The following is a 72089-nucleotide window of genomic DNA, read 5'->3' as shown; positions in this document are numbered from 1 at the left end:
TGCTTCATGCTGACAAAGGGTCACAGACCCTGCCTGTACAAGGAAGAAATCACTTGCTACCTTAATTTTTAGTGGGCCCCAGGCAATGAATTGGTTGGGTTCCTGAAGTTATCTCCACAGCAGATTTTCCACAGATTACCTCCTTCCTTGTGGATTTCTTCACTGTATGGTCCCTTTGTGGTCACCATCTGATGCCGGTGGGCCCCACAGGTGACTCATGTGAAGCGGGGAGGAGAAAGACAGTCACTTTCTCCCTATCTGCCTCTGCCTCCCGGGACCCAGGGTTACTGGGTTACTGTCTTGCCTCACAGAAAGGAATTTCTGTAGTAGACAAGCAGTGAATAAAAAGAGTTTATTTGGAGAGTTTTTAAGGTGTGGATGAGGAGAGAGTGAGAAAGAGAGAGGGCGCACTCAAGAGAGAATACGGGCTTCTCCAAGGGCGGAAAGAACCCCTACACACATCCTAGCATTAGACGCGAAAGCATGAAGGTCCACATCTCAAGAGGGAGATTGCGGGCGACACATGTGCTTGGGCACGACATGTGGTCAGCCACGTGGGCACAAGCAGCACAAGGGCTAGGGCAGCATATGTGTGCTCAATGAAAATTCTTAAACTTAGCAAACATTCACAGGAAAATGAGTTAAAACTAAACATGTATTTAGCATTAAATACTTATTATGTTCTTTCCCAGCAATAATATTGCTTCTATTAATTTTATTTGCATTTTTTATAAAAACATACATTTATTTTATTTTGCATATTCTTGTGTACCATGTATATCCATATGAATGTATGGGCATATATAGTAATTATAATTCCTTCTCCAATCCAAGAATAGTTCTATGAAATAAATCAGTCTTGGGTAAGAGTAAATTGCTTTACTACAAAATGTTTGAGAGCTGCGTTTACGTATGAGATTTAAAATGACATTGTCTGAAAATAAATGTGATTTAATTAATAGATTTTGGTTTATCAAATTGCTGAGAATTATGAGTGATACAGTTTGAGAATACTACTTAAAATTAAATAAAATTCAATACAGTGACTTAAAAGGCAATTCCAAAATAGAATCACCTTTAAGTTAGTTTGCTTTATTTTCAGCTTATAGGACAAATACATTTAAAAAAACTGGAGCAGAAAATCAGGTATGTTAAATTTATAAGCATCTGAAAAATTAAGGTAAGTTAAAATGTACCCTTAACTTTCACATCTGGATAAATTCCACAGTAAAAAGATCTAGGAACATTTTCCAGTACAATCTCACTCAAAATGATGTTTAAAGATAACTTAAATACCATTAATAATTCAGAAATTTGACATGATTATTTACTATGAAAAATGTAAATAAACAACCTTAAAGACATATCATCTTTCCTATTACAATTGTTTATATTTACATGACATGATTTATAGAAATTATAATGCTTTTGCAATATATGTCCAAAGAATATTGGATAATTTATTTTAATTTATTCATTTTATTTTGCCCTTAAAATTTGTAAATACAAACAAATAATTCAAAGTCCACATTGTTATATTTATTCATGACATTCATTTTGTCTTGTATGAAAGACCAATGTGAAATTTCAGATAATAACTTTAATAATGAAAATTACAATAGATATTAGCTATAAAATACCACAACTTAAAGTATAAGAGCAATATTCTTTTAAAAACAGACGAGACAGTTGAAACACAGATATATAAACTCCAAAGAATCTAGACCTGCCTTGCTAAATAAAAATTATATTAAATAACCTTTACCTAGCTAAAAATTGATAACAAAGAAGAAAACCAACTGGTTTACAACTGATAATTAAATAAACCATTATATTTGCAGAGATAGCCATTACAACTATTTTGTATTAATCTTTTGTAAAGTTAATTTATTATCCCTATAGTGTAATTGCATGTTTCACATTAAAAGTATTCCAAAACAATGGGTAAACCATGCTCACAAATTTTGCAATTCAGTACTTAAGCATTAAAATACACAAAGCTTTGGGTAGGGATTGAAAGACTTAAAATAATTTAATGTTGAATGTGAGCCACAAATGTTGTGTAATATTGCACTCTGCTTCTTAGAAAACTACCATTCTCTAATTTCAAGAGGAAAAGAGGACTAGAGTAGTTGCCAATTTTCTCTATTAATTATTAGCATTTATTTTGGTTATCTTTTTCAATGAACCCAGTGTCAGTTGCTTCATTATAAAAGCTGATAATTAAACAACTGTAAGTTTGCTAAAGTTCTGCGAAATATTCTGCAAGACTTCACAGTTCTGAAAAACTGTGAAGATGTATTATTACACATTTCATTTCTTGGTGTATAAAATGATCTAAGATCCAACCCTGCTGGTGTACCTCCTGAGTACAGAGTATAGAATACATTTCATAAGACCCCTAGAGACAGAACATGAAAATATTGAGAATATGTGATGCTGAGTTTGGAATCTTATACTTCTAAGTCACACTAGCAATAAAAGGCATAAGGATTAGTTTTCCACCTACAAAATCTAGAAATGTCTGGCTTATAAAAGTTGCTCTCCTTAAAGATGTCTTGGTAGCGAGAAAACTGCATAGAGAAGACATTTACTCCATTGAATGAGAAATGGTATGCATACATTTAATCCATAATTAATGATGCAAGAGGTGAAATATTCTTGAGACTGAAATCTTGAATAACATTGGGTTGTCTTTGCTCCTCCCACAGGGGGTTTAGGTTTATTGAGTGACTTCCACAACAGTGCCCCTGAGGCACACCCAATTCCATCAAGCACTAATAATCCTATATTGCTTTCCTCTTTCCTTTATGACACTTTCATAGTTTAGCAATGTCCTTTTTGGATAAACACAGGAAGGCAGTTTATGTTATGCTTGTAACATGGGAGTTAATTGACTCCAAAATAATATTTAATCCTGGGCATCCATATTTACTTGACTAAACCCTCAGTTGTCCTTAGTTCCTAGCACTCCAAAAGCAGAGACCTGAAGAAAGTATTGAATGGACCCAGGACAAGCTGTAAGCTACCCAGAATCAAAAGGGAACAAGCTAAGCACCATAAGTATAAGTTAAGAGCAGGGTCATGGGACAAGTGCTGTGATGAACCCCCCCCCCCCAAAGTATCTGAATAAAGATCCTGTTGGGATTAAAAAGAATAATCTGGCCTGAGGACTATGGTCTGGGATATATAGTGAGTTGCCCCCAGGAAGAGCCAACTTTTTTTTTTATTAGTGAAACACCATGAGGTACAGTTGTATATTTACAAATTTTTGTGCTTGGGTTTCAATTATACAATGATCAAATACCCATCCCTCCACCAGTGCCCATTTTCCACCACCATGGATAATATCCCACCCACCCCCATCCCCTCCCATCCCACCCTGCCTCTGTGGCAGGGCAATCCCTTTTGTTCTCTCTCTCCTTTTGGGTGTTGTGGTTTTCAAAAAAGGCATTGAGTGGCAAACATGTTCAGTCCAAAGTCTACTTTCAACATGCATCTCCCCTCCTGGGAGGATCCTCCAAACACCCTTTATTTGGTGTTCCCTTCTCTATCTGAGCTACCCATTCCCCTAGAATGCCCGGCTGGCCTTTATAGGAGCTATGGAGTAATCCTCCTGGTGCTGATCTCAGCTATTCTTGGGTATTAATCTCATAGTTTGTTACTTTATATCCCCCCAGATGAATGCAATCTTTCTATGTCTATCACTCTCTTTCTGACTCATTTCAGAGCCAACTTTTAAGCTTAATATATTTCTTACTGTGTTCATACAAAATGACTTGAAATACTATAAGAAGTAAATTTACTATGTTTTTTTTTAATAGATTACTAGAGGAGGAAAGGAAAGGAGAAAGCAATACATCCTGCATGCAATCATGCCCCTAAGTAGATCTTATAGTAATCTGGAGTGCTGAACCTCAGATGAGATTTTGTCCTTGACTTAATCCCCTAGAACTTCCCCTGAAGGAGTGATTTTACCTCTGTTTGTTGTTATGACAGTGGTCAACCTTCTCTATGTGTACCCTCACCCTTCATAATTTCTATAAAACTATGCTGTAAGAGGTAAGAGGAGTAGAGGACTTTGAGGTCTATGAGTAGACTAAGATTATGGAACTATAATGACTGGGACTACTACCCAAATTATGACCACGATTGTGCCGTAAGGAAAGAGATCGGACTATGCTGGGGAGGAGAGAAAAATTAACTACCAACAGGCCTAGGGCCCTGTTTATCCATTCCCCTGGTTTTTCATCTTTCTGTCACCTTGGGCTGGTCAGGGGATTGGTTCTCGACCACTGAACACTGGAGTCCTCTGTTTGCCCACGCTTTCTTTGGAAACTCACGATGAAATACTGAAGTTTCTCAAGTTATGTTCAGTAACTTAAAGTTGAACCTGTTTAGGATGGGGAGACACGTACTTGTCAAAAGTCTAGTGAAAGCATTCGATCTTCTCTAAGAACTTGCAAACAGAAAACCAGTGTTGATGATCTTGACTAAAAATAGGATCCTATACTGTCTCGACTAACAGTGGATTCAAAAAGGGCCTGAAGTATGTGAACATAGATCATGCGGAACAAGATGAGACAAAACAAGCCAACAAAAAACCAGCAACAGTAATATAAAATTCCATATCCAGGTGAAGGCACAGGAAACAGGATGTGAGAAATAGGTTGTGAGCCTTTATGGGAAAAACAGAAGCAGTCTCAAATAGTAGGGCACCATGGTATTTCAAAAGACTTTAAAATAATTACAGTACTGAAACTGAGTCATCAACAGTTATAAACTAGGAGCATAATTTATTTTTGTTTTAGTAACAATCCAGGAGGTGTAAAAGGTAATAGAGCATTGTGACTGTTTCTGGACTTGAATATGACAAATGTATATTCCAATACTGCCTCCACCTTTCATTCTTTATGTGATCTCAGATACTCACCTTGGAGCGATAGCACAGCGGTTAGGGCGTTCGCCTTACACGCGGCCAACATGGCCGACCTGAGTTCGATTCCTCCACCCCTCTCGGAGAGCCCGGCAAGCTACCGAGAGTATTCGATATGCCAGACACAGTAACAACAAAGTCTCCAATGGGGACGTTACTGGGCCCGCTCGAGTAACTTAATTACAAAAGGAAAATGATAGCTACCTACTAAAACTTTTGGAAATATTAAGTGTATTCTTTCTGCTATAAATAATACTAGTTTCTTTTTTGTAAAATTATAATTAAAAGTAGCAATATCCCTAACTCCCAAACAAGAAAATTTCATTCAAGAATTTTAAATGTTGTACGTTTATTCTAAATCATATTCATTAAAATGCATTTACTTTAAATTTATGTAAACTTTAAGTTTCAAACCAATAATATTTTCACTAGATACATGACTATTTTTTAGGGGAAAATGCATAATTATTTTGCAAACTTTATTAATTACTGTTTTACTGTTTAATGTATAGTTATAGAAGCAGAATATAGCAAACGTGAGATAATGCATGATATTATCTGACAAATTTCATTAAAAAAATCCTGCCAAATAACCTGCATTGAGAAAAGTGAGCATTGCAGAAGAAGAAACTGAAGAATCTGGCTAAGAGGAAAAAAAAAGTAGGGAGATCTTGCTTCTAACTACCAAAATCACTGTATATTTAACTGTATTTTCCAAATGCACTTAATTCTAAGAAATATGATGAAATTCTATATTATCTTTAAATACTGATAAGATCAAAGTATGATCTTGGCTTACAAAAAAAGTAGCATGCCTTATTTTCTTAATTTAAAACAAAATTACATAATAATAAAATGTAATTCCTATGAGTGAGAAAATAATTCAAGGGATCAGATTATAGTGTGTCTTTCTTTTTGCCTATAATCTATGTCTTCACATCAAGGAGGAATACCTGTTACTTTCTTCCTACCTAATTCTGAAAAGTATAATACTCATACTAGCTTAATACCAGTGAACAGTCAGACTGTTTGTCAAGATAACTCATAAATTGTGGAGGTGGCATCTGAATTGAAGTTTACCAGACCTCAAAGCTTATGTTCTTTCTATTTATGATGATTTTGTGTTCAAAATGTAAGTGCTTCTATTTTCACAACCCTGAGGAGGAAATAAATTATCTTTTAAAAACGTTTCACATGTTTCAAGAATACATTATTAGAAAAGTTTATTCTTATGATCTTATGTTTAGTCTCCAAGAAACATACATTTGGCATATGAAATTTTTATCTTTTACATCAAATTCTGAAAGTCTCAGATATTCTTGAGCTTCCTCTTGACCTTCTTCATGAAATCATGAATGGATCATTTAAATTTGTCTTTCAACATGAGCTAATATGGAAGCTTATTTAATGACATTTATTAAACCCCTATGTCTTCCCAACCCATAAATATCACGAAATCTGTCTCTATGGTTTCCAGGAAAAAAAAGAATATACACAAAACAGCATTCTATTATATAGGGTATTGAATTGTTAGCACATTGCTCTTCCTTTACTAAACTGCAACCTCTCAAAGGGCAGGTATGTTTGTTGTTCATCTAGCTTTGATTTTAACAATTAATAACTGCTTAAAAAATGCCTGATGCTATCTGAATGATTTTCTTGCTACAAGTTCTGTTTTCATAAAATAAAAATAAACCACCTAATTTATATGTACAGGAATAGAAACAAAAAAAAATGAAGTTTCTACTACTTCTATCTCTTTTCTAGCTTCCCCACAAAAAGTAGATTTTAACCAAGCCCTGTAGCACTGTCCTCCCATTGTTCATCAATTTGCTCAAACAGGCCCAGTAATGTCTCCATTGTGAGACTTGTCACTGTGTTTGGCATATTGAATACATCATGGGTAGCTTGCCAGGCTTTGCCGTGCTGGCAAGATACTCTCGGTAGCTTGCCAGGCTCTCAGAGAGAAGCGGAAGAACCCAACCTGGGCCGACCAAGGTAAATGCCCTACCCACTGTGCTATTGCTTCACCAAATCTTTGTAAAAAATCATTTCATTTCAATTCTAAGTAATTACTTTCCTGAAATGTTTCTTGTGCTTTCTTTTACTTTTTCCTGAATATTTCTTAAAAGGAACACGAGTGCCAACTTATTAAGATCTAATTGCCTTTACTTTTTCAGACACTGACAATGCTTGAATACCATGTAGATAGTTTCATTATCTCTTTTTAGAGGCTCTCTGAATGTGGATTAGATGAGTCAGTCTATCCTTCCAAGGAACAGAATTAGTTTCCTTCACACTCTCAGGGAGGGGATGCATAGCATAGATTGCATGTCAGAAGCATTTGCCAGAGATGAGGATTTTGATTCAGCAGCCTACTGTTTCAAAAACAAAACTATGTTATTGGCATATGCTATTGGACTTAGATGATGAGGGCAGTTTCACTTTGAAAGGATAAGATGAAAATCTTTTGGGTGTTAGTCTCCTATTTTGTGTTCCCCAGATAACATGATTGCCACTCAATGCCTCTTTAGTAAGCCACAACACCCAAAAGGAGAGAGAAACAGAGGGGAATGTCCTGCCACAGAGGCAAGGTGGGATGGGGGGATGGGGGATGGGAGGGATACTGGTATCCGTGGTGGTGGGAAATGGGCACTGGTGGAGGGATGGGTATTTGATCATTGTATAATTGAAACCCAAGCACAAAATTTGTATGTCTACAACTGTATGTCATGGTGTCTCACTAATAAAAAAATAAAAATAAATAAAAAAATAAAGATGAAAATCTCTACATTAGAGGTTAAAATAAGTTTTCATTTTCTTGAAACATAAATGATCTAATTTCAACTTTCATATATTATGCATCAAATTGAATGCTTCACGACCAAACTGAATCACAGTGAGTATAAAGACAAATAAATAAATAAAGAAATAAAACTTCCCTATAACCTTCCTGTGCCAAGATGAAGTTACTGCAAATGATTGCAATGTTTGTACGTGGATGAAGCAGAAAAGACTAATTTTTTTTTATTATTATTAGTGAAACACCATGAGGTACAGTTGTAGACTTACAAGTTGTGCTTGGGTTTAAGTTATGCAATGATCGATAACCCATCCCACCACCAGTGCCCATTCTCCACCCCCACCAATCCCAGTATCCCTCCCACCTCCCCATCCCCCATCCCCCCCTGCCTCTGTGGCTGGGCACTGCCTTTTGTTCTATCTCTCCTTTTGGGTGCTGTGGTCTACAGAAGAGATATTGAGTGGCAATCATGTTCGGTCCATAAATTACTTTCAACAGGCATCTCCCATCCTGGGAAGATCTTCCCAGAACCCTTTATTTGGTGCTCCCTTCTCTATCTGAGCTGCCTTTACCCCTAGAGTGTGTGGCTGGCCTCTAAGCCATGGAGTGAACAACCTGGTGTTTATCACAGCTGTTCTCGGGTGTTAGTCTCTTATTTTGTTTAGCCAGTCATCTGTTCTCAGGCACTCAGGTTTTTTCCATATTCTAGCTATTGTAAACAGTGCTGCAATGAACAAACACTTCGACTATACTTTTTGGCCTCTCCAGGGTATATTCCCAGGAGTGGTATTGCTGGGTCAAATGGGAGCTCAATTTCTAATTTTTTGAGAGTCATCCATACTGTTTTCCAAAAGGGCTGAACCAGTCGGCATTCCCACCAGCAGTGAAGGAGGGTTCCTTTCTCGCCACATCAACGCCAACACAGTTTACTTTTGTTCCTTTGAATGTGGGCCAGTCTCTGTGGTGTAAAATGATATCTCATTATTGTTTTGATCTGCATCTCCCTGATAATTAATGATGTAGAGCATTTTCTCATGTGCCTTTTAGCCATTTGGATTTCTTCTTTGAGAAAGTCTCTGTTCATTTCGTTGCCCCACTTTTTGATGGGGTTGGATGTTTTCTTCTTGTGGAGTTCAACCAGTACTTTGTATATTCTTGAAATCAACCCCTTGACGCATGTGTATTTGGTGAATATTCTTTCCCATTCTGTAGGCTGTCTTTGTATTTTGGTCACTGTTTCTTTGGAGGTGCAGAAGCTTCTTAGTTTAAAATAGTCCCATTTGTCTATCTCTGTTTTCACATGCTTGGCCAGTGGCATGACATCATTAGCTTCAATGTCATGGAGGGTTTTGCCAACTTTGTCTTCAGTGTACCTTATGGATTCTGGACTGATGTTGAGGTCTTTGATCCATTTTGATCTTACTTTTGTACATGGTGTTAGGCAGAGATCTAAGCTCAGTTTTTTGCATGTCGTCGTCCAGGTTTGCCAGCACCATTTGTTAAAAAGACTTTCCTTACTCCACTTCGCATTTCTTGCCCTTTATCAAAGATTAGATGATCATATGTTTGAGGGGAGATGTCAATATATTCAACCCTGTTCCATACATCTGCAGTTCTGCCTTTGTTCCAGTAACATACTCTTTTAATTATTACTGCTTTGTATTAGATTTTGAGGTTCAGGAAGTTAATTTCTCCCATTTTCTTTTTCCCAAGGTCTGCTTTAGCTATTCGAGGGATTTTTATCCTCCATTTACTGCCACACAGTACACACAAGGAGATTGCTCTTAGATCTCCACCTACTATTTGCAAAATTTGTCACTTTTTGCCTCTATTTTTCTTGGACTCATCTGAGATTCAAATCCTCAACTCTAAATATCATTATGATTCCCAATTCCAAAAGCACTCCTGCCTAGCAATCGTCAGCTAGATCCCCTGGCTGCTGTCAACTCTTTCTACTTAATTTGTGTGCTACCTTGTTTCATGATGCTTAACTTCATTCTATATTTGTTATTACATTTTTGTGACATTTACTTTTAACTACAAGGTCTCCCCTTCTCCTTCAATGAAGAGACACAGTGAATTGCCTTTATGTGAGAAAAATCTTTACTGTTTGAAAGTAAAATATTGGACACTCAGAGCTGATGAGATAGCCCAAAGCGCTGAAACATACTCTTCTCATTTGGGAACCCAGGTCCAATGCCCCAGTACTGGATGGCCCCCACAGCACTGCAAAGAGCAATGCCTGAGAATCAAGTTGGGAGCTTTCTGACCACTGTTGGGCATGGCCCAACACCTAACCGAAAATTAATTAAATGAATAAGACATGACTATAATTCTTCTGTCAAAGCATTATTTATGTTTGTTAGCTTAGGGTGATTTGGTTTTTTTTAACCAGGTATCATCACAGGACTTTGAACAAGTAGGTAAAAAAAAAGGGGATCATAATATTGTAAATCTTAATCACTTATTAAGTTGATACTAATTATTTTCAAGACATTTTCATATATATTTTGAGTTTTGAAGTCATGTAAAATACAATCTCCTCCGAGTTTATCAATGTAGTAAATGGAAATATAATTAAAACATATTAAGACATTGAGATAATTCTTTTCATATTATAATGGGAGATAAATGTGTAACGTAGCATTGTAGCATCTAAAATATGCTTAAAAGAGCATTATAAACTACAAAAAAAAAGTTTATGCTCGTAATTGCACATTTGAAAAAACAAAAATGTATATTAATAAGAATAAACACTAATGTTAACATAAAGTGATTTGAATAAACAGAGAAAAAAAGCTTTTGAAGAGATGTATTATATTACATGTGACTTTTTAAATCACACGACATAAGAAATTTGTTTTAAATTTACACACAAGAATAAATTAATAATATTATTTTACTCATATAACATTTTTAGAAACAATAATTTTCAATACCTTAGAAATCGATGAACAATGGGAGGACATTGCTACAATGCTACAGTGCCACATAGATAAGTAGTTGACTTCTTTAGTTTATTTTCTCTTTTCAAAGGTTTACTTAAATTTTAAAAACAAACAATACATTATTTTTTTGTAAAATGTATAAATACATTTTCTATAAATAGTATTTATTATTAATTGTTAGATTAAAATTTTATATATTATGGAATGTCAAATATACTAGATCATCACTGGATATTATTAATTTACACACCACAGATGAGTTAGAGCCTAAATTCATAGTTTTAATTTTTATGACAGACACTATTATTCTCAAAAGCCAAAAAACTTTCCTCACTGAAATTCAAAAAGCTTCTAATGCCTATTTCTTCCTATGTGTAGCATAATCTAGTACATTATAGCACCTTCCTTTACCTTCTAGATCACTTTAAAATTTCATTTCCAGGTTCTCGGGGAATTATTTTCATAATACTTCCCAGGTGTCCAGGGAATTATTATTTGCTTTGAAAATATCAGTGTAAGAAAGAATACATTCGTTCTTTATAGTTCATTATTAGTCTTTTAAATGAAGTACTTTAAATAAAATATATTTTTTGTTTTTTACTTCTTTAACTCTCTGAGTTAAGGAAGGATGAATTGTTCTGGCTATTATTAAAATAGTAAAGTAAGAAAAGTAAAGTAAAGGCCCTCCCGTTGATCATCGATTTGCTTGAGCGGGCCCAGTAACGTCTCCACTGGAGACTTTGTTGTTACTGTGTTTGGCATATCGAATACGTCATGGGGAGCTTGCCAGGCTCTGCCGTGCGGGCGAGATACTCTCGGTAGCTTGCCGGGCTCTCTGAGAGGGGCGGAGGAATCGAACTCGGGTCGGCCATGTTGGCTGCGTGCAAGGCAGACTCCCTACAGCTGTGCTATCACTCCAGCATTATTAAAATAAAATATAATATTCGAACAGAAATATTTAATTAGTTACATCATGCTTGCCATCCAGGTGAATAAATTGACACCAGTTTCCCATTACTATCACATCACATATTACAGTTCAAGAATAACTGGTCATTCTGGTCAAATTTTATACAGAACAGTGTTTGTTGGTAAAGAAACTACAAATTGATCTCACTACTTAATTATAAAGATGGGGTGTAGAGAGTGAGCACCAAGAGAACAAGTCATAATACAATAAAATGTATAATCAAACTTTTTAATTAAAAAATATCAGTTCCATGATTAAATTCTTATGGTAATGCCCTAAAGATATTGTTTCAGATAGCCTAATGACAATATTGAGTATTATTTTCCAATCTATCTGGTGCTATAAACAACATTAGATTCATTACAAAGGCAAAATATGAATTCAGCTTGACCCAATATAGCTAAGTTATGTGAATGTTAAGGTGAAAGCTTAGAGGTGAAAAATTTAAACATTCTTTGTCTATTTTTTCTTATTAAAAAAGGGGACAATTTCTGTCCAAATCCTCAGCCCTGGCTTGGTATCTGATTCAAATTCAAAAATATTTATAGTAGAGAAACATTATTATATTCCTTATATATTCGTCCTAGGGCATATAAAGATTTGATTTTTAAATAGTAGTTAATTCAAATCAGTTAAGTAAAATACATACACACATTTAATTTTTCAAATCTTATCAATTGCTGAAATATAGTTAATAGATTTTGATCTAATAGATTTACTTTAAATAGAGTATATTATTTCATTGCATTCAAAAGTCAGAAATTATTTATATATTCTATTCAATGCACATTTGGCTACATAGTAAAAGCATTGCATACGTCTATGTTGTACAAGAGGGTGATTTACTGGGATATTTTCATTACGCAGGACAGCTACAGTGTTCTGTAAGCCCTTGTTCTTTAGTCTTAATGCACTGCAAATAGTTAATACAAACTTATTGCTAAAGTTCCATTAATTTAAGGAAGGGCAAATTTAGAAAATAAATAAAGTGTGTTCTTTCAATTTCCTGGAAAATCTCAGTAAGTAATGATGTCAGTTTAAAGCTCAGCTATATCCTCTGCTACTGATTTTGGATATCCATTAGTGATAGTAGCTAGAAGATTCTTGGTGAAGGTAATTTCATGTTACTGGCCTAATGCATACTTCTCCATTCCTGTTCCTATGGCTCTATATTCATATACCTACTGCATTAGCTCTCTTGCAATCAAAGACAAAGAATGACTGCCATTCCCAGAAAATGTCTATATCAATTGATCAATGAGTTGGAGCAGGATTTCTAAATGAGTTAACTGTAGCCACTGGTCTAGTGGCAGGCATGAGGTTGTGAGTGGGTGTGGAGTATGGAAACACTGGTGGGGGGATGTTGCTGCTGGTAATGGGATTGGTGTACAAATAGTTTATATGTCTAAACTCAGCTACCAATAACTTTGTAAATCCTATATCGTTAAGATTAAAAATAAATAAAACAAATTAAGTGAAAAAATAGTGTTTTCTGTTAAGAAATTAGTGTACTAACCACTAACCTTAGAAATGTTACTGTGTACAACACAATGTACTCTTAGCCCTGGTTTTATCTAATAGAATACACTCTCTTCTTGGGAGCCTGCGCTACTGCCACTTAAAAAAAATGGATGGGACATATCTGGCAGTGCTCAGTGTTTTCTTCTGGATCTGTACTCAGGAATCACTCCTGGTGGTGCTTAGGGGAACATGTGGGAGGCCAGGAATTGAACCTGGATAAGCCACATACCACACAAGCACCCTCTCTGCTGCACTGTCACTCAGGTCCTGGAAGTCCCTTGGTAACGATTCCATAAAAATTTCCTAACACTATGTGTGACTTCCTTTCCTCTACCATCAACTTCTGTGGCATCTCTTTCTCTTTTGTAATTAAAGAATGTGAAGCATCTATGGTGTCACTAAGAGAAGAAATCAACTGTTAAATAATGTTCGCTGAAAAATTTAAATAAAAGAGAAAATTAGTGTTTAAAAAAATAACTCTGCTACCTTATAGTTCACAAAATCAGTTGTTGAACAGAGAAGCCATGCAGGCCATGTAGTGCATTAAGAGAAAGGGTACATGTCCATGATACTGTGAGTCTTCTAATAATTGGAAGTTCACAAATAATTGTGACTCTAAACCTGACAGTGTTTATATCAAATGTCTATATTCCAATGAAGTTACAAATGAAATACAAAATTCAACATAATTTCTATATATAAAGACATTTTATACGAGTTGATGTTTTTTTTAAAAATCACAAAGACCCAATGAAAGAATATCTGTCAGAGATGAAAACAGCTCTGATCAAGACTATCTATTATTTCTCCAGCTTACTTCTCATCCCTTTGTAGGTTTTAAATCTAACAAATTTGTTAGATTTCCTTTATAACAGTTCAATTGTAATTGTTGCCAGTGTGTAATTTTTTGGAAGAACTCTTGGTTAGTAAATCTGAGATCACTATCATCTCTTCAAAACCAGAAGACAGTGTTTACATGTAGTCATTTTAAACTATCAGGTAGGTGACAGGAAAATGGCTTATATTTCTATCTTTTAATGTAAAAGCCTTTCCTTAGCAACGATGGCACAGAACAAATGGTTTACATATAGCCCAACTGTTTTCTGTCAAAACTCTATGTCTAAAAGACGAGTCCAGGTACTTGCCATCAGAAGGAAAACCCCTCAACATAGATCTCCCACCCTAAATCTTATTGGAAAGGTCATGTACTACGTTATATAACTGTTACCTTGAAAAGTTCTTTGATAGCTTGAACTTTACTACTTGCAAGAAGTGCTGGGCTGCCAAGTGGAGTACATTTTCCAGGTTTCTGAGTTCGTGCTTGAGCTAAATAAAGTGTGACAAATCCCTTGAGGGCAACCCAGGGCTTTTCATGCCACAGGAACTGACTCCAAAGTTACATACTCTTAAAGTAATAGAAAACTGCACAACCAACTACAGAGGTTGCCTGTACCAGGAAAGAAATTCTCCAGAGACCATGTGTACGTGACATTTCCAAAATGCTTCAGAAGTGACCATAAAATAAAGTCAGGATTTTTTTTTTAACAGAAAAGAGCTGATTTAACAAAACCTAGAATGTGTGATCATTTGAACTTTGGCGTTTACATTTCATGATCAGCTCACCTCACTGACATTTGTCGAAAACCAATTTGAAATGAGCTGATGAATATAAAAAATAAATAAATTTTAACTTGAGTCTCATGTATGTAAGGATTAGATAAGCATCTCCTCATCTCCTGGGAACCCCGAAATCAAAATTCTTGACTATAACTTCCAACTTTAAAAATAATGAAGTCTTATTTACTAATTTTTGGTCTACTGTTGGTAGATTTTGTAATACTATATGATCAGCATTTATTTTTTAATTTTAAATCTTATTGCATTTTAAGCATTACAGTTTATAACACTATTAATTGTAGAATTCATGCGTAAGACATTATAGCACCACGCATCTCATCAGTGCCTAGTTCCTTCCAACATTGTCCAATCCCCCCACCACTATATGATCAGTGCTTATTTTTTATTTATTTTTTAAAAATTCTTATAAAGTTCACAATAATTTATTATATTCAATATTTCAACACCACTACCACACCATTATACATACCCACAAACATTATTTCAAATTTTCCCACCACCACCAAAGCCTGCCCCAAAGGCAGATGCTAATAATTAATTTTGTATTGCTTCCATAAATAAACCACTAAAACTGATCAAAGAGCTATCCTTAGAGGAAAGTGTATAAAAATTGTTGCATCTCACCTTGGAGCCATTAAGCCCCCATATAAGAGATCGCTAACATGTTGTTACAGGTTGAGACTTGTATGCTCATAAATATTTGATCAAGATCAGTTGCCTTGTACTTTATACTACCTCAAATACGGTGTGCTACTCTTGGTATATTAATGGCATCAAATATGAGATACTGAATAGCCGCAAAAGTGGCTGTGCACTCCAGGAATTCTAAAATTTTAAATAGGGTGCTCGAACTGGAGTTAAATTTTTAACTAGATGTTGATTTGGTCTAGAGAGATAGCACAGAGGATAGGACGTTTGCGTTACACATGGTCAACCCGGGTTCAATCCCTCCAACCCTCTCAGAGAGCCTAGCAAGCTACCGAAAGTACCCCGCCCACACAGCAGAGCCTGGAAAGCTCCCCATGGTGTATTCATATGGCAAAAACAGTAACAACAAGTCTCACCACGGAGACATTACTGGTGCCTGCTAGAACAAATTAATGAATAACGGGAGGAAAGTGCTACAGTGCTACAGTTCATTTGGGGGTTCTGAGGTGTTTCTTCAGCATGTTGCTCTCTTCTGAGATTTGTGAGTCTTGGGTTTCATGACCATTTATCAGCTTATGTGGCATCTAGAGATGGTTCCTGGGCATGACTGAAGGCAGCCAGAAGCAAGATGGGGGAGGGGGCCAATTCCTGACTGGAAGTTTCAGTCACAAGACAGACATACTTGGACTTTTCAGCAGACTCATTCTCATGGTGAGGGACTCATACTGAGCCTGTGAAAATCAGCAGTAGGCATGGCGGTAATTGTGTTCTGGAGTTTGCATCTGCTGATGACCAGCACTTAAATGCTGTTTTTTCTTCTCTAAGTAAAATAAGGGAGTATTAATATATAATCATCAAAATAGTTTTTTTTCTCATATTTGAATCTCAATTTTTTTTGCTTCCTACCAGTTGACCCGCCCCCAAAAATTAAAGAAAATTATCAGCATAAAAATGTAGAACATTGGACATTTTTTTAAAATATAGAATAATGACATTAATACATGACCCATATAGTCTGCCTAGAGCAATGGAAGGGTTCATGTGAGATGGGGGAGGGAGGGAATGTACTTTCAAATTTTCACTACTGCATATTTTACTCATTTTTCACTTACAAATACAGTGGCATTGTCTAGACTGTCAACATTATGTTTGGCCAGATCATTTCTAGAAAAATTTCGCACACTTAGACTAATCAAAAGGAGTATGCACAAAGACATTATTAGTATCTCAGCCTTCATACCACAGGTGCTTATTTATTGGAGAAAAATCCATCAAATCAAACATGAATTTGAGACCTCACAATTCAGAATCAGGAAGCCAGGACCAGTTATATTACTAAATTCAACTAGGTCAGTGATGCAGAGTATATTAGACCCGTAAGTAATTTGCCTAATATATATGAGGGTCAAAAACATTTCCTTGGGGTTGGAGAAGGTACAGTGGATAGAGCATTTTTCTTGCATGTGGTTAGCCCAGGTTCAATCCCTTGTATCCCATTGAGTTTCCCAAGCATTGCCAGAAGTAATTCTTGAGTGCAGAGTCAGGAGTAACCCCTAAGAATCACCATGGATGACATGGAATAGCCAAAAAACAAAACCAAAAACTTGTCCTTGTTGAAGTAAGTTTGAAAAACACCATATTGTTTTTGTTTTATCAGAAATATTCAAGAATAAAATGTTGGAGAATTCAAAGTAAGAAAAGTTGTGTAGTAAGTTTACCAGATATTTTTATAAATGCATTTGATAAAACTTGACACATTTGCATTTTCAGACAATCCTTGAGAAATTCCTATTATTTCCTATCTCATGGGTAAGGAGTTGGAAATTTTGAAAATATTTTACAGGTTTTTTTCCCTGTTTGAATAACTACATTTGGAAGATTATTACAAAGTGACCGATCCATGTCAGAGAACACATTCCAGCTAGTATTTTCTGAAATTTAAAAAAAAAAAGAGAATATCAACTTCCAATTTTTGTTTAGAGAAACAAAGAGCGAGAAAAAAAACAACCCTAACCATAAAAGTAAAAATGTCAAGCAAATTTCAAATTTATGATTTTCTGAAATTCATTGAAGGATCAAGATGGCACAACAGTATAATTTAAAATTGGAGATGGACCCAAGGAATTCTAAAAAGGTACCAAGAGATTTCACATTGATTTATCAAAAAAAATCAGAAATTTTAAAAATATGAATTGCTACACCTATGTGTGGAGTCTTTTTGAGAGTGTAGGGTACCTGAGGACCACAGATGTAGACAGTGTTTCCATATATTTACAGGCTTTCTCTTACAGGATTTCTGCCAGTTTCTGACTGAAATTATCAGGAAGAATCTTTTAATTTTGGGATGCATTGGTTGAGTTGGAGTGGGAGACACATCCAGTGTTCTTCAGAATTTACTACTGGCTCTCCTCTCAGCTATCACTGGCAGGGTTTTGGGGGTGCTCAAGGTATCAAATGGGGTACCAGATACTAAATTCAGGTCGATGGCTTGCAAGGCAATTGCATCATGCAGTATCTCTATAATCCTGCAGGAAGACTCTTGAGAATGTTTTCCTGAGGTCTGAGCAATAGTATAGTTGGTAAGTCATTTGTTGGTGAATGGATCCCCAAGCAACAGCAACAGTGATCTCTGTGAGGAGAGCCAAGAGTAAGCCCTGAGTACATCTAATCTTGGCCCTCAATAAAGCAAATGAACAAAAACAATGCTGTCCTTTGTTACTACTGGAATAGGGGGGAGATGAACTATTGCAGAAACTCTTCTGAGATGTAATATTTATCGTCTTTATGGGAAAAAAAGATAAATCATCAAAAAGGAAGACCAAAGTGCTACCTAGGGACCTTGATAGAAAGCTTTCTACCAGCACAGGAATGACTGCAATTCTGCCCAGACTCAGAGAAAAAATAAACTTAAAACTTTGGTGTGTACACAACAATTGATGTGAAGATGAATGGGAATGGCTTTGCTATGGGAGAGGAGCATGACAAAGGGGTCTGTTGATTCCAGTCTTTCAATGAAAGAAAAACAATGAAAGTTTTACTGACCAGTGTTCCTGATTTTTTTTTGACAAATATTCCCTAACAAATTTTTTTCATAATTTCTGTTGCCCACCTTTTTTTAGCAGTTGAATTTTTAATGTTATGCTATGTCTCCCTACTTATGTTATTTTACCTGTGACCTCCTTGAATTATTTGGGAATCTACAGGGAATCATGTGGCCTCAATTGAGAAAAACTAGTATTAGATATACCTAGAGATTCAGATGCAATCAAAACAAATTGCCTCAAGAAAACTGTCTTATTATTGAGAAGAAAAAGAATGTAATTTTATACCCAGCACCTTTACACTAGAAATATAGCAGTATTGAGTAACATATGAATGATCTGAGTATTTTGCCAGGTTTAGAGTTTTATTTGAGGAGCAAAGGCAAATTTGAAAATAAAAAGGGCATGAACAAAGTGACCCATGCAATGAGGTTAAGTACATCAACAACAACACACTTCAAATTTATTCAAATTCCTGATTGAATTAACACAGTGTCTTGACATAAAAACCTACTAAAAAAGGGTATAATAATTGCCACTCAGTAACACTGGAGCAAATATCAGTATTTGTAGACCATTAGAACATACCTGTGTCTCCCTGCCATATTTATTGGTATATATCAACATATATTGGCATTTATACAATTGAACCATATATATCAGATATGTTACATAATATATATGTTATAAAATATATATGTTACATAATATAGTGTAAATATCAGTTGTTTATATTGTATATACCAATACCATTCATATATGCTTACTGTATATACCAATTGTATATAGTAGTATATATCAATATAGCCTGCTAGGGTGATATATATTACATAAAAAAGACAAGACAAAACACATTTTATTTTTTTTATTTTTTATTTTTTTTGTGCAACAAAATGTATTAAAATTCATAGAAATGGAAAAATAGAAAAAAATAGGAATATTTTATACCTTAATCTTGACCTCATTTTTTTTATTTTATTTTATTTTTTTATCATTTTTTTTATTAGTGAAACACCATGAAGTACACTTATAGACTTATAAATTTTTGTGCTTGGGTTTCAGTTATACAATGATCAAGTACCCATCCCTCCACCAGTGCCCATCCTCCCCCACCACGGGTCCTAGCATCCCTCCCACCCCCCATCCTCCCCCCCACCCCCCCGTCCCACCCTGCCGCTGTGGCAGGGCATTCCTCCCTGTTCTCTCTCTTTTCTTTTGGGTACTGTGTTTTGCCAGAGAGGCATTGAGTGGCAGTCATGTTTGGTCTATAGACCACTTTTAGCATGTCTCTCCCACCCTGGGAGGGTCTTCACAACACCCTTTATTTGGTGCTCTCTTCTCTATCTGAGCTTCCTTCTCACCTAGCACATGTGGCTGGCCTTCAAGTCATGGAGCAAAATTCCTGGTACTAATCTGAGCCCTTCCTGGGTGTTAGTCTCCCGTTTTGTTGCTTTATGTTCCCCAGATGAATGCAATCTTTCTGTGTCTATCCCGCTCTTTCTGACTCATTTCGCTTAACATGATACTTTCCATGTAGTACCACTTGTATGTAAATTTCATAACTTCATCTTTTCTAACAGCTACATAGTACTCCATTGTGTAAATGTACCAAAGCTTCTTTAACTAGTCATCTGTTCTCGGGCACTCAGGTTTTTTCCAGATTTTGGCTATTGTAAAGAGTGCTGCAATGAACAAACAATTGCAGATGTCACTTCGACTATACATTTTTGCCTCTCTGGGATATATTCCCAGGAGTGCTATAGCTGGGTGAAATGGGAGATCGAATTCTAATTTTTTGAGAATCGTCCATACTGTTTTCCAAAAGGGTTGGACCAGCCTGCATTCCCACCAGCAGTGAAGGAGGGTCCCTTTCTCGCCACATCCGCGCCAGCACCTGTTGCTTTTGTTCTTGTGGATGTGGGCCAGTCTCTGTGGTGTGAAATGATATCTCATTGTTGTTTTGATCTGCATCTCTCTGATGATTAGTGATGTAGAGCATTTTCTCATGTGCCTTTTTGCCATTCGGATTTCTTCTTTGCGAAAGTTTCTATTCATTTCCTCGCCCCATTTTTTGATGGGGTTGGGTGATTTCTTCTTGTGTAGTTTAACCAGTACCTTGTATATCCTTGAAATCAACCCCTTGTCGGATGTGTATTTGGTGAATATTCTTTCCCATTCTGTAGGCTGTCTTTGTATTTTGGTCACTGTTTCTTTTGAGGTGCAGAAGCTTCTTAGTTTAAGATAGTCCCATTTGTCTATCTCTGTTTTCACTTGCTCGGCCAGTGGCGTGACGTCTTTGAAGACACCACTAACTTCAATATCGTGGAGAGTTTTGCCAACTTTGTCTTCAATAAACATTATGGATTCCGGTCTGATGTTGAGGTCATAAATCCATTTCGATCTTACTTTTGTGCATGGCGTTAGGCAGAGATCTGAGCCCACTTTTTTGCATGTAGCCATCCAGTTTTGCCAGCACAATTTATTAAAGAGGCTTTCCCTGCTCCATTTCACTTTTCTTGTCCCCTTATCGAAGATTAGATGATTATATGTTTGGGAGGAGATGTCAGTATATTCAACTCTATTCCATTGGTCTGCAGCTCTGCTTTTGTTCCAGTACCATGCTGTTTTGATTATTACTGCTTTGTAGTAGAGCTTGAAGTTAGGTAGGTTGATTCCTCCCATTTTCTTTTTCCCAAGAATTGCTTTAGCTATTCGTGGGGGCTTATTGTTCCATATAAATTTCAGGAGTGTTTGCTCCATTTCTTTGAAGAATGTCGTGGGTATCCTTATAGGGATTGCATTGAATTTGTACAGTGCCTTGGGAAGTATTGCCATTTTGACAATGTTGATTCTCCCCATCCATGAACAGGGGATATTTTTCCATTTCCTCGTATCCTCTTTTATTTCCCGAAGTAGCGTTTTGTAGTTTTCTTTGTACAGATCCTTTACTTCCTTAGTTAAGGTGATTCCTAGGTACTTGATTTTCTGGGGCACAATTGTGAATGGAATTGTTTTTTTCATGTCACTTTCTTCTCTTTCATTACTTGCATATAGGAAAGCCATGGATTTTTGGGTATTGATTTTATAGCCTGCCACTTTACTATACAAGCCTATTGTTTCTAGGAGTTTCTTGGTAGAGGTTTTAGGGTTCTCTAAGTATAGTATCATGTCATCTGCGAATAGTGAGAGCTTAATTTCTTCTTTCCCTATCTGGATGCCCTTAATATCTTTTTCTTGCCTAATCGCTATTGCAAGTACTTCCAGTACTATATTGAACAGCAGTGGAGAGAGTGGGCATCCTTGTCTCGTCCCTGACCTTAGGGGGAAGGCTCTCAGTTTTTCCCCATTGAGGATGATGTTTGCTGTAGGTTTGTGGTAGATGGCTTTAACTATATTGAGGAAAGTCCCCTCTATCCCCATTTTGGCAAGGGTTTTCATCATGAATGGGTGTTGGATCTTGTCAAATGCTTTTTCTGCATCTATTGATATGATCATATGATTTTTATCTTTTCTTTTGTTGATATGATGGATTATGTTGATTGATTTCCGAATGTTGAACCATCCTTGCATCCCTGGGATGAATCCTACTTGGTCATGATGTATGATCTTTTTGATGAGTTGTTGAATTCTATTGGCTAGTATTTTGTTGAGAATCTTCGCATCGTGTTCATCAGGGATATTGGCCTGTAGTTTTCTTTTCTTGTGGTGTCTTTGTTTCCATTTGGTATTAGAGATATATGGGCTTCATAGAAACTGTTTGGGAGAGTTTCCGTTTTTTCAATTTCCTGGAAAAGCTTGAGAAGAACTGGCAATAGGTCCTCTCTTAATGTTTGGAAAAATTCGCTAGTAAATCCATCTGGACCTGGGCTTTTGTTTTTGGGAAGACTTTTGATTACAGTTTCAATTTCCTTGATGTGAATAGGTCTATTCAGGTACTCTATATCTTCTTGCTTCAGCTTTGGGAGATGATAGGAATCCAAGAATTTATCCATTTCTTCTAGATTCTCTTGTTTCGTGGCATACAGACTTTCAAAGTAGTCTCTGATGATCTCTTGAATTTCTTTAGTTTCTGTTGTGATATCCCCATTCTTATTTCTGATTCGATTTATTAAGACTCTCTCTCTCTCTTTGCGAGTGTTGCTAGTGGTTTATCTATCTTATTTATTTTCTCGAAGAACCAGCTCTAGGTTTTATTGATCTTTCGGATTGTTTCTTTGTTTTCCATGTCGTTGATTTCTGCTCTAAGTTTTACGATATCTTTCCTTCTGCCTGATTTAGGCTCTTTCTGTTGATCCTTTTCTAAGGTCTTGAGCTGTGAGGTCAAGTTGTTTATGTGCATCGTTTCTACAGTCCTAAGATATGCTTGCAGAGCTATAAATTTTCCCCTTAATACAGCGTTCGCTGCATCCCATAAGTTCTGGTAGTTTGTGTCTTCATTCTCATTTGTTTCCAGGTATCTTTTGATTTCGTCCTTGACTTCGTTCTTGACCCACTCATTGTTCAGCATCGAGTTTTTAATTTCCAGGTGTTTGATTTTGTTCTCCGTGTCAGTGTGTGATTCACTTCTATCCTCAGTGCGTCATGGTCTGAAAAGATGGCTGATACTATTTCTATCTTCCTGATTCTGTTGAGGTATGTTTTGTGTCCTAAGACATGGTCTATTTTGGAAAATGTTCCGTGCGCACTGGAGAAGAATGTGTATTCTTTCTTTTTGGGGTGTAAAGCCCTGTATAAGTCCATAAGCCCTTTCTCTTCTATTTCTTCTTTCAAAGCCAATAATTCCTTGCTGGGTTTTGTTCTTGTTGATCTATCCAGAGTTGATAAGGCGATGTTGAAGTCTCCAAGTACTATTGTGTTGGTAGCGATGTCCTCCTTAAAATCTGTTAGCAGTTGTTTTAGATATTTAGCTGTTCCCTCATTAGGTGCGTATACATTTAAGAGTGTGATTTCTTCCTGCTGTATGTATCACTTGATGAAGAGAAAATAGCCTTCCCTGTCCCTTCTAATCTTTTTCAATGTGAAATTAATGTTGTCGGATACTAGTATGGCCACCCCAGCTTTTTTGAAGGGGCTGTTTGCTTGCAGGATTGTTTTCCATCCTTTGACTTTGAGTCTGTGTTTGTTCTGGCTGTTGAGATGAGTTTCTTGTAGGCAGCAGAATGTTGGGTTCTGTCTCTGTATCCATTTTGCCACTCTGTGTCTCTTCAATGGTGAATTTAGACCATTGACATTGAGAGAGAGTATGGTTATGGGGTTTTGTGTCATTTTCTGTAGGGTGTGTTGTGGTTGTAAGGTTTGTCTTTTCTTATAGTAGCCCTTTTAGGCCTTGCTGTAGGTTTGGTTTTGAGTCTATGAAGTTCCTGAGCTGCTGTTTATCTAGAAAATAGTGTACTGTTCCTTCGATTTTGAGGGAGAGTTTAGCTGGATAGAGTATTCTTGGGGAAGCATTCATTTCCATGAGTTTTTTGACTGTATCTTGCCACTGCCTTCGGGCTTGCAGGGTTTCCTCTGATAGGTCTGCTGTAAATCTAAGGGGTGCTCCTTTGTATGTGATTTCCTTCTTTGCCCTTGCTGCTTGCAGTATTGTGTCTCTATCGGCAGCATCAATCATTCTAACTATGATATGCCTTGGAGTGTTTTTGTTGGGGTCTCTTTTAGCTGGCACCCTTCGGGCTTCTTGAACCTGAATGGCTGCATTGCAGAGCTCTGGGAATTTTTCAGCAATGATTTGTTTGACGGTGTTTTTTTCATTGGGGTTGTTTCCCTGAGGTTCAGGTAGTCCCATGATTCTAATATTGTTCCTCTTGGAATCATCTGCTAGGACTCTGATTCTCTGTAGAGCCATTTTGAGGTCCCTTGCCACTGTTTGTTGTTGCGTGTTGGTTTGTTGCAGCTGATCTTCCAGCTCACTGATTCTCTCTTCAGCTGCGGTCATTCTATTTTTAAGAGAAGAAACTGAGTTTCTCATTTCATCTATGGAGTCTTTTAATCGTGACATTTCTGCTCTCATTTCTTCGCGTAATTTGTCGATTTTTTCTGTGGTGTTACTGGCTGTCTGTCTGACCGTTTCATTGAGTTGATTGAACATCTTGATGACTTCATATCTGAATTCTGTGTCAGAGAGATCCCTTAGGTGAGCTGTATCGACAGAATGTTCTGGATTGTTTTTGTTGTCCTCCACTTGAGGTGGGGATTTTCTTTGTTTCTTCATATTGCTGAGTAAGTTGGGGACTAAATTCCTTGGGAACTAGGTTCCTTTCAAGTAGTAAACACCGGAAAATAGGCCACGCCCACTCTGACGCCACGCCCACTCTGAAGAGGCCACACCTCTACGGAAAACTGGGTTTGAGATAACATGAGCTCCGCATGAGTAGTGAAGAGGGGACGGCAGCCGCTCCCGGCTGCGTTTCTCCAGGCGTCTGCCGGGATGCCTGAGGTCCCGAAGGGAGAGATGGAAGTCCCGGGGCCACACACCGGGGGCAGGTCTGACCTGGGTTTGAGAGGAGAGCAGCGCCGCGTGACTACCGGAGAGGGGACGGCAGCCGCTCACGGCTGCGTTTCTCCAGGCGTCTGCCGGGATGCCTGAGGTCCCGAAGGGAGAGATGGAAGTCCCGGGGCCACACACCGGGGGCAGGTCTGACCTGGGTTTGAGAGGAGAGGAGCGCCGCGTGACTACCAGAGAGGGGATGGCAGCCGCTCCCGGCTGCGTTTCTCCAGGGACAAAACACATTTTAAAGAAATATAGCAAAAAAAAATTCAGGCCAAGATTAATAAATGACAGAAATCTTGGGTCTTTCAGAAAGACAGGTTTAAAAGCAACAATTAGCAAATAAAGGTAAACATACAAGTTTATACTGATAATTCCAAGAGAGATGAAAATTATAAGAAAAATTCAATAGAAAATATTATTAGTAATTAACAAACAAACAGCTGAATAGAGTATATTCTGGGTTAGTCTGCCCCAGTAAACACTAGAAAATAATAAATAAAAACCAGAAATCATCAAGGTATCATTACATAAGTTGAAAACCAAAGACAAAAATTAATGAGAAAAAAAATGAGTGTTCCTGAATTTTAGTTAATATTAAATGATCTAAGAGTTATATCATTTGTATTATGGAAGGATAAATTAGGGAGAAAAAAAGTAGAGATAATGTTCAAGCAAAATTACTATAATTTGTTCTATCTCTTTTCTATAATTTACTATAATTTGTTCTATCTCTATCCTTTTGGGTGCTGTGGTCTGCAGAAGAGACATTGAGTGGCAATCATGTTCGGTCCATAAATTACTTTCTACAGGCATCTCCCATCCCGGGAAGATCTTCCCAGAACCCTTTATTTGGTGCTCCCTTTTCTATCTGAGCTGCCTTTATCCCTAGAGTGTGCGGCTGGCCTCTAAGCCATGGAGTGAACAACCTGGTGTTTATCACAGCTGTTCTTGGGTGTTAGTCTCTTATTTTGTTACTTTATGTTACCCAGATGAATACAATCTTTCTAGGTCTGTCCCTCTCTTTCTGACTCATTTCACTTAGCATAATATTTTCCATGTAGTAGCACTTGTATGTAAAATTCATGGCTTCATTTTTTTCTTACTGCTACATAGTAGTCCATTGTATAGATGTACCAAAGTTCCTTTAGCCAGTCATCTGTTCTCCGGCACTTAGGTTTTTCCCATATTCTAGCTATTGTAAACAGTGCTGCAATGAACAAACACTTCGAGTATACTTTTTGACCTCTCCGGGGTATATTCCCAGGAGTGATATTGCTGTGTGAAATGGGAGCTCAATTTCTAATTTTTTGAGAGTCGTCCACACTGTTTTCCAAAATGGTTGAACCAGTTGGCATTCTCACCAGCAGTGAAGGAGGGTCCCTTTCTCACCACATCCATACCAACACAGGTTGCTTTTGTTCCTTTGAATGTGGGCCAGTCTTTGTGGTGTGAAATGATATCTCATTATTGTTTTGATCTGCATCTCCCTGATGATTAATGATGTAAAGCATTTTTTCATGTGCCTTTTAGCCATTTTGATTTCTTCTTTGAGAAAGTCTCTGTTCATTTCGTTGCCCCACTTTTTGATGGGATTGGATGTTTTCTTCTTGTGGAGTTCAACCAGTACTCTGTACATTCTTGATATCAACCCCTTGTCAGATGTGCATTCGACAAATATCCTTTCCCATTCTGTAGACTGTCTTTGTATTTTGGTCACTGTTTCTTTGGAGGTGCAGAAGCTTCTTAGTTTAAGATAGTCCCACTTATCTATCTCTGTTTTCACTTGCTCGGCCAGTGGCATGGCATCTTTGAAAATACCATTAGCTTCAATGTCATGGAGGGTTTTGCCAACTTTGTCTTCAATGTACATTATAGTTTCTGTTCTGATGTTGAGGTCTTTAATCCATTTTGATCTTGCTTTTGTACATAGTGTTATGTAGAGTTCTGAGCCCATTTCTTTTTGCATGTAGCCATCCAGTTTTGCCAGCACCATTTGTTAAAGAAGCTTTCCTTACTCCACTTCACATTTCTTGCACCTTTATCAAAGATTAGATGATCATATGATTGAGGGGAAATGTCAGTGCATTCAAACCTGTTCCATTGGTCGGCAGTTCTGCCGTTGTTCCAGTACCATGCTGTTTTAATTATTACAGCTTTGTAGTAGAGTTTGAAGTTAGGGAGGTTGATTTCTCCCACTTTCTTTTTCCCAAGAATTGCTTTAGCTACTCGTGGGGTCTTATTGTTCCATATGAATTTCAGGAGTGTTTGCTCCATTTCTTTGAAGAATGTCATGGGTATCCTTATAGGGATTGCATTGAATTTGTACAGTGCTTTGGGAAGTTTTGCCATTTTTACAATGTTAAGTCTCCCGACCCATGAGCAGGGGATATCTTTCCATTTCCTCGTGTCCTCTTTTATTTCCTGAAGTAGCGTTTTGTAGTTTTCTTTGTATAGGTCCTTTACTTCCCTAGTTAAGCTGAATCCTAGGTACTTGATTTTCTGGGTAACAATTGTGAATGGGATTGTTTTGTTCCTGTCATTTTCTTCTCTCTTACTGTTTGTGTATAGAAAAGCCATGGACTTTTGGGTATTGATTTTATAGCCAGCAACTTTACTATACAAGTCTATTGTTTCTAGGAGTTTTTTGGTGGAGGTTATAGGGTTCTATAATTATAGTATCATATCATCTGTGAATAGCGAGAGCTTGATTTCTTCCTTTCCTACCTGAATGCCCTTAATATCTTTTTCTTGCCTAATTGCTATTGCAAGTACTTCCAGAACTATATTGAACAGCAGTGGGGAGAGTGGGCATCCTTGTCTCGTCCCTGATCTTAGAGGGAAGGCTCTCAGTTTTTCCCCATTGAGGATGATGCTTGCTGTAGATCTGTGGTAGATGGCTTTAACTATGTTGAGGAAATTCCTATACCCATTTTGGCTAGGGTTTTCAACATAAAGGGTGACCTGTGACAAAAGGTGACTGAAGACCCACAGAACAAGATAAGCAGAACTCTCTGAGACCTTGGACTCCAGGCTAGGCAGACCCAGGGACAGAGTTTCTCTGCTTGCTCCTACTAACCACAGGAGACAAAGGGATTCTAATCAGGAGCCCCACCCTACCCTGCCCTGTCTGTTTCCATCAACCACCCAGGAATCAAATTGCGCACAGAAGACCCACCCTACCTAGATAAATACCCCACTGGCAGACTTCCACTATCAACACTACCTCCACTACCCAGCCATCGCCACACTCCAGGGCGCTTTCCAGACCCGTGTGGCTGCAAAGCGACCACGCGACACATCGTAAGACACTAAATACCCATCTTCCGGAATTGTCGTACCGTATTTGATAGGGTTCAAATATGGTAACACCTACAAGGGTGATTAGAGGTCACCCCAAAAGCCTCTATCACTCTCGGAAAGACTGGCAAGCTACCGAGAGTATTCCGCCCGCACGGAAGAGCCTGGCAAGCTATCTGTTGTGTATTTGATATGCCAAAACCAGTAACTACAACTGGTCTCATTCACCTGACCCTGAAGGCTTCACCGACATGGCAGCACAGAGAAGGATGAGAAAGGGGAGGCCGACAAAATCTCAAGGCCAAACTAGGCTGCCACAACGAAGGAAGACAAAAGTGATTGTCTGTATTTTCAATGCATGTACACTAGCATCAGATGCATCCATCGAGGACCTGATGGTACAAGCGCGAATGATCAAATACGACATTATTGGTCTGACCGAGACCAGAAGGCATGAATCTCACCATGCTGTTCTCGACACTGGAGAAGAATTGTTCCTCGGAACATGAGATAATAGAGGTGTTGGAGGCGTCAGTGTCCTTGTCAACACAAACTTGGCCAAGAGCATTGATTCATTTGAATGCCTAACAACCCGAATCGGACGTTTACATTTGAATAGATGTGGCTCACTGCCTGCAGTTTCTATCTTCGTTGTCTATGCACCAACATCTCATTATGATGAAAGAGAAATCGAGAAGTTCTACATGGAGCTAGAGAAGTTCTATAAAGAAGACCACACCTTCTACAAGATCATCGTGGGTGATTTTAATGCCAAGATAGGACCGAGAAGATCAGCTGAAGAACTTCACATCGGGACCCATGGCCTAGAATGGAATGAACAGGGTGAGAGACTGTCTGAGTTCATCATGTCGACCAAGACCATCCATGGTAACTCACAGTTCCAGAAGGCTGAGTCTAAACGATGGACATGGGAGTCTCCCAGTGGATGATTCCACAATGAAATAGATCACGTCATATTCAATAGACGGTTTTGCCTGACTGATGTCGCTGTTGTCCCAAAATTTCAAACGGGATCGGACCACCATCTCCTTCATGCAAAATTCTACTTCACAAAGCAGGGAGAAAGGGCTGAAAAGTTCAAAAAGAGAACTCCCAGAATGACCACAAACTGGGAACTCTTTGGCAGTATTGTGGCAACATGGGAAGATGCCATTGTTGACAACATTGACGAGGAATATGATCAACTGGTTCAGCACCTCCATGAATGTGCAAGGAACGCAAAGAGAGATAGCCACAAAAAATCACCTATCTTCAAAAACTCTTGAGCTAATTCACCAGCGTGGTTTGGCGCATGCCTCAGGCAACCGCAAGCTAATGTCCGAGCTCGCAAAGCAGTACAGCGATGCGATCAAGGAAGACCTCAAAGAGAGAAGAGCAGAAGTACTGGTAGATACGGCAGAAGCCGGGAAAAGTATTGAGTACGCACACCTGTCCTTCGCCAACTACAAGACCAAGATGACTGCCCTCCAACGTCCTGATGGATCCATCACATCCTCCAGAACGGCAATGGAGAAGATTATCCCTGACTTCTACTCAAATCTCTTCGATAGCCATGTCCACTTGCCGACATACCAAATTCAACAGGATGGATATGTCATTCCCAATGTTCTCCCTTCCGAAATCCGACACACCATTTCGTCGGTAAAGAAACAAACAGCACCCGGCCCACACAAGGTCAGATCTGAACACCTGAAGTACCTGCTGTCAGTACTCATCAATACACTGGCTCGGCTCTTCACTAGCAACCTGTCTGAATGCAAGACTCCGTTGCAATGGAAAACCAGCAGGACCGTACTACTGTTCAAGAAGGGAGACATCCGTGACATTGGCAACTATCGCCCGATCTGCCTATTGTCTGTCATCTACAAGTTGTTCACTCGAGTCATCCTAAATAGGATTGGCAGAACACTAGATGAAGGACAACCATGCGAGCAAGCTGGGTTCCACAAAGGATTCAGCACCATTGACCATCCACACGATAACCAAGCTCATTGAGGTTTCTCGGGAGTTCAAGATGCCGTTCTGTTTAATGTTCATTGATTTAAAGAAGGCCTTTGATTCTGTTGAGACAGAAGCGGTCATTGAAGCCCTAGCCAATCAGGCCATTCAAGCCCAATACATCAGAATCCTCCATGAGCTGTATTGTGGGTTCACTACCAGGATCTCACCATTCTACAAAGAAGTGAACGTTGATGTCAAGAGAGGGGTTCGGCAGGGTGATACCATTTCACCGAAACTCTTCAGTGCCACCCTCGAGAACATCATGTGATGACTGGAAAGGGAAGGCATGGGAGTGAAGATAGATGGTCGGCAACTACACCACCTCCGCTTTGCTGATGACATTGTTTTAATAACACCAAACATCAGCCAAGGGGCACAAATGCTGGTCGACTTTGACCGTGAGTGTGGAAAGGTAGGACTACAGCTGAATCTTACGAAGACAATGTTTATGAGAAACAGCCTCGTTCCTGAAGCCCCATTCGCTCTTAATGGAATGACCATCTCCGAATGCAACAGCTATGTGTACCTAGGTTGAGAAGTCAACATGACAAATGACCTGGCACCCAAGCTGCGCAGGAGGAAGAGAGCGGCTTGGAACGCCTTCAAGAACGTCGAAGAAATAGCTAAGAGGATGAAGAACCTCCGGCTCTGGGCACATCTCTTTGATTCCACTGTTCTTCCTGCATTAACATATGCCTCAGAGAACTGGGCCCTACGCAAATAAGATGAGGAAGCTATTCAGGTCTCCCAAAGAAGAATAGAAAGAGCTATGCTTGGAATATCACGTTTCACTCAAATAAGAGAAAGAATCCGGAGTTCTGACATCCGTCGACGATCAAGAATCAGGGACGCTGTCTCATTTGCCAAGGTGTCAAAAATCAAATGGGCTGGTCACGTAATGAGATTTAAAGACGACCGCTGGACTAGAGCTGTTACTGACTGGATTCCACGGGATGTCAAAAGACTGCGTGGCCGCCCAACTACCAGATGGTCAGACTTCTTCGTCAAGATCATGAACTATCGGTTTGAGGCTCTTCATGTTCCCAGAGCGAACAGATGCTATTGGGCTACACTAGCACGCGACAGGAACAAATGGAGACGTTCCTGGCACCTGCTCGAGCAAATCGACGACTAACGGGAAGTTAAGTGATTAAGTGATTAAGTGATGTTTTGTGGCTCAGCATATGGTCTATCTTGTAAAATGTTCCATGTACGCTTGAGAAGAATGTGTATTCAGCTTTTTGAGGATGAAGTGTCCTGTACACCTCTACTAAATCCCTTTCTTCCATTGTTTCCCTAAGATGAAGTATGTCCTTATTTAGCTTGAGTCTGTTTGATCTATCAAGAGGTGATAAAGCAGTGAAGTCTCCCACTAGTATTGTGTTGCTATTGATGTCTTTCTCCAAATCTATGAGTAGTTGTTTTAAGTACTATGTTAGGTACATATACATTTAATATTATAAGTTCTTCCTATTGTACAAAACCTTTGATCAATAAGAAATGGCCTTCACTGTCTCTTGTGACCTTCTTCACTCTGAAATCGATGTGGTTTGATATTAGATATTTGATATGGCTACCCCAGTTTTTTTATGGGAGCTGTTTGCCTGTAGGATTGTTTTCCAGTCTTTGACTCTGAGTCTGTTTGCTTTGACTATGGAGATGTGTTTCTTGCCTGCAGCAGAATGTTGGGTTCAATTTTCAAATCCATCCTGCCATTCTGTGTCTTTTAATTGGTGCATTTAGCCCATTGACATTGAGAGAGATTATTGTTATGGGGTTTTGTCCCATTGTTCTGTTGAAATTTGATGTATTTGAGGAGCCTGTCTTGCCTTAAAGTAGCCCATTTAGTTTTTCTTGTAACCATGGTTTTGAGTCTACGAAGTTCTTGAGCTGTTGTTTGTCTGTGAAACTGTGTGTTGTTCCTTCTGTTATTAATGACAGTCTCGCTGGGTAAAGTATTTTTGGAGAGGCATTTATTTCATTGAGTTTTTTCACTATATCCCACCACTGTTTTTGGGCCATGAGGATTTCATCAGAAAAATCAGCTGTGAATTTTAAGAATGCTCCTTTGTAAGAGATTCCTTTCTTCGATCTTGCTGCTTTCAGAATTTTTTCTCTATCTAAGATTTTCGTCATTTTGATCAGGATGTGTCTTGGGATATTTTTATTCGGATTTATTCTAGCTGTTATCCTTCGGGCCTCCTGAATGTGGTCACAAGTTTTCTTCTGCTCTGTAAAAGTTGTAGCAATGATGTCTTTGACAGTTTCTTCTTCATCAAGGTTTTTTTTCTGTCCCTCTAGGACTCCAATAATTCTTATGTTACTCCTCTTGGCTTCATCACGGTCTCTTGCCATGTGTTCCCAAATTGTAAGTCTCTTTTCCATTTTCTGCTCTTTTCTGGAGACACTCTGTACTTCATCTTCAAGCTCACTGATTTTGTTCTCAGCAGCTGTTACTCTGCTGCTGAGGCCTTCCACTGAGTTTTTCAATTCATCTACCAGGTTTTTCAGGTCTGACATTTCTGTTTGCATTTTCTTCATTTCTGCCTTCAAATCCTCTTATCTTTTATTGGCATTGCTTTCCATTGTTTCTTTTAGTTCCCTAAGCATCCTAAGTAGCTCCCTTCTGAATTCCTTTTCAGAGAGGTTGTCTAACTCTACAGTACTGTTGGTGTCTTCTGGGCTAGCGTCTTCAATAAGAAAGTTTGGTGGGCTTTTGCATTGCTTTACCATTGTGACCAGTGTAGTTTAGTCCTTCACATTCACTGTTATATTCTGCTTGATATGCAGAGTGAGTTGAGATAGGCTTAACGAGTTATTGGCTAATGTGTTTCTAGTGGTTGAGCTAACCTAGGGAAGGTTCCATCTAAGAGGGTAACTTATGGTTTTTATGGGATATATAGTGGAAGAATAATTTGCGGCCTCCTTAGCAGCCACGGCTCCGTAAAGGGTCCCTGGTGCTGGGCACCCGGCAGTACCTGTTCGAATGAGGAGAGTGCCCTGAGCCATTCAGCTTTGTTTCCGCGAGATGGGCCTCAGTTCCCTATCCCGCGCAGATCCAGGGGGGAAAACCGGCTGTTCTGGGGCATCAGGCTAGCTGCGCATGCCCAGAAAGAGTCCCTGGCCCTGAGCGTCAGCAGTACCTGTTTGAATGAGGAGAGTGCCTAGAGCCGTTCAGCTTTGTTTCCACGAGATGGGCCTTGGTTCCCATTCCCACACAGGTCCAGGCCATGTGTTCTTTTTGAAAAAAAAATAATGATGATTGTATTCTTCCCTTCCCTACCCATCTTTGTTGTTGAGATGCCCCTGGAATCACACACATGCCTGACTGATATGCTCAGAATTCCAAATTTGGTTTTGATGCTCACAGGAGTAACAACATGTTAGTCTGTGGTACTCAGACAATCAGAAGATATTGGGTATGTCCTGGCATTCACAATTCTGGTGTAAGTGCTTGCTATACTGATCCATGCTGTTTAACTTCTCAATTATTCTAGCACACACTGAAAACTCACAATTTTGTATATGATTTACTGCTGGAGTAAATTTTGATTTATCATGAGCCTGCCTTTTAATAGGTGTGTATATTTTTGAGCTTTATTCAGACATAATTGAGATAAATACCAATATTTATTGGAAAGAATAATAAATTTGAAAAATGCCTATACACTACTGATACTATCATCATAATCATTCTATTAAATACACCCATCATTTTCACACATTTATTTTGTAACAATTGAAGAAATATTTAATTTTTTATTTTTTATTTATTTATTTATTTATTTATTGCTTTTTGGGTCACACCCCACGATGCACAGGAGTTACTCCTGGCTCTGCACTCAGGAATCACCCCTGGTGGTGTTCAGGGGACTATATTGGGATGCTGGGAATCAAACCCGGGTCCACCATGTGCAAGGCAAACGCCCTACCTGTTGTGCTATTGCTCCAGCCCCAATTGCAGAAAGATTTGGAGGCCCTGGTAATATGTGCTGGGAAATAATATAAGAAAGTGCTCAGGCACTGGAGTGATAGTATGGCGGGTAGGGCCTTCCGCCTTGCATGCACCCTACCTCGGTTTGATCTACAGCATCCTATATGGTCCCCCAAGCACCCCAGGAGTAATTCCTAAGTGCTGATCCAGGAATAATCCTTGAGCATCACCTGGTGTGACTCAAAAAAGCCAAAAAAAAAAAAGTGACCAGCCCTGAAGTAGCCCAAAGGCACACCTTTCTTTGAGATGCCAATCCTGAGCTCTTCAGAGAAGGGTGGGTCCATCAGGAAAGGAGAAGCTGCAGAAGATTCTAAAAGGACAGGATAAGAATATGAAAGGCCAGGGCTTTCTTTGTAACAAGACCCAGATTAACTTTTATCAGCATTCCAGGACTGCCCAGGCCAGGGCAGGGACAGTGAGCAATTTCTCACTCCAGCCTTAGTCCGTGGCTCTGGGAGAACTCCCGGTGTTGCAGACCTGTTTTTGGCTTTGTATAGCAAACGGGCTTCAGGCAAGGCACGCCAGCTGTGTCGCGAAGCTGGTGGGACAAGAGCGTTGTAGGTGCTCTTAGATGACCTTACCAGTCTTGACTCACCCACGCCAGGCATTTCTCAGTGTGGCAGAAGTGGGTTGAGGAGGCAGGTTTTCCCTACCTCCCTGTTCTCTGCTTCACCCAAGTCACCCGCAACATGACATTAGCTCTTTTTTTTTTGTTTTGTTTTGGTAGTGGTGTGCTAAAAGCGTAAATGTCCCTTCCTTAAGCTTTAAGTGCAAAATGCTATAATTTTCATTATAGTTACTAGGTTTTACACCAAATTGCTAGCACTTACTCATCTTCTATAACTAACTCTAAGGACAGCCTTTGAAAACCAGCTTGCATGTCCTTGAAAACCACCTTTCTATGTTATGTTTTCTTCATGGTTTTGTAGATCTAGCAGTTGTTTTGTTCTTTTATGTTTGTTAAGTACCTGGCTTTTTCTTGTTTACATTTTGTTTGTTTGCTTGTTTTGGAGTGCCTCACCCAAGTGTGCTCCTGGCTTTACTCCTAGCTGCTGAGCTCAGGAAATGGTGGTCACTTGTGCTCCTTTATCTTCTCCCACTCAGTTTCCTGGGATTTAAGTTTATCAGTAAGGCATGGGCTGGAGCGATAGCACAGTGGTAGGGCGTTTGCCTTACAAGCGACCAACATGGCTGACCCGAGTTCGATTCCTCCGCCCCTCTCGGAGAGCCCGGCAAGCTACCGAGAGTATTCGATATGCCAGACACAGTAACAACAAAGTCTCCAATGGAGACGTTACTGGGCCCGCCCGAGCAAATCGACGATCAACGGGAGGGCCTTTACCTTTACCTTTTAGTAAGGCATGCTCCTAACAAACCCTAGACCCTCACCACAAATCCCAGTAAGAACAAGTCTAGGCACACTTGTCTCTCTCTGTTTGACTTTGCCTTTTTGTTTCTATCTTTGTCTCTATCGTTTTCTCCTCTCTCTCTCTGTCTTTCTCTCTCTTTCTCTCTCTTTATCTCTATCTCTCTCTCTCTTTCTCTCTCCCTCTCTCCTCTCTCTTTCTCTCTCTCATCTTGAGGAAGGCAATAGAGATACTTTTAGTACTGGTTGAGGCAGACTATTTGTATATATCCATATAGTCATTTTATCATTTATAAATGGAGTAATGAAATCTTTTTCCTTCTGTTATTGATTTATTCTCTTTTATTTCGATGATACTGTGGCTCAAACCCAAGACTTCACAGGTGAAATACCACAGAGATATTTCTTCAGCCCTGGGTTTTTTTCTTTAAGACTGAATAATATCCCAATGTATATACATATTGCATTTATTGGTTAATTCAGTTAATTAGCATCTGAGCTGTTTCTATAATTTGCTCGAGCGGACCCAGTAACGTCTCCATTGGAGACTTTGTTGTTACTGTGTCTGGCATATCGAATACTCTCGATAGCTTGCCGGGCTCTCCGAGAGGGGCGGAGGAATCGAACTCGGGTCGGCCATGTTGGCCGCTTGTAAGGCGAACGCCCTACCCTCTGTGCTATCTTTATTTGGCATTTTTGTACATGGCTTTTTAAAATTTAAAATGTGTTTACTCTTAATTAAAAAATTAACAGTTACGTGTTAATATTTACATAAAGGCTTATATATGACCCTAAACATATCGTACTATAGTTTTAGTAAAAATTCACAAAAAATTATATTAAAACTAGCACAACAGAATAAAAATATGTTAATAAAATCTTAAAATCATGGTAATTTTAGAGTTAAACTCAACAAAAAAAGTGATGAAAACCTGTAAGAAAGAAATTGCCTAGTAAAATGACCTAAACTGGGAGAGGTAACAACACTGAGAGAAGGAGAAGGAGGAGAAAGTGATAAAAAATAATATGTGCACATTTTTCTTTCTAACCACTAAAGCTGGTAATGTAGCACAGAGAGATAGAGCAACTCATATTGGAATCCTGAGAGAGCATCAGTGTAGCTTGGATAAACATACACACACTTCACTTTTTGAAAATGAAAAGAAGTGGTCTTCTGTAACACGCCCAGACATCAATACCCAACATATTCTTCATGGGTAGAGTTAACACTGCTGTTCACCATCACAAATATCTTTTTGATATCTCTACTGGTATTATGTGTACAGCAACAGGGGATCTTTGGAATGTGTCTAATTTAGTTAAAAAGAACGTGGTTTCTAACAGACTGAGCTAGACCTGGTTTAGTAGAAGAAAGAAAAATGCAAAGGGTAAGCTTTGGAACAAAATTTTGGTTTTAGCTACCAGAAAAAGCTGTCAGCCAAAGGCAGAGAGCTGTCTGGAATGTGTCCGAGATTGAAAAAATGCCTCTGCAACCTGGCTCTTCACAGCTCACCCTAGAGCTTCAGGATTTAGCAAAACTCTAACTGGGGGAATTTTATTGGGAAGAAAGGATAAGTCAGAGTTGGCTGAAAATGGGAGGTGATGTGGTTAGTACAGTCAGTATTGGACACATACTAAACAAAGAAACACAGAACAGTGTCAGAGTGGAGTCCAAAATTCTGAACCCTGTGAATACTGGGCGATAAGCCAGTCCAAGTCCATTAGTATAGAGAAAGTTGGGATATGGTGTCTCAGACATGCCAGCCATCTGCTATTCTTAGCCAACTCATACACACCTAGATGTGGTGTTTTCTCTTGGTATTTTGAAAGTGTTCACTCATCAAATATGTTGAGGAATCTTAGAACATTTACTTCTAAGGGTTAGTCCTTGTTTATAAATGTTCTATTTGAAGTCACAATTAAAATAAACCCCTTTTCACTTTTTCACAGAAACATACATTGCAGATGTGTGGAAAATTAAAAAGAAGCCCCATTTTTTTCTATAAAAGTGCATTATTATTGGGAAGGCATGAACCTTAAACATTGTTATGGAAAAAGAGCTGGACGAAAAACAGAAACTCCTGGCCGTGTCACTGTGCTCCAGGGCATTTCATTATGTCTTAGATTCAGTTCTCTCATCTGTAAAATGAGCAGGTTGAGCCCGATAATCTCTGAGGCCTATTCCACATGCATAATTGTACAAATCCATCATTATTATCACTACTTAATGTGAGCAGCTATCTTGTCAGTGTATACATATACCAATTCAAAGCTGTTGGCATAATATAATAAGACTTTTAAAACATCTATTTAATTTCCCATGGAAGGAAAACTGAAGTAATTGATTAAACAAATTTAAAATAATATAATTTAGGTTAATGGGATTTTCTCAGAATACAAAAATAGTTTTGATTCCCTATAAAATCTATTCAAGTTGCTGCTTCTTCCAATATTTTTACAGATTTTCCTTCCGCCAACAGCAGCCACCGATTTTAATTGAATGGAGAAAAATAGTTTTGATGGTCTATGTTCTCTTATTGGATTTTATATCACTGAATTTCAAACTGGTTTCAGTGGGACCTGCCAACAGTGGCTTATGCCAATCTCTTAGTCTCCTTGTTACACTTCTGTCCTGGGTAGCATTGGTTGCCTTTTTGTCTGCTCTCTGATTAAACTGACATGATTTTGCCTTTTGTGACTCCGGTGTCATTTTCTGTTGACAGTGTCTAGTAATGGCTACCGACTAGTGTCCTTGTGGAGTGGGTAGAAGTCATTGATTGGGTAGGTGTATTAATGCAGACCTCTTAAATGACATGCACACTTGTCTTTGTGCTAAGTGGCAGCTGAATGGGTGCCAGTGAAAGAGGTTATTAAGCACAGATAAGAGGCAGCACCTCTATTCACTGGCAGTGTCACTTTCTCCCATTTGAGGAGAGATATTTGTTCAAGACGTTTTATTCTTCTCTCACTGGTGATAGTTAAGACAGAAAGTTACTAACTTGTTATATGATTGTGGAGCAGTTTCTAGAATAAGAGTTCTAGAGAGGTTCATATAGAAGTTTTCTCCATGATTATGTGCTATGGAAAGTAAATATTTAAATTAGAAATATTATGTAGTTAATTATATTGAGGTAAAGATATAGAGGTCTAGTGACACAAAACTTTTATTTATATATCATGGTTTTATCATTGTTCTCTATCACTTAGAAGTAAAATGTATCATTGTTCCCTTTTTTTCCCTTGGAAATAAAATTGTTTTTTTTTAAATAATTTTAACATCTGGGGTCTTCAAAGAAATGAAAAATAAGTATACATAGAAAATTATAGCAGAACTGTGAAATTTTTCCAGTAATTAATAAAAATATTGCAAGTATCCTGTTTGTTTAGTTAAATTTTAGGCATATATAGTAAGTGTTCTAGGCTAATTCAGCATATATTTACACACAATATTGTATTTTATATTTTAAGCCTGTCAATCTTTTTGTTCACGGAAAAAAATAATAACTGTCTTTCTCTTTATCCATTGAGAAATACCAATATTTTCTTTGTACCATTAAATTATGTCTGTATTTGTTATAAGTGTTTTTGGTATGTTTTGTGATATTCCACAAACACTGGACTAGAATCTATAACTCCATTAAAGAATTTTGCTGTGACTTACCAATTCATCTGCCTTCTTTTGATTTCCAGCTTCATATATAGGCATTTCTTTCTGTATGCCATAAAGCAGCTGTTAGGACTGGCTTAAACAATGTTTTAAATCCAATCATTAAGTTCAGCTCACCCTGTTAGGCATGATGGGTCAAAACATATACACAAACATATCTATATTCTTCCATTATGTGACTTTTTTGAACTTTATTTACTTCTCAATAAAATGAATCTTATAATACAACACAAGTTGCTATGGAAATAAGATAAAATACTGTTTCCACAGCACCTCATTCTTTATCATATGTATAGCTGATGACTAATAAATTTATTATCCTTATCTATAAACCATCATGAAGAAATTGAATCGTATGTCATTTCAACTTTACCTCAACTATGATTCAAATTTACTCAATATCAATTCCTTATTTTATATCAAGATTTGAAATAAAGTATCTAATATTTTTATATTGAGAGCCTATATAAGGCAGAGTCTGACATGCACACATAAAAATGTACTCCCATATTTACTTGGCTAGTGATGTTTTAAATGCACTGCTCTTTTTATGCCTGATCTCAAACATTTTTTTTATTATCTTTATTTTACAAATAAAGAATTGTTCACTGCAAGTTAAATGAATTCCACAAAATTGATAAGGAACAAATCTGAGCTTCAAGATTCCCAATTTTAAGCTTTTATACTTATGAAGTCCTTTGAACTATGCTCCAGTGAAGTCTTTGAAAGGCAGTTTAGCTCTTTGATGCTGAACTATCAGACGTTGGTAGTAATTTCAAGAGAACCAACAGACTAGAGGCCCATAGGAAACTAAGAAAATTGGGGGCATTACTTATGGCTCTTCATGTTCTTTCTTTCTAAAACTGACATTTCTTTCCCACATAAGTAATGGATATTATTTGTACATTTTGTGGTCATCTCATGACAGTAACTGTCCATTGAAAATTTACATTTTGTTACCTTTGTAAGTATGAAAATTATGGGATATTTTCTGACAATATATAGCTCATTAATATATAAAATCTAGGTTGGTTTATCACAGATAATTATAAACCAGAGATATCTAGTAAGTTCACTCTATACTTAAGAAGGCAATTCTGGCAAAAATTATTAGTCTAATTATAAGAATGTCATTTACTTGAATATTTGCACAGATACTGGAAAGATAATGGGACTTCTTTCTTCCCCCAAAGAAATTCATCAGTAACCAGGAGAGAAAAATTTTGAAGTAAAACCCCTTTAATTTTTTTTCATTTCTTTTTTTTGACATAAAATAGTTTTATTTTGAGAAATACTTGAGAAATATGAAGAGAGATATATTCAAGAGAAAATATGGACTTCATTTCTGGATATATGTGTTTGATTTTTCCCACCCCTTCATATTATTAAGATTCTGAGAGCAAAATGTATCAAACAATGTGAGAAAAGATCAGTACTTTCCAAAATGTTATATTCCTGGGGCTGGGGGATTGGAGGGGGATTTCAAGTTATTAAGCATTTCATTAATAAAAATAACACAAAATGAAGTTAAAAGTGAGTCAGTAGTCACCAGTATAGGAAGTGGAACTTAAATCTATTCCCCAGAGAAGCTTTCTTAAAGATGTTTCAGGGAACAGATTTGGAAATTTTAAAAAGTTAAACTATGAAGTATGCAGCTATCTGGGGAGTAGTCTCTGACTGAGAAGCCTGTGATTAGCATGTTCTGAGGCATGAGTACCTGGTGGGATGCATGCTCAGCAGGCCAGTGTGCATGGGGGGAGTTGATTTATAGATCATGAATTCTGAAAAATGAAGGTCCATGTCATACAAAACACCTATTTGATTAAATGTCACCATTCTGCAATTAATTGAAGTTTATAATTGTAAAGCAGCATTGCAACCATTTAAATCTATTCACTTAGTATGTGATTTGACAGAACTAACATAATGTGTAAGTCACTGATGTATTACTGGATGTAAGAATACTGCTCTAAACCTAAGTTCCTTGTCCTACTGAGATGAAATTACATAAAGTTATGCTAAAATGATCAAACAAAATTATTTCTAGAAATTCATAATTATAATATTCTACAGGCATTTAATTCCTTTTACAATTAAATTTTAGTTTGTGTCACGTATCTATGCTTTTTTCAGAAACTTCCTGATCATAAATATTTACATATCTGTTTAAATTACAAAACACATGAATTGTTTATGTTACTAATTTATAAATAGCCATGATGCTTCCAGTCATGTTCTTTCCCAAGACCTGAAGATTTGGATTATAATGAATACAAATATATATATATATATTTAAATGGGTTAATTTTATTTCAGCTGAGATTCAGTATAAATACATTTAATTAACAATAAATTGAAAGGTTTCTCAGAAATTGATATTAATATGATACATATCTTTATAGTAATACATTTTTCTTAATATTTTCCAGAACATGTGACTTGATTTCTTGTACTTTAAAAATTTGCTTGCCAAGTATCAATGTACACTCTTTAGAGAAAATTTACTTTTAGACTATATTGTGTTTCCTTAAGTACATAGTTTACCAGTATCTGTAATGAGCAGGCTCAAAGAATTCCGGCCAAATCACTGCCAGAAATAAAGAATGCATATAATGGCACACTGCCACAGTGGACTGTGTAACCTATGGCAAGTTGTTTAAGGAAATATTTTAAAATGTTTTTATTATTCTTTATGCACTTAATTTCCTTTGATGCCAAAGAATGAATATTTACTCTGAAAAATACCATTAGTTTACCATTTTTCTTATTGTTTTTGATATTTTGTCATAGAGTGCTGATACTGAAATTGCATTGCTTATCAATCATCGCTAATCAATCAAAGGATAAATTTAAAATAATGAGCATATATAATATAAACTAAAATAATATTAGATGCTAAAGAGGTAAAATATTGACTTTTCAGTTAAAATTATTAATTTTAGTTAGATATTAATATTTGTACTATTACAACAATAAAAATATGTCAAAAGAAAAACTGCACATCCTAGAAAGCAATTATAAACTTTCACATAAAAATTTTACAGCAGAAATACATAAAATCTAATGTGATATTTAACTTGGTGCATGTTACTGAATTGCATACATTTTCCCCAGTCTGACACATTTGAGAAATGCCTAGAAAATGTCAAATTAAGAAAAAGCCAATGCAACATCTTCATGTTATTCCAATCCCCATGATTCTTATGACTTGGTGACATAAATGGAATGGCAGCTGTTTCTTCAATGTATTTGATATATATTCTCAGAGTAATTTCCTGATAGATATTTTCGTTGCTGAATTTCCAGTTGTTGCAGGAGCAATGATGACTCTGACACTCCTCATTTGAGGTAATTAAACTTTCAGCCCATCTGTGCACTAACTTTCATAATATTTTCAAAGGGCACAGAATGCTTTTAATATTTGTACCACTTCAATTTTTACTTGCTAAGGGACCTATTATCTAGCTCTACATTGTTGAATCAAATTTTTTAAAAAATGGTTAGTGAAAGGAGACATTGAAAATGTCACATGAGCAAGAAACTAAGGGAACTAATGCTGAATTTTAAAATAACCTGAGGAATATCTTGATTACAAAACTACATTTCACATTATTGTATTAGGTATTTATGTTTGGTTTCTTGCAACATTCAGTCCTGCATGGACTCAAAAGTTCTGGACATGTCTATTCTGAAGATAGTTATTCTCTTGGCTACCGGAAATTTCTAGCTTTTGTGTCCTTCATTATGAAAGGATAAATTTAAAATAGTGAGAAGGAATAAGGTGAACAAAGACATTAATAGTCTTATGCAACAATAGCATCTCAATTGTTCACATATCTTACAAAAAAACCTTTCTATAGAAAGTAAACAAAGTTTAAATTCAGTTTCTAAAAAATATTAAACAGATTTACTTATTTATTTATTTATGTATGTATTTTATGCGTGAATCACCATGGGGTACAGTTACAAACTTATGAACGTTCATGTTTGCATTACAGTCATACAATGATCATTTACCCATCCCTCCACCAGTGCCCATTCTTCCCCACCAATGTTCCCAGCATCCCTCCCACCAATTCCACCCTATCCCCTACCACTCCACCCCGCCTCAGCTGTAGGGCATTCCCATTTATTCTCTCTCCTTTTGGGTGTTGCGGTTTGCAGTGGAGGTATTGAGCAGCCATCGTGTTAGGTCTATAGTCTACTTTCGGCATGCATCTTCCAACCCGAATGGGTTTTCCCAACATCCTTTACTTGGTGTTCCCTTCTCTGTCTGAGCTGCCTTTTCCCCCAGCATGTGAGGCTGGTTTCCAAGCCATGGAGCAGACCTTCTGGTCCTTATGTCTACTACTCTTGGGTGTTAGTCTCCCACTCTAAACATAGAACTTCAAAATATATTAATTGAGCACAAGGAAGTCTAAAGCTCTTTTACTGAGCCTTATCTCCAGTCCTAGGATCTTTATACTTTGACTTATACTCTAAATTCTATACTTTTCTTATTATCATTGTTTATTGAAGTTTAAAAGCTAAACATAAAATATCAGTCTCCAATTCCCTCTACCACTATCAATTTAACTATGTAAGTGCTAAAACACAGGTTAGAATTCAGTTTTATATGATGTAGATGCTTTTTTACAGATAGCTTGCTTTTGGGTATTGTTTATGCTATTTGAGTCATAATATAATTTATATAAGCAAAAATTTTCCATCTCTTTTAGCCCTAAAAGTATGTATTTTATATTCTGAAGTATGATTTTTATATAGAAAAAAATCTTTACGCATATTATCTACTATTTTTTTCCATTTTAGAAAAAATATTGAGTGAAACAAGATAGTTTTTTATTAAAGTTTATTTAGAAAAATGTGAAGGGAAAAGCAAAGGAGAAATGTAGTTCAAGAGAGAATACAGAACAGAAGAGTTCATTTACTTGTAGCCAGTAGCCTGCTGATCAAGAGAAAAGTGCATGAAAATCACTATTTGTAACTGCTTATCTATTTATTTATCATCTATCTCTATCATTTGTTCATGTATCTACTACCAGGAGTAAGAAATTTATTTTCAGGTTAAATAATATCTGCAGAAAGTGGAAAGGTGAAAGAGAGAGAGAGAGCGAGAGAGAGAGAGAGAGAGAGAGAGAGAGAGATCTAACAAGGGACGATAAGAATGAAAATAGAAGTACTTGACGTTTATTTTCCTTTTATTAAAGTCAATATTTAGCCTAGCTAGACATCTTGATAAGTCGCTGAATATTATGTTTTATTGATTTGTTTACAGGATAACGTTTGGCCCCAAACTATGCTATTCCCATAATCTACAGAAGCATTAGGTTCCTAGAATTGACACAAACAGCAAGGTCAAATTTCTGAGCAATACAACTTTATCATAATATTTGCAAACACAGCAGTGTGAATTATATAAGTAATATTTTACTTTAGATTTAACTCTACTTACTATTTATCATAAATATAAACTGCAGATTTAGAACATTGCAGAACACTGGAATTGTAATATCACACATGAATAGAATGGAGACAGACCATAAATTGCTCTCCTGAAAACCAGAAAAAATAAAGGGAATAACCACTTGTTATGAAAATATTAAATTAAAATATTCTCAATTTATTTTAAATTAAATCAGGGGAAGTCAAAAGAATAAAATGATAATGTATTATCTTTCTATATATAATATTTAAAGAAAAACTTAACGAGAAAATTGAAATAAGAAAATTATTTCTGAACTTAAAGAATTTATAGCATGTTGTTGATTTTACCAGTGAGAAAATAGTGGATACTGTCATTTGCCAGTGTTGGTTTTAAGAGACACATATAATGCATTTTAAACAAGCTCTGTAAATTGCTTAGTTTATTTGACTTTAGTGTTTAATTTTGAAACACCATATAATATTGTTATTTGTATATTTTACAAACAAAAAGTACAATTATTTCTATATGTAATATATAAGTAAACACATATTTTATTATCACAATAGCTTCATTGTTCTAAAATAAACCATACAAAATACCTGATGTCTATCACTTATTTTAATGTGCATAACTTTTTCAAATATTATTGAAATTACTGGTCTGCTACAAAATGATGCCATCATATTGTTTACATTTCATTTATTAAAGATATGTAATAAAGAATCTGCCCCTAAATATAGTTGATTTGGTAAAATGACTTCTTTTTCCATTTCTTTCTTGCTTTGTGGTTATATCATTCTAAGTCTTCTGTTTTAATTCTTCAAAGTTTTCTCTGGGTTCTAACTTATGAAAGAACTGAATCTTACAGACTGCATGGAAAAATAAAATGATATTTTCTCCACTCAGTCAAGCCATCTAGCAATGCTACAACTAAATAAATTTTCTTATATAAGAGAGAATTGAATGATAACAAATAGTATAGAGAATTTGATTTCAACATTAAATTTTATAAAATTTTAAATGAGTTTTACCTAGTTAGAAACTGATGACAAGCATAAAGATGTCCTAATGCATTTTAAACTACTCAAGACAGATCATTACACAATCTCCATGCAAGTAAAACATTGGTTTATAGTCAGATGTGGCAACTCACTGTTTATCCCTTATGTCAAAAGGAAATAGGAGGTTGATGGAATGCTTGATTTAAAATATACATTTAGAGAAAAGCATTCCTAAACATTTTAACATTTTACTAGGCTTGAACATCATTATCCTCTTCATCACAAAGAATGAAGATCTCCAAGGCTGCTCATATCCGGACAAGGCCTCCTCCACCCATATCCCCCATCTTCCAGTAGCTAGACAGTTACACTCACCAACTGCCCCTGGCGCCGTGTAATTCCATCAACGGCCAAGACCCAGAGACTATAAAAGCAAGCTCCTGGAAGCTCGCTCAGCCTTATCCAAGAGAACTCGTTTTTTTTTTTTTTAATTTTATTGAATCACCGTGAGATAGTTACAAGTTTTCAAGTTTAGGTTACAATCACAAAATGATCAAACACCCATCCCTCCACCAGTGCATACTCCCCACCACCAATATCCCTGGTATAACCCCCCTTTCCCACCCTCCCCCTGCCTCCATGGCAGACATGACACCCTGTAATCTCTCTCTGCTTTTGGACATTATGGTTTGCAATACAGACCCTGAGAGGTTATCATGTTTGGTCCTTTATCTACTTTCTGCACACATCTCCCATCCCGACTGACTTCTCCAGCCAACTTTTTCTTAGTGATCCCTTCTCTATTCCAGCTGCCTTCTCCCCTTTGCTCATGAGGCAGGCTTCCAGCTATGGAGCAATCTATCAGTCCCCTGTATCTACTATCCTTAGGTGTCAGCCTTGTGTTATGTTGTTTTATACTCCACAAATGAGTGTAGTCTTATTGTCTAGTTCTCACTCTCGGAGAACCTGGCCACCTACCAAGAGTATCCTGCCCATGCGGCAGAGTCTGGCAAGCTCCCCAGTGGTATATTCAATATGCCAAAACCCAGTAACAATGATGGGTCTCAATCCCCTGACCCTGAAAGAGCCTCCAATGAGGCACTTTCTAAAATCTCAGGGCTAGGAAGAATGGAGATGTTACTGGTATCTGCTTGAGGAAATAGATGAACAACAGGATGACAGTGATACAGTGAACATCATTATCTTTTTCCTCACAAAGAATGAAGATGATGGAATGTATTTTTCTGCTTATATGAAACCATTGCTATCATAACTAAGCAAATATTATTGTTCTCTTGAGAAATTACAAAATTACCCAAGACATTTTATTTCATCTCTCAAAAAAGTGTTTTTGGTAATTAGGCATAAAGTCTCAGAATGTGTTTAATGGACATTCACACAATGCTGACTATCTATCTATATATCTGTCTATCTATCTACCTATCCACATATCTATGTATACATGGACCATACCAGCTGTGCTTAGGATTTACTACTGGTGTTGTACATGAGGACAACTCTTGATAGGCTTAGGGGATCTTGCACGAAGCCCAAAATGGAACCATGGTCAACTCTGTGTAGGGTAAACACCCTACTTTCTATACCATTGCCCGATATTTTAAAATAATTTCCTATTATAGAAGGATAAGGACTTGTACTTAAAGATTATTTGCTAAATTTTCTTATTTATTTCAACAGAAAAAAGGAAAAACATGTTTAGTAAGAGTTTCTTATTTAGGAGTTACTAATGTTTACAAAATTTACTTTAATTACCTTATTATGTTTCAACTATTAAGTGCAGATCATTACTTGAGTAAATTTTTGCTACCTGCTAGTTTTTGTACCTCATTCACTAAATTTTACTTAACACATTTAGCCAAGTTGACAGAAAAGAAGTTCACACCAGTGTCTTACTTCATTGAAGAAAATTCACTTTGTTTCTCCCACTGAGTTCTCACTAGAGGCTTAGCATTTATATTTTTCAGGAATCTTAATATTCTCAGCAGGATCAAAATAAGTGTTTCGGGCATTTATTGCTCTAATAAATCAATACCCACCCAAAGTAGCTGAACATGTAGAGAAGTTGCAAAACAGCATCATTCTACATTTTAGAAGAACTGGTAATATATATACTCTTTTTCTTGCCAATTCTCGCTAAAAGGTAAAAACTAGCTTCTGTTTAAATTTTACAAATTGACAGTCCAAAATTATCTTTCTGTAAAAATGAAAACAGATATGTTATAATTTATATATTAACAAAAATGTGTTCAATAAAATGTACCATAGGTTTTTTAATAAAAATGCATATTATTTTTTAGTTAAAACTATACAATATTGACCAAATATGAACTGTACTGGAATAAAGTTAAAATTTGTTCCAGTATATAAGTGATTTACCAGCATAAAAAAAGTCTTTGAGGGACAGAGAGATACTATGGTAAAGAGGTGGTTAAATCTCTTTCTAGTATTTGGTTGGCTGTGTCTCTATTTTGAATTCTGGTAGCACACATGGTCAGCTCCAAGTGTGTTTCCTAAGCAGAAAGGTAGGTGTGCCCCTCTTCATATTTTTTTAAAAACATGTTTAGTCGTTAGGCATATTGATAGGATAATGAATCTAAAGAATTGGATAACATCCTCTCATTTTTTAAATTGTTATTCTATTTTAGGTGACTTGGTTTACAAAACTCATATTTGTAAGGTTTAATACATAAAACATCCCAGCTCCACACCCTTCCCCAGAATGCCTGCTTCCTTCTAGGATTGTCCAGTCTCCCACACACCCTTCCATCTTCTGACTAAAACCAGTTCTTGATTTCTGCTGCCTTTAGGCATTTGTCATTTCCTTATATCTGTCATTCGCATACCAACTAAAATATGCATAAAAAGAATTGGTAGGTGGTTTTCAAAAGGTTTACTCTTTTTTTGTCAATCTAGAAATTAAGACAATAGAAAAAAAGTTATACAATAGGAAGGCAGGCAGGAATGAAAGTCAGGTTAATACTAGTTCAACTGTGTCAGAGGGGAGTATTAAAGTGTAGTTCAACCTATGTTCACTGCAGCACTAAGTACAATAGTCAGGATGTGGGAAGAGCCCAAATGTCCAATGGGAGATAAATAGACAAAGAAGTTGCACTATATATACACAATGAACTATTAAATATTACAGAGCTACAAGAAGACATGAAATCTTGACATTTTCATTTAGATGGTAAGTGAAATAAGTCAGAGGGTGGGCAAAAATGCCTGATGATCTCATCCGTCTTGTATATACAGAAGAAAAACAAAGAAATAATTATTCAATGATGAAAAGCCCTTGGATTTGATGATAAAGATAAGATTACCAAGCAGTTGGAAGAGTGGGTGGAAGGGAAAGGAAGAGGTCGGCTAGAAGTGACAGGACAATGGTGGAGGATCTCGGCACAGTGGTGACTGAGAAAGTGAAGAAACTTAAATAGCAAAACCATAAATGTTAACTCTAGAGTAGCTGTGTTAAATTACTATAAACATAAAAATAAATTCAAAAGATATAGTGTCAGAGTTACGCAGGACCTATTGTAAGTAGAACAAAATTTGTAATTAAAAGTAGAAAGTAGATTCTCTACCATTTTTTCATAGAATCCAACTCAAATATTTAAGTCAGATTTATTAGATAGTCAGGTTTTATTACAAATGTATGGATATAATGAGTATATTTTGTCTTTTTAACTAAGGTCTCCGGTCATTAAAAAAAATCCATATTAATTTGTTAGTGTTTTATGGTCTACAGACCTGATGCATCTAGATCTAGACACAATACACCAGTTAATATCTGATCTACACATTGTAAGTGTGATTAAATTATTCAATTGTTACTGGTAAATACGCCCATTCCCATGCGGAGTTCTATGGGCTTTCTATCTACATATCCGTTTTCTGTAGGTAAAGTAGCTCTCGAATTTAGAAAACTGAATTTGTTTTTCATGTTGAGAACAAAACTAATTGCTGCAAAACCTAATTTTATCTATTAAAGGGCATTTAATAATTCTTACTAATAACCCAAGGTGAATATAGGCAAAATTCATTTCAAAACTCTCAAGATTTCTTTATAAGCCATTGAGACTATTTTAGCATAAACATCTCACTTTTCTAAAATTGCAAATATCCTGCAATTCTTTTTTTTTTCTTTTCTTTTCTTTTTCTTTTGGGTCACACTCGGCAGTTCTCAGGGGTTTATTCCTGGCTCTGCACTAGGAATCATTCCTGACGGTGCTCTGGGGACCATATGGGATGCTGGAAATCGAACCCACGTCAGTCGCATGCAAACACACTACCCGCTGTGCTATCACTCTAGCCCCATATCCTGAATTCTTAAACACCTCTGGTGTTTTGTATATGTTCTTCTTAATTTAAATCTCAAAATAAATGCACTATGTGTGTAGAATCATAGCGTTATATAAATTGTGACTTTTAAAAGGTTTTAAAGTTAATTAATAAAGGTGCCAGGATTTAAAATACAGAAATAGGTAAAATTTTTCCTATTCCAAAGTTTTGATAATCTTCTAAAATGATTCTTCAGACATTTTTAGTGACAATGTGACAATACTCTGTTGAGGGAACATTGTTTACTATTTATCATTTTTGTTACATAAATTCTTCAACTCCCGATAAACTTTGTATTTATATTTTTCCAGCTTGTTTAAGAATACTTTTTCTGGGCTTGAGAGATATTACAGCATATCAGATGTTTTCCATGTACACAGCTAATCCAGGTTCATTGTCAGGCACTCTATGTGGTCCCCTGAGCTCTGCCAGGAATCATCAATGAGCTGAAAGTCAGGAGCACAGCCAAGTGTACCACTGTTAAAAAATAAATTAAAAATAAACAAAACTAAGCACTGTAGCACTGTCATCCTCTTGTTCATTGATTTGCTCGAGCGGGCACCAGTAACATCTCACAACAAATTTTTTGAGACTTGTTACTGTTTTTGGCATATTGAATACATCACGTGTAGCTTGCCAGCCTTTGCCGTGCGGGTGATACACTCTTGGTAGCTTTCCAGGCTCTCTGAGAGGGGCGGAGGAATTGAATCTAGGTCAGGAGAGCAAAGTCAAATGCCACATGCATAGACACCCAGGGCACTAGGGCGATCTCCTATATAAGAAAAAAAAAAACTTAAGTACTACTTCTATCCCCAGGTCTTAATGAAAAGACACAAGAGACACATAAGAGATGGCAGGCCCAGGAACATGTCTCAACGTACTTCACACAAGTTGGAAAAAAACAACTGTAAAACAACTAAGTGTGAGGCTAAGATCACAAAAATCTTCCTTTGTCTTGATTATTCACATGATACAAAGGAAAGAGGTTTTATGGCATAGGCGTCACTTGAGACCTCCCCAACTCTAATGAAGTGTCTCTCTATAGAAATAGTGAGGTCCCAAGTATACATGTCTGCACAGGAATATGACATCTCTGCTCCATTGGTCACCTGCCAATCTACCACAAGAAAACAAATGTTACCTAGATCCTCAGATAGAAACTCATTAAGTATCTGCTGAGAGCTAGGTACTGTCAGAGCACTGCAATTCCCTAACATCACAGCCCCCCAAGAGAAAACATACTTTCTGGGGCTATGGAATATACCCATAGCCTGAGGTCAGATGTCAAACCCACAGTACCTCCAACAGAAATGGCATGACATCAACCCTAGCAATTTCTAGACACACCAATGGGTGAGAGCATTTAGTAGTTTAGTAGCTATTGTCCTAGGGCATGCATTGGATCAGCGGTCATCCACTTCTCTGCCAGGCATGAGAACCACTCAGCATCTCAATAAGGACATCCATTACCAACAGTGGCTCTCACTGACTTCCTCTTCTAGAGAGAATGCTGGAAGCAAAGGGACATCCTCTATCCAAGATCAACCTCTACAATCTCCTCTGACACTTCTGGGATCATACCCTTGTGCCATCCACATTAGCCACAAGCAGGATATGTGTGGCTCAGTGTCCCAAATCCTAATTATCCCAGGTAGAACAAGGATGTCTTGCAAGAGGCAGAGCTAACCAGGGTTCTGTCCATGCCCTCAGAATGTACTTCTAGCCAACTCAACATCGCATCAACCCTCCAAACAAAAATAAAAAAATTCAAAAACTCCATTTTTTTCGCATGACTTAATACTTGAGAAGAATTTTTGTGATAATGGGAAATAATGTTTCCTAATGCTATTTTGCTATTTTTCTATAAATGATACTTAGTAGTATCATATATAGTAAAATCCAGCCCCCGGAAGAGACCAATGCAGTCTCCTGCCCCTGCACCTGGCTGTTCCTCGCCGGGGTCCCTTGGAGGGGAGTGGGTTGAGCTTTCCTCCCCGCTCCAACCAGGGCTCCAGCAGCCGAAGACCTCCAGGACCAGCCATCACCATGCCGAGACCACTCTCCGCACACATGAAGGTATTGGCAGAGGGACAAAGCCACGCGGGTTCCGGGGCCGAGATCTCCCAGCCTACTCGGATTGGAGTCGAGCATCCTCCACCCAGATCCTCCAAATTCCAGTAGGCGGGGGTCACACCCACCACCTGGCCCCCTGGCGCCGTGTAATCCCATCAGCGGCCAAGACTCAGAGACTATAAAATTCAGCTCCCAGGACCACGCGGTCGCGAATCTTATTATGACATCTCATTCCTACTTTGACAAACTGGCAGGCTACTGAATGTAGCCTGCCCACAGGGCAGAGTCTGGCAAACTCCCCGTGGCGTACCAAATATGCCAAATACCAGTAACAATGATGGGTCTCATTCTCCTAAAAGAGCCTTGAATATAATCTCAGGGCTAGGATGAAAGAGACGTTACCGGGGCCTGCTCGAGGCAATCGACGAATAACAGGATGATGAATGAATGAATGAATGATACTTAGTAGTAATAAGATGTTCTTGATTTAATTATTTTGTTTTTAAAAATTCTCAGTAAGAAACCTTAGCAATAGGATGTTGTATAGGGTATTTTCCTTGCATGCAGACAACCTGGGTTCATTCTCCAACACCACGTTTTGTCATCCAAGTGCCAGTAGGAGCCATTCCTGTGTGTAGAGTCAGGGGTAAGTTCTGAGCACCACCAGTTGTGCACCCCCCCCCCCCCAAAACTTTATCTACTATAGAGAAAAAATAAATAAAATAAAATACTGGAATACTCTCTCTACAGTAAGTTTATAATCTTATATTTGTTCATTGTATCTACATACCTTTATAGTTTAAATTTGATTCCCTCTAAATAAAACTAAATTTTTAACACAATGAGCTTGTAAAAATTTCATGATAGGAACTCATCTAAAATTGCATTTACTGACTAATATTAGTATTAGTAATACTAATGACCATATTACTATCAATATTCTATAATGGTATACATAATATCGTTGTGTTGTCACAAACTGGGGTTGGAGTGATAGCACAGCGGTAGGGCGTTTGCCTTACAAGAGGTCAACATGGCTGACCTGAGTTCGATTCCTCTGCCCCCTCAGAGAGCCCGACAAGCTACTGAGAGTATCTCACCCGCATGGCAGAGCCTGGCAAGCTACACGTGACGTATTAGGTATGCCAAACACAGTAACAACAAGTCTCATGATGGAGACGTTACTGTGCCCGCTCGAGCAAATCGATGAACAACTGGAGGACCGTGACTGTGACCGTGTCAGAAACTAAATATCTTGATGTATATAGTAGCAAACCTGTTAGTTTGCAAGTACTTTATCTCTAGAGAGATAAATTTAAACATACAACTCTGATGAAATATAATTCTCAATTTTGCATTGGTTTACATGTCTTCCTATTTACTATTCAATTTTTCCTTTCAGGTTATTAACTTCTCTTTCAGCATGACTTTAGGCTAGAATACATTGTATCTAGTGCTTTTTGCAGATGATTTATATTCTTGTGATTTGTTGTATTTGCATATTGTGTATTTATAGATATAAACACTAAAAAATTAAATTGTTGGTGAAGTCGACATTTGTGCATTGAAATTTTTGAAATTAGTGCATTGGTTAAGATATTATTAATTTAGGAAGTATTTACTGATTTTATAGCATGTGCTAAGTATTTAAACTGCAGTAAAAATTAATACAAAATATCCCTGTCCTCATGCAGAATAAGGTAATTTCATATATCAAAAATGCATAGATACGGGTTTGATTCCCAGCATCCCATATGTTTCCCCAAGGACTGCAAGGAGTGATTCCTGAGTGCAGAGTCAGGAGTAACTCCTAAGCATTGCTGGGTGTGACCCAAAAAGCCAAAAAAAAAAAAAGCATAAACGGGCTGGAGTGATAGTGCAGTGGGTAGGCCATATGCTTTGCATGCGGTCAACCCAGGTTCGATTCCCAGCAACACATATGTTCCCTTGAGCAATACCAGGAGTAATTCCTTAGTACAGAGCCAGGAGTAACCCCTGTGCATCGCTGGGTGTGAACCAAAAAAGCAAAAAAAGAAAAGAAAAGCGTAAATGATACTAAACTTCTAATTTTGTGTAGCACTGTAGCACTGTCCTCCTATTGCTCATCGATTTGCTCAAGCAGGCACCAATAACGTCTTCATTGTGAGACTTGTTGTTACTGGTTTTGGCATATCGAATATGTCACAGGGAGCTTGCCAGGCAGGCGGGATACTCTCGATAGCTTGCCAGGCTCTTCAAGAGGGACAGAGGAATCGAACCCGGGTCCCTGTGCTATTGTTCCAGCCCCTAATTTTGTCAACTTTCTAAAATTATAAAGAGATATTATATTGTTTGAAAAATAACATTTTATAGATATATTAATACTAGTTTGTTAGAATACCTGTTATTGGGATGGAGCGATAGTACAGCGGGTAGGGTGTTTGCCTTGCACATGGCCAATCCAGGCTTAATCCTCCATCCCTCTCGGAGAGCCCGGCAAGCTACCGAGAGTATTCGATATGCCAGACACAGTAACAACAAAGTCTCCAATGGAGACGTTACTGGGCCCGCTCGAGCAAATCGACGATCAACGGGCGGGCCCTTTCGGAGAGCCCGGCAAGCTAATGAGAGTATCCCACCTGCATGGCAAAGCCTGGCAAAGCTCCCCATGATGTATTTGTTATGCCAAAAACAGCAATAACAAGTCTCACAATGGGGACGTTACTAGTGCTCACTCAAGCAAATCAATGAACAACAGGAGTACAGTGCAGTGCTTCCTGTTATTTTAAAGAGCACACCACATAGCAGCATTGAAATTTGAAAATTACTAAAAAGAATGGAGTAAAATATTATGATATTTCTTTGATTTTAAATAAATAGCTAGAGAAGAAACTAAATAAAGTTCCCGTGACAAATTTGATTAATCATTGCTACATGTATTTTTAAGTCAAGAAATCGACGAAGTCATAATTTTAAGATTTTTTTCCTGCAAATTATATCTTTTCAAGGCAGCACAACTCTATGATCTGACACTGCTCAGAGAGTAAAATAGAGGCAAAAGACAACATACATAAGTAGGCAGCTGAAAAATCTAGCAAGCACAATCTCGTGACTTCTCACAACCTTTCTGATGGCTATGTGGTTAAGCCTTAATGGCTCTTGCTCTCCTAAGAGATCCTAGAGACACATCCTTAAGGAGAAGTCAATCTACTAGAAAATAGATGAAATGCCTAAGGATTAAAAAAAAAAGAAGCGACATTCCTTACTTTAGCAAACAAATAGGAAATCAAAACAAATTTAAAAAAAAAGGGTTGGGCCCTGCCAGGACACATTTAATTCAGTGCGAGCAAGCAAGCAAGCAAGCTGTTGTCTGATCACAAATAAAAAGGACTCTGGCACTTTTCAAGGCCCCACTTCCCACTATGTCCTGCTGGATTCTGGTCCCTGCCATCTTCAGACTGCCTACTGAAACTGAGACTTTTGCCACTTTTAGACCTGCCATTATATAAATTCTCCAGCTAGTGCTGAGATCTATATGGTAATAGCTTCTTGATGGCTACCGTGCCCTGGTGACCATAAGCCAAAGTAATAACCACTTATAGACAGCCCCCTGCCTGCTAATTTGGCGCAGAGTTCTGGTGGGGAGCTTTGTGGGTGAGGAAACTGAGCCTAAATCACAGAGCATGTCTTTCTGAAAACAGTATGTATTTTTTCATTTTAAATTGTATCTTTGGTTCCTTTTAAATAAATGTGTTTAGTCATATGATATATATATATATATATATATATATATAGTAATGATATAATTTTCATTCCATTGCTGAATATAGTTATAGTGTTTGATATTACTTTTGCGTCATTCTACATTTTTCTCAAGTCATGGTGAGGGTATACTGACATTCTTTTATTTCATAATGAATCATGCTGTCCTAATTCGTTATTATTCGTTCACAAGTGGTCTTTTTAAGGGGTTATGAGATCACTTCTAAGGATTATCAGACACTTGGGCTGGAAGGTTACATGTAATATTTAGAGAATACCGCAGACACACTTGGGCCTAGTTGGGGGAATTAACAGGATTACCATACTGATTCTCAGAGCTCTTACTGGTCACTCTTAGTGGTACCTAGGTACCTCCAGATCTAATTCTAGCAGTAATTATGAGACTGTATATGATACTGGAAATTAAACCAAGATCAGTTGTATGTAAGTTATACCCTATAGTACCTCTCTAGATTCCTTGACCATTTATTGAGTAGTTTTTGTGTGATATCCTAGATATTTTATTTATATATTCTATTCTAAGTCTCTGGGATATATTCCTTAATATAAAAACATTGATTTTGTATTCTGATTTTCCATCTTAGACTAAATGGTAGTTAAATAGCCATGTCTGTTATTTGAGAAAATAGTTCAAATGTTTGCGAATTTCTCTTATCTGTATGTAGTTTGCTTTGACTCTAATCTGTACATGCAGAACTCAGAAATATATTAAAATACAATTTCTATAAAAATACTCTATCATCTTCCAACAGCCTTTATTTTCTAGCTCTCTAATTACTGATGTGCTTTCTGAAAATTTTAGTTTTTCAACTTGTCTTAACTCTTCTGATTTTCAAAGGCCAGGAAGATGTCAGGATTTCGATCAGAGTTTTAACCATTCTATATATTTAATGAGTATGGCTCTCAGGCCAGAAATTATAAAATGGAAATTCCACCCTGTATCCCTCTCTGAATTTGGATCAAATTTCTTCCAAAATCTGCCTGTGTTTGTACACATTCTTATGACATAAAAATAGTCATGGGCATGTTTGGTTGTTAGTATGTTGTACATTTTATATTTGTTCTAGAAGAGTATTAACACAGTATGAACTCATCTCTGCACAGAGTGGCAAGCTCTGTTAAAATACGAAATGTCATAGTGTTTGCAAGCAGTATCAGAATCTGCCTCCTATCTATGTCATGTCTTTTTCCAATCTCATTTTGGCTTATAAATCACTAATGCCACTGCATCCAAACCATTCAAACCCAATTCTTCAGTAGGACAATTTTGCTTTATTTTTCTCTGTCTGATATTTCTTGTTCAACTCTGTATTTTAATAGGGATCATTATGATTAAATAATACTTTATGTGTATAAGTATATACCATGAAATAAATGTTTTTTTCTCAATATATGATTAATCCTTGAGAAAGATCCATGTGTAGTTAGAAGATTCAAGCCCAATACATCAGGATCCTCCGTGAGCTGTATTGCGGATTCACTACCAGGATCTCACCATTCTACAAAGAAGTGATCGTTGATGTCAAGAGAGGGGTGCGGCAGGGTGATACCATTTCACCGAAACTCTTCAGTGCCACCCTCGAGAACATCATGCGACGACTGGAATGGGAAGGAATGGGAGTGAAGATAGATGGTCGGCAACTACACCACCTCCGCTTTGCTGATGACATTGTTTTAATAACACCAAACATCAGCCAAGCGGCACAAATGCTGGCCGACTTTGACCGTGAGTGTGGAAAGGTAGGACTACAGCTGAATCTTACGAAGACAATGTTTATGAGAAACAGCCTTGTTCCTGACGCCCCATTCGCTCTCAATGGAACGACCATCTCCAAATGCAACAGCTATGTCTACCTAGGTCGAGAGGTCAACATGACAAATGACCTGACACCCAAGCTGCGCAGGAGGAAGAGAGCGGCTTGGAACGCCTTCAAGAACGTTGAAGAAATAGCTAAGAGGACGAAGAACCTCCGGCTCCAGGCACATCTCTTTGATTCCACTGTTCTTCCTGCATTAACATATGCCTCAGAGACCTGGGCCCTACGCAAACAAGATGAGAATGCCATTCAGGTCTCCCAAAGAAGAATAGAAAGAGCTATGCTTGGAATATCACGTTTCACTCAAATGAGAGAACGAATCCGGAGTTCTGACATCCGTCGACGATCAAGGATCAGGGACGCTGTCTCATTTGCCAAGGTGTCGAAAATCAGATGGGCTGGTCACGTAATGAGATTTAAAGACGACCGTTGGACTAGAGCTGTTACTGATTGGATTCCACGGGATGTCAAGAGACCGCGTGGCCGCCCACCTACCAGATGGTCAGACTTCTTCCTGAAGATCATGAACGATCGGTTTGAGGCCCTTCATGTTCCCGGAGCGAACAGATGCCATTGGGCTACACTAGCACGCGACAGGGACAAATGGAGACGTTACTGGCGCCCGCTCGAGCAAATCGACGACTAACGGGAAGTTAAGTTAAGTGACTTTAAGTAAGTGAGAGACTTGTATGCAAAATATAGATAGATCTTGATTTTGTTTTAAATCTGTCTAGATTCTCGAGAATGTAGAATTGGTGAGATTAGACCATTCACATTTAGCATCATCATTCGTATCTGTAAATTATTATTTGGTATCATCCTATTTCTTTATTCCCCCGATTGCCTCATAGTCCTATTGTGGGTTTTTTTTTTTCTATTTCTTGATATCTGCCTTTTCATGTGGATTTTTTTTATCAGGATTATTCTCGCTCAGTACTCAGTTCTTACTCTGTGCATGTTACACAATTTTGTTTTGTGGTTAGCATGAAGATTAGTTAGATAGTAATTCTGCATATAAGATAATGCTTTTCCATATATGTTCATACTGGTGAGCTGTCATAAGCAAAACCAAAGGTTCTCAGACATATTTAGCCCATATTTTAGCTAAATATGTCTAAACTTACCAATCCTACAGTCTAGAGAATCTAAACAGATTTAAAACAAAATCAGGATGCATGTAACCCTTCTATAAACACACACACACACACACGCACACACACACACACACACACACAAACACATTTGCATCTAAATCTACCACCATTCTTGCGGAACATCATAGAACCTACTTAGGCATTATCAGTAACTTTGGGAACCAGATTCTGCCCTTTCTTCAATGTTTTATTGTTGACTCATTTCATTAGAGTTTATGCTTCTTATTATATATTACTGCTTATTACCATGATCAAGATACACTACTTTTCTTTTGCACATCCTATATATGAACTCCTTTCTGCATTTCTTGTAATGATAATCTGGTTGTTAATATGGGAAATACTTTACTTATTCATTAAATTTAAATAATTTAGGGAGTTGGGGGCACACCTGAGGTGTTCAGGGCTTACTGCTGGCTCTGCATTCACTAATTACTTTTGGCGGTGTTTGAGGGACCATATGGAGATTGAAACTGAGTTGACTACATGGAAGACAAATATCCTACCCCTCAAATAATAATTTTTCAGTGAAAATAATTCTTGGCTATAATTTTTTTACCTTTTAGGATCATAAGTAGGTTGTCCCACTTTATATTGCCTTTAGAATTCTGCTCAGAAAATGTGGGATTGCATAATCTATGTACTTTTGTAAGTTAGTTTTCCACAAGAACTTCTTTGTATTATTTATCACTGATTGTGACAATTTAACAATATCTTTTGGCCTTCATTTAGAAATTTTGAGTGTCTTAATTCAGACATTTTTCGTTTCCCCCAGTTTCCTGGAATTCAATTCACTACTAAGGTTTAGAAATGTCTTAGCTATTATTTTTCTGATTAGGTAATGTGATCCCTTCTGCTCTGAGCCTTCTATATACCAATTATCCTCATATTTCTTCTTCTAATTTTGATAGTTATTAAAAGGTTTTGTTTCACAGAATATTCTTTCTACTTTGCAATTCAAGTCATTAATTTTGTCTTCAGTTTCACTTACTTTTTCTTCTGTGAGATTGAGTCTACTTAGGTATTGTGTAGTGGTTTTCATTTTATTCATTGTTTTTTTCCTATCAAGCTTTATGACATCAAGTATGGTTTATAACTTTAAAAAATGTATTTGGTGACATAGAGATGACATACCTTTGTGTATCAAAACCATGAGAAAATACTCCTTTACAATATTTGAAGCCAGAAAAATTATATAGAAGGTAAAACTGTTATGCATCTAATACCACTTGGAACACCATCATGGCATATGTTCTTCCAATCACCTCTAAGAGCCTCTCCTGACAAGAGGGTATTGCTGGGTATGGTCCCCAAACACACCAAAAATAGAAAAAGATATCATAAACATGTGACCTGAACAACAATAAGAAAGTTTTTGTTATAACTTTTTGTTTCATTCGTTTGCTAAGCAGAGGAGGTTTGGGAATTTTAGGAAATCTTGAATGGTTGATGGAGAAATGCTAATTCTGGGGGTTGGCTTGGATTTGGGATGTTGAATGCCTATCACCAGATAAGTAAATAAACCATTTTTTTGGCAAAGTATGATATGCTATGCTTAATAGAAAGGCAAATAAGTTACTTTGGGAAAAAACCAAAACAGTTCACATGAGATTTCTAGGCGAGTTTTCCAAATTCATAAAATTAAACATTTTTGTTTCCAGTTTTAAAATTGTTCTAGAAAATCTATTTAATTAGGGTAAGAAAGTGGCAGATATCCATAACATAAAAGTTCATACTTACCACAATAAAATATACTGTGGATTGGCTTCACTTTCTTGATTCTATAACTTTTATGATTTAAAAATATTTCTTCTCTCTGTTTACTCAATCCTTTCTCCTATTTGACTCTTCTCCCATGTCACTTATTAAATATTATATCCTAAACTAAGGCAAATGTAGTTGCTAAAGTTTAGTGGTGGTGTGATATTTGTTTGAAGAGAGATAGTACAGGGTCCACACGGCTGACCCAAGTTTGATTCCTCCACCCCCTCGGAGAGCCATGCAAGCTACAGAGAGTATCTCACCCGCATGGCAAAGCCTGGCAAGCTACCGGAAAGGTATTCTATATGCCAAACACAGTAACAACAAGTCTCACAATGGAGATGTTACTGGGCTGGCTCGAACAAATTGATGAACAATGGGAGGACAGTGCTACAGTGCTACAGTTATTGAAATACAGAGCAGTATTCCCAAAATTTACATAAAATTACAAACCAATGAAAATAAGTACATTTTATTTAAAAAGAAAGTGTCAGGAACCAAATACCACTCCATGGCTAAAAAAGCATGCTCTGTAAGCATGAGGCTGTGAGTTTGTTCCTCACTTGCCCCTCATGTTGAGTGTTCTTGGCAACTCCTTTTGTGTCAGCAACTCTGTTTTTTGATACCTCTGGTACCACCAACAATTTCCATTCAGAACAATAGCCAAGTATGTGTGAATGATGAAACTAAAGGGTATAGGCATGAATTATGGAACTATAAAGAAATGCGAGTGAATAATGAAACTGAGAAGATATGTGAGCATGTGTCTGGAGTTCAACCCTAGAGAGGAAATTAATGATAGCACAGATACTCTTGGTGGACAATGTAGTCAGAGTATGCATGAGAACCAGAGAGAAAGTAGTATAATTGCCTTCAAGCAGCGTAATGCAGATAAGTGTGTAAATACCAAATCTAATATGTCAATGCAACTAAATTTGTGCACAACATAACCAAATGTTTGTGAATTCTGATCATCTCATCATTAAATATCAACAGAGGGAAAGGGAAAGAAATCAATGACCGTATTTTATCATGTTTGTAGTGCTAGAAATATTTCTCACTCTCTTACAAATTCATTACATTATTCAAATAACTTTTAAATTAGGTAAATATTCTCTGGCATTTTGTCATCATTTTTTGCTTCTATTGCGACTGTATGTTATAGACAAAATACTTAATTCTGGCTTTTAAAAACAAAAACATTTTTTCCTCAAGTCTATGAATGTGTGAGTAATCACCATAGGACCCAATTAAATATTGCAATTAGTTATAAGCAATAAAAATACCTTTTGGGTCTGTTATTATGACAAGGATCTTAAGAAACTTCTAATTTAATAAATATTTGCATAAGGATAGCTCTAGTTTTTTTTAATCCAAATAATCTTATCAAGAGAATAAAATCATCATGATACCTTGAGGGTAAAACAGTAGAAAATAAATAGATTCACTGTTTTATAAAAGTTAAATTCCATTTTGTCTATTAGAGTTTATACCATCTAGGAGAGTAGAATTATAATCTACCATGTAGCAACACATGTTTTAAGTAGCAACTCAAAACATTCATTTTATCAATTCCATGCCAAAAACTAATTTAATATAAAGACAAACATTTCTATTAAAACACAAAAGGATGCATTTTATATATTTTGAATCTATTATAGTGTTGCAAAATTATAACTAGATGGTGAAATAAAATTTTAAGTAAAATTATATTAGATAAATCTTCAATAACATTCTACACTATTTCTTTATACTCTTGTGATAAAAATTGAGTCTACTGAAACAAAATTTGTTTTTAGCAATTTAAGTGAAAAGGCTGGAGGTGTTCATCACTGCAGGGGACTTCAGAAAATAATTTATTTTGCTATAGTTCAAAAAGTATAAAGCAAATAAAAAATAAAATTAAAAGACTATGAAATGACCAGAAAAAAAGAAAGATAGTGAAAATGAGAATATTACTAATTAGTATGTACTAAACTATTCCTTATTTTTGTTGAAATATCCAGAGGTGTCTGTCTTACATATGTTTTTGAAAAAATGAGAAAAATAATTGATACTTAATAAATTTTAATAGGAAGTATATTTTGAATAAAAATATCCTAATGAGGAAATGATATTTAAAATATATCTTATTTTGAGGTACATATATTATATGTGTAATTGGGAGAGTACACTTGTGTTTCATGCCCATCGTTTACATATCCATTTGCTCATACATAAAATAACCCTGGTGTTATTGAACACCAACCCTGTTCTTAGGACTAAGCAAAATATAAGGTCATTATGATGACCCATATCAAGTTATGTACTCTTTCAATTAAAAATATTTAATGTACTTTTTCCCTTTAACATAAAATTAACTTTTATTCTTCATGCACTTTAATAATGCTTTTTTATTCAAGTAACATTAGACAATAATTTAATAAGAGGATTTAAGTTATAAAATTAAAAGGTTATTTAACATTTTAAATTAAATGGTAATGAGCTAAAACGCCAAATATTCTAAGTTTCAATGTAGTACCCACTAAAAAAACTTAAGTTGGATAACAAATAAACAGTCAGAAATATATCTAGCTACACAATTTTTTACAAGACATACCAAATTGTTTAGAATGAATATCCATTTAAAATATAACACACTTGTACATAAAGAAATAAATTTTGCCCTTATGGTTCATTTCTCTTAAAAATATAAGCTGTTACTCAATTATGCTTGCCTACTACCAACGGTATTAGTATATTCACTAGACAGATTGCTTGTGAGTGAAAGTATTTGATATCCTTATTATCTGCTCCAAATATTGGGATCAAATCCACTTAACAACACAATCTGAGCTTAGAGTCTTTATTATAATTGGAAAATACATGGCTTGCTTGCCAAAAACTAAGGAGTCTGTGACTATGTGATGTGATTTAATGAGTGTTTAATCCTATATTTTACTACTGATGAGCTTCAATTCTCTTCATTAGTATAAAATTATTGTGAGCTAGAATTTAAGTTTTATTTATGTGTGCCCAGTTCTTGCAAATATTCATCATTGAACATTTAACTGATGCAAATTTTTTGATAAAATTCTCTTAAGGTATTCTAAATCTGCTTATGTATTTCAATTATATGTAGTCATTATCGCTTAAATGAATAGGGCTTGAGATTTTCTAAGTCATTGAAGTTGAGAAAGAGGTCACTAGTTTTTCATAGAAATTGCAAGAAAAGGAGATTTACATTTGGAATGATTCCAGAAGGCTTTAAGTGTATGAGGCGGAACATGGGAGGTGGAAAACATATAAACTAAGGCAAGGGAGAACTAAGAATGACATGAACAGCCTTGGTATAACAGGAAAATACTATGTTTCTGTATTGAAGATGCAAAGTAAAACAAGAATTTTTTCAGTTCTATAAAAGTGAATTACATTTTTATATTCATATACTGGATTCCAAAACCTTTCATAAATATATTTGGAGAAAGACTTTTACTGATTAAATATGACAAATGAGGTCCTCTGCCAGACTCTGCCCTGTGGGCAGGCTACATTTGATAGCCTGCAAGTTTGTCCAAAGTAGGAATGAGATAATAAGATGTCATCAAAAGATGTCCTGATAAGATGTCCACAACTGCAAATGCGGCCGCACGGTTCCGGGAGCTGGATTTTATAGTCTCTGAGTCTTGGCCGCTGATGGGATTACATGGCACCAGGGGGCCAGGTGGTGGGTGTGACCCCCGCCTACTGGAATTTGGAGGATCTGGGTGGAGGATGCTCAACTCCAATCCGAGTAGGCTTGGAGATCTCGGCCCCGGAAACCGCGTGGCTTTGTCCCTCTGCCAGTACCATCATGTGTGCGGAGAGTGGTCTTGGCATGGTGGTGGCTGGTCCTGGAGGTCTTCCACTGCTGGAGCCCTGGTCGGGGCGGGGAGGAAAGCTCAACTCACTCCCCTCCAAGGGACCCCGGCGAGGAACAGCCAGGCGCAGGGGCAGGAGACTGCACTGGTCTCGTCTGGGAGCTGGATTTTATAGTCTCTGAGTCTTGGCCGCTGATGGGATTACACGGCACCAGGGGGCCAGGTGGTGGGTGTGACCCCTGCCTACTGGAATTTGGAGGATCTGGGTGGAGGATGCTCAACTCCAATCCGAATAGGCTTGGAGATCTCGGCCCCGGAACTCGCGTGGCTTTGTCCCTCTGCCAGTACCTTCATGTGTGCGGAGAGTGGTCTCGGCATGGTGGTGGCTGGTCCTGGAGGTCTTCCGCTGCTGGAGCCCTGGTCGGGGCGGGGAGGAAAGCTCAACCCACTCCCCTTCAAGGGGCAGAGTCTGGCAAACTCCCCGTGCCGTACCAAATATGCCAAATACCAGTAACAATGATGGGTCTCATTCTCCTAAAGAGCCTTGAATATAATCTCAGGGCTAGGATGAAAGAGACATTACTGGGGCCTGCTCGAGGCAATCGATGAATAACAGGATGATGAATGAATGAATGAATGAATGAGGTCCTCTGGTAGGTCTATAATTTGAAAAGATCGTGCTCTTATAGAAGGAGATATCAGGGACTTTCTGTTGGCTTTATGGAAGCTGCAACCTAGAGAACATTCTCCCTAGACCCCAAATATGTGGGCATCTCAACTTTGGGCTTCTTTCCTGTTAAATTATTCAAAACAAATTTTTGTTGTGTGATCCACTCTATTGTGATGTTTTATTCATGCCGCCAGAGCTTACCAGAGCATTCATGTTAGTCAAAGAGATTTAAAATTAAGCCCTATCAGAAATAAATATGCTTTCATGTCATTTTTAATTTTTTCTTTATTTTTCAGTTTTTCAATTAACTGATTTTTTAATGTATAATGATGACAAACATAGTTACAAAGTTGTTCATGACTGGGTTTCTGTCATACAATATTCCAATGCCTATCAATTCCCCAGTATATATTCCACCACCAATATCCCCAGTCTCCTTTCCAGCACCGCACTCTAGTCTGCCTCTATGACAGACTTTTCTTCTCTATATGTCCTCTCTCTCACTCTCTCTCTCTCTCTCATTCTTGTTGTGCATTATAATCTTCAATACAGATACTGAAAGGTTGTTACGGGTTTTCCTTTTACCCCTTTCAGCACTCAGTTCTTGCCTAGAGTGATCATTTCCAACTATCATTATTGTCCCTTTCTTGCCCTAACTGAACCCACCCCACCCCAAGACACCCCTGTGTGTAAATTAAAAAAAGACAGCAGAAAATACAAAGACAGTCTACAGGATGGGAAAGGATATTCACCGAATACACATCTGACAAGGAGTTGATATCAAGGATATATAAAGTACTGGTTGAACTCCACAAGAAAAAAACATCCATCCCCATCAAAAAATGGGGCAATGAAATGAACAGAAACTTTCTCAAAGAAGAAATCGAGTGGCAAAAAGGCACATGAGAAAATGCTCAACATCATTAATCATCAGGGAGATGCAGATCAAAACCACAATGAGATACCATCTTACACCTTAGAGACTGGCCCACATCCAAAAGAACAAAAGCAACCAATGCTGGAGCGATGTGGCGAGAAAGGGACACTCCTTCACTTTTGGTGGGAATGACGACCGATTCAGCTCTTTTGGAAAACAGTATGGACAACTCTCAAAAAATTAGAAATTGAGCTCCCATTTGACCCAGCAATACCACTCCTGGGAATATATCCCAGAGAGGCAAAAATGTATAGTCGAAGTGACATCTGTATTAGTTTGTTCATTGCAGCACTCTTTACAATAGCCAGAATCTGGAAAAAACCTGAGTGCCCAAAAACTGATGACTGGTTAAAGAAACTTTGGTACATCTACACAATGGAGTACTATGTAGCTATTAGAAAAGACGAAGTCATGAAATTTACATACAAGTGGCACTACATGGAAAGTATCATGCTAAGTGAAATGAGTCAGAGAGGGATAGACATAAAAAGATTGCATTCATCTGGGGGACATAAAGTAACAAAACAGGAGATTAATACCCAAGAATAGCCGAGATCAGTAGCAGGAGGATTACTCCATGGCTTAGAGGCCAGCCGGGCATTCCAGGAGAAAGGGCAGTTCAGATAGAGAAGGGAGCACCAAATAAAGGGTGTTTGGGGGATCCTCCCAGGATGGAAGATGCATGTTGAGAGTAGACTATGGACCGAACATGATTGCCACTCAATGCCTCTTTTGCCGACCACAACACCCAAAAGGAGAGAGAGAACAAAAGGAAATGCCCTGCCACAGAGGCAGGGTGGGATGGGGTGGGGGGGGGGGTGGGAGGGATACTGGGATCCATGGTGGTGGAAAATGGGCACTGGTAGAGGGATGGGTATTTGATCATTGTATAATCGAAACCCAAGCACAAAAATTTGTAAGTCTACAACTGTACCTCATGGTGTTTTACTAATAAAAATTAAAAAAAATAAAGCTGGCAGCTGCGGCAGCTCTATCTCTCCCACCACCCTCGTTCGGTCTTTCCACGCGGGTTCCCTGACTCTGGGGAGGTTGATGGCGATGGGCAGGCGAAGGAAGGAATGAGGGCCAGGCTGGTTGGTCTTAGTTGCAGTTTATTCCAATCCTCCATCCACTCCTGTCTCTCTCCTCTGCTTCTCCCTCTGCCATGATACTCCATTCTCCTTCTTGATTGCCCTTCATCCTTCTTCTGACTCTGGAATCTGGATACTGATCCCCTTTCTTCTCCTTCGCCGGAGTCTCGATTCTGATCCCCCAGCCCACTCTTCCAGTAGAGTTAAATCCCAAATCATGAGAGGTTGGTGTAAAATTACACACAGGTGTGGTCACAATCAATAGAGGTAGAATTCTTTCTCTTGGGGAAAGCTGCTTCTAGAAAAGATTCTCATTATCAAGCCAACCCACCCTAGAGCAAAATCCCCTGGGTGTGTTTCTCCTCTCCTTGTTCAACAAACATATAAGCAAACATAATATAACTCATTTTGTATAGATACAGTAAGAAATACCTTATACTTGTAGAATAGCTCTCCTACGGCCATCTCGATCTCAGACTAAGTGCTCAGGCCAGATAGTCTTTCCTATTCCTAGCAGGGTCCTAGTCTCATCATTACTTTTGGATCATGACAGCATTTGTCTATGATTAAGCTCTTAACTTATAGTTAAGAATTGTTGCACTTTGACCTGGCCCATTTTGATGCCAGGGTAGTTCACTACTTGCCCTGGGTCCATTCAATCCCTCGTTGGGACCCTGCTTTTGGGGTCTTAGGAACTAAGGGCAACTGAGGCTTAAGTCAAGAAAACAGATGCCTGGGAGTGAATAATATTCAGAGCCAATTAAATCCTAAAATACAAAGCATAATATTAACGGTCTTCCTGTATCTATACAAAAAGGACATTGCTTTAAAGTAAACTATTCAAAAAACATAAAGAGAGGAGAAAGGCAATATTAACTTACAATACAATTTCAGTGTTCTAGAAGGATCTGACCTTACAAATTAACAGAGTCTGATTAGGGGGAAAAGCTGAATAACTGATTGGAGAAGAGAGTATAGAGAAGTGGTTACAGATAAACGAAGAAATGAAAGTGACTCAGGAGCACTGTGATGGCTGTAACCTGATAAACCTAAGCTCCTGTGGCAAGGGAGAAAGGATAAAGCAATGTTATCCTACACCCATGCCCCCCTTCCCCCCCACTCACACACTTGTGTCAATCTTCCAACCATGGACCAGCTCTCCTATACCTACTTCCATTGTCCTTGGGTGTTAATATCATACAATGTTTTTATGTCCCACAGATGAGTGCAATGTTACAATGTCTGTCTCTCTCCTCTTCTGATTCAGTACACTAAGCATGAGACTCTCCATGTCCATTCATTTTTAAGAAATTATGACTTCATTTTTTTGGTGGCTATGTAGTTTTCCAATATGTAAACACAGCATAGTTTCTTTACATAGTTGTATGTTCTCAGGCAGCTGGGTTGTTTCCAGATTCTGGCCATTGTGAATGTTGCTGGAAATAACATAAAAGTGAGGATAGCTTTCCTATATTGTGTTCTTGAGTGCCTAGGGTATATTCCCACCAGTGGTATAGCTTGGTGCTATGGAAACACAATTGCTAGGGTTTTGTCGTTCTTATTGTTGTTGTAGTTGTTGAGCAATGTTTGTTTTTTGAGATTGTTTTCAAAAAAGTCTGGACCAGTTGGCATTCCTACCAAAAATGAATGAGAATCCCTTTTTCCCTGCATCCATGCCAGCACTGGTTGTCCTTATTCTTTTTGATTGTGTGCCAGTCTCTGTTGTTTAAATTTGCATCTCTGTGATGATTATTGATATAGAGCATTTTTATGTGCTTTTTGGCCATTTGTATCAAATATTTTTAATTGATTTACAGTCACAAGTAAAATAAAACAAAATATAAAAATGAATGGTGAAAAATAAAAGTGCTTCTTTTATCACACAAGTTCTATTCTAAAAATTTTTAAAAGAATGCATTAAAATGGAATTTCTTTGCGATAGATAGCAATCTCCGATCTAAGTATCCTGGCTATTATAATTATGAGGAACAACATAAGAGTTTTGCCAGTTGAAACTCACGCACGTGAATGGTGATCTGGAACTATAGTGTAGGTTTACTTTTGAGTAAAATCACAGCAACAAATATTTGTGCCTCAGCTGGACATAGTGGATTTTCTTAACAACTAGTTTTTTATTAACATCTTAAGCTAGAGATGATTTAATTTCTTAACAATTCTTTAACCCTCTGAAAAGTTGTTAAGGAACTTTTTATTTCTGATACTGGTGGTGCTTCGCATGCTTTAACTTACTCAACTAAATTGTGTAGGCTCAAGTAAGAAAGGATAGTACTTTTCATAACAAGAGAATTACTACAGGAACCATACCTTCAACTATATGGGAGATGCTACAGAAATCAGAAAGGGAAAACTGGAGAAATCGAGTTACAGAATGAATCACTCAGATATGGAGCTACAAGGACCATATTTCATTTAGAAATGTATTGAGAACTTTCTCTCCATGGATCTTCCTAATATCTGAAAACAATATAAGTGTTCAATCACAGATGAGTGAATAAATGAGTAATCGTGTATAACTAATGGAATATTACTCACTTAAAAGAAAACATAAGCTCTTGTTTTTTGCCGCAACTTGAAAGAAACTTGATGGTGTTATATTACACAAAATAAATTAGAAGGAGAAAGACAAATACCAGATAATCTCACTCGGTTAAAACTTATTATCAGGGGAATATATAAAGAAACAAAGAGGATAGACATATACTAAATAAGTAGATATATAAAGATAACTTATGGGGAGTATATAAAAAGTGAAGAGAAAGTGACCAATAAACACAAACCCTTAGAGTCTGATAACAGTCTTTTATTCAAATTTGAGATTATTTTATATGAAAATGTAGAGAGCCAGATAAAATAAATCCAATTTTGTGAAAGTTCCTGTTTATTCCTGTGTTGGCATGGATGTGGGGAGAAATGGACTCTCCTTCATTGTTTCTAGGAATTCTGGCTGGTCCAGCCTTTGTGGAAAACAATATGGACAATTCTCAAAAAAAACTAGAAATTGAGCTCCCATTTTACCCAGCAATACCATTTTTAGGAATGTACTCTGGGGGCCCAAAACATGCAGCAGAAACACCATCTGCACTACTATGTTCATTGCACACTATTCACCATAGCTAGATTCTGGAAACAAACTGAGTGCCAAAGAAGAGACGGATGGGTAAAGATACCTTTGTATATCTATGCAATGGAATACTATGCAACTGTTAGAAAAGAAAAAGTAATGCAATTTGCCTATAAATGGATGAACATGGAGAGTATCATGCCGAGTGAAATGAGTCAGAAAAAGAGGGGCAGATGTAGAATGATTGCGTTAACTTTTGGTATATAAACTATATAGTAGAAGACTAAAAAAACAAAGAAATCCGATTTTAAGGACAAATGCCAAGTATCTCTTACAGAGAATATTGTTTGATTTTAGGCAAGTAATTTTAGGTAAGCTCCTACTAGTCAAGGGATAATCATTAGGTGAATGTGTTTTGCTCATTCTTTTTTGCAAATAACAAGGAAGAACTCAAGTAATGTTCAATTCTTCAATGCATACTAAGAACAGGAGGAGGAGGAGGAATGATTCTTTCTCTTGTATATTTTTGCTTACAGTCTTTGAAGGAGTTAGAATCATTCCAAAAAGCAGATTTTAAGTAAAAGCAAATTAGTACAGTGCTAAAGTTCTGAGCTTTCTTGCCACCCACTATCAAGTACTATTTGTGGAATTTCATTGTATACAGACTACAAGGGAGAATACAGAAGTAGAGGAATACATTTCACATAAATACATTTCACATATCATAAAATTGAAAATTACCTGTAGATCTTAATAAAACTAGATTTCTTTGAAATTGTGTATTACTCATGGGGAAATTTAAATAGGTCATTCAATAATCTGGTTCTTTATTTTTTTAAACACCTGCTCCCCCCAAAAAATAAAAGCAATTAATAGTTTTCATGAATAAAATATTCCAGCACTATACACTCCACCAGAGAATCATTATCCTTTCTCCAATGTCCCAATGGCCCTGACCTACATCCCTACCCTCAATTGCAAGCTTCCAGTGAAGACCACTCTCCATTTCCATTGTCCTTGAACATTTTTTTTATTCCCCACTCTCTTTCCTTATATTTCATATGTAAGAGAGATCTTGGTGTAGTTGTCCCTCTCTTTCCAACTTCACTCAGCATGATCTTGTCCAGATCCCGCCACGTATGCAATAGCAAATTGTGTGAGTTAATGTTTTCTTAATATTCCGTTGTGTTACATGTACCAACATTTTTATTTGTTTGTTTTCCAGATATCTGTCTCAGACACTTGGGTTGCCTGCAGATTTTGACTATTGTGAGTACTACTACAGTGAATATAATGCAAATGTCTTTTCTGAATAGAATGTTGGGGTCCTTCAGACAGAAGCCAAGGAGTGGAATTGCTTGCTTGTCTTTGTTAGATAACTATTCAGTGTCATTTTCATCATTAGTTTTATTTTTTGAAACAGGTTCAACTAGTGAAAATTATGAAAGTAATTTTAGCAGTGGAAGCAATAAGTAAAATTAACATATAAAGTAAATAATTAATTGCCACAGGAAGGACATGGAGATCTCCATGGAGAGACCCGGAATTCAGGTAATCCCCAGGGCCTCAGATCCCAAGCATTATTGAATACTTGTCATTTACACTGAGTTGCCAGCATGAGGGTCCCTCAGCCTCCTAAGTACTACTTGGGAAACCCCCCCTCCAAACAACAAAAGAAAACAAAAGGAAGGAATAAAGGAAAGAAGGGAGGCAGGGTTCAATTTGGCTTGAAAACATGGGAAGTTAGACCCCCTGCCAGTATAAGCCATTTTATATA

The 72089-nt window shown here is 37.4% G+C and overlaps 1 pseudogene; it reads left to right on the top strand.

Moving 5' to 3' along the window:
- Window positions 1-28633: 28633 nt before the first annotated feature.
- LOC130018063 (uncharacterized) lies at window positions 28634-58454 on the top strand (annotated as a pseudogene).
- Window positions 58455-72089: the final 13635 nt, after the last annotated feature.

Source organism: Sorex fumeus, unplaced genomic scaffold (genome assembly GCF_029834395.1).
Source record: "Sorex fumeus unplaced genomic scaffold, SorFum_2.1 ptg000008l, whole genome shotgun sequence".
Taxonomy (NCBI): Eukaryota; Metazoa; Chordata; class Mammalia; order Eulipotyphla; family Soricidae; genus Sorex; species Sorex fumeus.
Note: the sequence above shows the minus strand (reverse complement) of the source record. Positions and strands in the feature narration are given on the sequence as shown.